This window comes from Trachemys scripta, chromosome 3 (assembly GCF_013100865.1).
Source record: "Trachemys scripta elegans isolate TJP31775 chromosome 3, CAS_Tse_1.0, whole genome shotgun sequence".
Taxonomy (NCBI): Eukaryota; Metazoa; Chordata; order Testudines; family Emydidae; genus Trachemys; species Trachemys scripta.
The window spans coordinates 73,536,341-73,608,429 of NC_048300.1; the positions used below are offsets into that span (position 1 = coordinate 73,536,341).

Genomic DNA, 72,089 nt, shown 5'->3' on the forward strand with positions numbered 1-72,089 from the left:
TGTTAATTAAATTTGTGACTGAACTCTTTGGGTGAGATTTGTATGTCTCCTGCTCTGTTTTACTCACATTCTGCCATATATATTGTGTTATAGTAGTCTCGGATGATGACCCAGCACATGTTGTTTGTTTTAAGAACACTTTCACTGCAGATTTGACAAACACAAAGAAGGTACCAATGTGAGATTTCTAAAGATAGCTACAGCACTCGACCCAAGGTTTAAGAATCTGAAGTGCCGTCAAGAATCTGAGAGGGACTAGGTGTGAAGCATGATTTCAGAAGTTTTAAAAGAGCAACACTCCAATGCAGAAACTACAGAACCTGAACCACCAAAAAAAAAAAAAAAAAAAATCAACCTTCTGCTGGTGGCATCTAACTCAGATGATGAAAATGAACATGCATCGGTCTGTACTGCTTTGGATCGTTATTGAGTAGAACCAGTCAGCAGCATGGATGCATGTCCTCTGGAATGATGATTGAAGCATGAAAGGACATATGAATCTTTAGGGCATTTGGCACGTAAATATCTTGTGACGTTGGCTACAACAGTGCCATGTGAATGCCTGTTCTCACTTTCAGATGACATTGTAAACAAGAAGTGAGCAGCATTATCTTCTGCAAATGTAAACAAACTTGTTTGTCTGAGCGATTGGCTGAACAAGAAGTAGAACTGAGTGGACTTGTAAAACTTTAGAGACTACCTTGCTTTATTTTTGAGTGCAGGGTTTTTGGTTTTTTGTTACATAATTCTACATTTGTAAATTCAACTCTCATGATCAAGAGATTGCACTACAGTGCTTACAATGGGGAAATTGAAAAATACCATTTTTGTTTTTTACAGTGCAAATATTTGTAATAAAAATATAAACTGAGCACTGTACACTTTGTGTTCAGTGTTGCAATTTAAATCAAAATATTTGAAAATGTAGAAAACATCCAAAAATATTTAAATAAATATTCTATTGTTTAACAGCGCGATTAATCGCACTTAATATTTTTAATTATGTGATTAATCGCAATTAATTGTTTTAATTGCTTGATCGTCCTAATATGTAAGGCTAAATAGCTCTGTCATCTTTATGCATTTTTCACAGAGCATCTTTTTCACAAATCTGGATGCTAGTACACAGTTAACTATGTTGAAAGACCAGTGAAGGTTGCCACAACCATCTGTTTAATGGCTTATAGTAAATAAATTGTAATGTGATTAAAGTTGAGTCTTTTAATCTTACACTTTTCATTCCTGTGTGTATGTATGTCTTTGATTAGCTGAGAGCTAATCTATGGCGTACTTGGTAGTGTCTGAAATCAAAACTAAGCTCATTGTTTGGTAACACATTTGGTCACATTCATCCATAGTGTAATTCCATTTGTTTCTGTGGAGATACATAGGGATTAGGGATTAATTTTGTCCATTTTGTTTAAAATACAAATTTACCATGATTAAGTGTTAGTTGTTTAAAGTACAGCTACAAATGTACATAGCCAATAAATTCAAGAAATTGGGGGTAATTCCTATTGATTTGCAATAGATCTTGAAATACTTTTGTGCAAGCACCATAATAAATTTCCCAGGCTGTTCTGATTCTGCCCTGGCATGGCAGTACAGCCCAAAGTATTACATTCTGGTTTCTAAGGAGGAGCCTCCTGGGTGTGGTGTTCTGTCCCATCTAGTGGTGCCGAGACCACTTAGAGATTAATGAGACTCCTCTACACCATATGGCTTTTAGCTCATGCAGTAGAGGCTCATGCATTAAGCTCCAGAGGCCCCAGGTTCAATCCCATCTGCTGATGACTGAGGTCTTTCGGTGTTACACCTACATTAATGTGGATCTCAAAATTCACTAATATGCTAGTGATTGAAAAAGAAAACTAAAGGTGTACACCTACCAATTCAGGGGAAAGACTCAATGCTCTGAGCTGTGCTTTGGGTGCAGCATTTTTCATATACTTACAAGTCAATTCAAGAAACCTTTTAACTTTCTGTTCTGGATATTTTAAAGAAGTTGCTGATATCTTAACTGGCTCCCTAGAGAGCAGAATATGCCCTCCAAAGACAGGCTTTTTAGAAGCCTACTTCAAACTTATTGAAGTTACTGAGAGAGAAGGATGTTCATTACCTTGTAGGGTCAAGATCTTATTTTTCAACTGTTTTGTCAAAGTAACACCCCCAAAAATTAAAGGTTGGACAAAAATTTTCATCTGGCATGCTCAGTTTTGTGTTATGATTCTGTTTTTGATGTAGTTCAGCAGGAGGGAGCTGCACAAAATAGAACCATGTCCTAGAAAATCAAGGTAACTTTTTTTTAATTTTAAGACTAACTTGATTGGTTTGGCTAAACAAATGGATTCTGGAGATCTTGAAAAGGTATGTTGGGTATCTTCATTTCTAGAGTAACTTTAGCTTGTTCATCATCTAGAAGAATTGCTCCTTAAAAAAAAAAAAAAAAATCTTCCTAGACTCTACGAAGGCTGTAGTGAATATGAAGTTAAACATACAGGTAGTCCTTGGACATACGACACAATTGGTTCCCGAAAATTGCGTCAAAAGGTCGTAACTCGGAACCACAATCCACTCCATTGTAAAGTTGAAACCAATTGTCATAAGTCAAATCACGATGTCAATTCAGAAACGTAAGTGCTGTTCATTGTAAGTCGAACATCATAAAGTCTAGGACTCCCTGTATTTATTTCTGTAATACTTGTACGCACTTTACCATTAGTAAATTATACAGTAGTGCTTTCTGAGTGCTCAATACTTCAGCAGAAATGTAGGATGTAATATGTAAAATGTATATTTTAGGTATTGGGACATGTGAAAAGATGCCTTCTTATCTGGCAAGGAAAGAGAACAGCAAGGTAAAAAGCTGAGCCAGCAATCTGATCTGGTAAACAACTGAGTTAGCAAACTAATCTTAGTGCTAGGCAGTAAAAGCATTTATACAATGTATGTTATTTAAGGCAAGTACCTGAATGTGGGTGTGCACTTGCATTGCATTTAACCCTATGCTGTGCCCTGTTTCAGTGGACTGAAAGCACTGAAGCAGCAAATAAATGACATACTTCTTTAGCTCAGGACTATCTGTCTGAACCTTTGGTTCTGGATGGCAGGGAAAGAACTGGTCAACAAGAAACAAGTGATTTAAAAGGGAAAAAATGGAAGATCTTTCTATCTAAAAGCTGCATCATATGGGAAGGCCAGAAGATCATTTTTATTGGCATTCTGGGGTCTCATCCAGATTTCTAGCTTGCTCATGCTTAGTACTTTAGCTATAAGACAACCTGACCTCACCTATTTTGCATATTAATTGTTTCAAGTTGTGTGTGTCAGATTTTAATTTACTCTTATGCTGGGTATTAAATTGAAAATTATATTGAATTTTCAAATTTCGTATGGGTTTTTTTTTGTTTGTTTTTTACAAGCGAGTGCTTATACCAATGCTTAGGTGACAGCTTTCTCATGAGGCAGTACTGGAAGGTACAGGTGAATTATTTATAGAGCTCATTTGGTTTCTTTTGTACTGAGCAGACTCTCAGTGCTGCCTAGTAATCTGTATTGACAGATTGTCATGTTAACTTCTTTACTGTAAAATGTATTCCTACTTTAGGTCTGAAATTTTGAATGCTGGATAATGGTTTGCAACTATGTTTGAAATGAGCACAAAGTAAACGCATTCATATCTAAACAGTAAGCAGCTATGCTATGTTGCAAAGTCGTCTTTGGGACTAGAATAATTTTGAACCTTTTTACTGTGAAATTAACTTTGTTCTAATGTCATTTCTTTCAGTTGTTAAGTGTTGGTGGGTAACATATTAATGTGATGATAGTACTGTTAGTAAACTAGGAACATTTTCATTTCCCCCTAATTTCTCCCATAAGTTTGGATGTTGCCTTTTGTTTAGGGGTATTTCTTTTGCTGGGCCAACTCTAACTTTTTTGCTACCCCAAGCAAGCAGCAAAAAAAAAGCGCCACCCCGCCGAGCGCTGCGCCGCCGGAGCCCCCCCTGCCCGCCGCGCCCTGCGCCGCCCCCCCCCCACCAAGCACTGTGCCGCCGGAGCACGCCCCCCGGAATGCCGCGCCATGCCCCCCGCCACCCCAAGATTGGCCGCCCCTTACCAGGTGCCGCCCCAAGCATGGTGCCTGGAGCCGGCCCTGTTCTTTTGCATTTGTATTTCCATTTTCCTGAGGCACACTTTTTAGCTTATGTTGATCTTTAATTGGGTTTTTATTTGCCAGAGGTTTGCCTTCTGCTAAATCAAAGGAACTGACTAAAATATTTAGAGGGCAACATTTGCACTTGGAAGAGTGTAGCATGCAGTCACATGAGAGACTGGCTCAAGTTTGACCCCCTATTATTACCCTGGATGATCAAAAAAATCTTCTGAGTTATGACAGTTTTGCCAGTGTCCTGCTAAGGAGCTAAGCTCCAGGAGTGAGAATCCTGCCAGATATCTTTAGAGAAGCAGAATTACAAGGCAAATAATTTCCCCCCTTGTTTTACCTTCATGTAGATTTTTAGATTAAAGACATGCTTCCTACTTTTGTTTTAACATACAGGAAAAAGCTTTTGAAGTGGGAGAGAGCAGTGGAAACCCTAATATTTCTCACTTCAAGGAAAATCTAAGCTGCATGTGTCGTGTAATGGGTACTGTTAAATATGTAAGAATTTTCTAGCAAATATTAAAAGGCTTCTAGGGTTTTTTATGAGCTTAAAAAAACTTCATCCTTCTTTGTTTTATTTCTTTGAGATGCTCTAGTACAGTGGTTCTCAAACTTTTGACTTGGTGACCCCTTTCACACAGCGAGCCCCCTCTAATAAATTAAAAACACTTTTTTATATTTAACACTATTATAAATAATGGAGGGGAAGTGGAGTTTGGGGGGTGGAGGCTGACAGCTTGCGACCCCCCCCCCCCCCCCATGTAATAACCTCGTGACCCCCTGAGGGGTCATGACCCCAAGTTTGAGAACCCCTTCTCTAGTAATACACCAAAGTGGGATTGTTTATTAAATATTAAATCTCTGAGATTGGTTTGAGAAAATAGCTGAGATGTAGGAATGGGAAATATAGATCATTTTACAGTATCTATATTTAAACTAGAAATAATTTGACCTATTTGCAAAGGGGCATCTGAGTTACTTTAAAAACTACTTCTAAAAGTTTCTCACTTCACAGTAGGGTTTGAACTCGGTGGGGCATCACTATGCTTTACACAAAAGAGAACCATTTTCTCAAGCGTGATTGAAGTTTCCAATGCTCTTTGATTTCTATCCTTTTGAAGCTTCATGTATTTAATTCAAAAATGTCATCACATCTCCAGACAATTTATACCAAATTCATCCCTTGGACTTTTGTGCAGATGTAGCTGGAGCAGGAGTTTTGAGATCCGCCAGATCTGCTCAGTGTTTAACCCTTCCCTTTGCTCATATATGGTTTTCTACTGAAGTATTGCTGTAGATATCCTATTTCTTGTTCTCGTAAACTGATACAGAATGGGCTTCCCCATCTTACCTTCACAAAATCTACAACTATGCAGGATGCCATGTTAATTGTGATATGAAAACACCACTTGCAGCTGAAACTGTAGGGTCCATGTATAGGCCATCATGTACAGTACAATGATTAAATTATGCCCACTAAGGCCCTTATCCTGCAACATGGGTATTTTCATGTATAAAGTTAAGCATATGTGGGATCAGTCTAAAATACCAAGGCTTAGAACAATGTAATAACTAAAATGTGGCTTCATGACTGGTGACGATGTAGCCCATAATGCTTGATGGGAATATGACATAACTGGAATATGTTTTATGCTACATGTGCCATGTAACATATCTATATAAAGGTTATAGTCTACTGAATCTATTCATCCTATTTGTATACATATAATTTTTGTACTTGAAGTTATGAACATTGTCTGTATACTTGCTTGATTTCTAAGTGAGCTTTGTAAGGCATTTGGTCAACTTCTTTAGAAAGGAATTTGCAAAGTTAAGTGCCCAGTCAAGAAGCACTTAAGGAACAATGGATCTTGGAATGCTCCAATCCACATAAGAAGTCTACTTGAGGACGTTCAAGGTAGCATGTGAACAATGTCTGCTATCTATAGTTCTGAGTCATGCATGGACATGTGGCTTGTCCATGTGACTCCAAAACTCCATCTTGGAGCTGGACTTTGCATAGGAGAGAGGAGAGGGTCGCTACCCACAAGAGAGAGTCTATTAAACTCGTGGGAGACCCCTCCATTTTGTTTTCTGCTGGCTAAAGAGAGAGCCTCTCCCCCCCCCCAAGGATATCTGAAAGAAACTGGAACAAAGGACAGTGACTGCAAGGGGTGTGAGTGATTGCTGGACCCAGACTAGCATGAGACTAGTCTGTAAAAGGAAGCTTACTGGAACTGGTGAGATCTTATCTGTATTCAGTTTCTTACTGTATTAGACATAGACTGGCATGTTTTGTTTTATTTTACTTGGTAATTCATTTTGTTCTGTTACTACTTGAAACCACTTAAATCCTACTTTCTGTATTTAATAAAATCACTTTTTACTTATTAATTAATCCAGAGTATATATTAATACCCAGGGAGGGGGGTGGCTGTGCATATCTCTGTGTGTTATAGAGGGCGAACAATTTATGAGTTTAACCCGTATAAGCTTTATACAGGGCAGAACGGATTGATTTGGGTTTAGACCCCATTGGGAGTTGGGCATCTGAGTGTTAAAGACAAGAACACTTCTGTAAGCTGCTTTCAGTTAAGTCTGCAGCTTTGGGGCAAGTAATTCAGACCCTGGGTCTGTGTAGGAGCAGATGGGCATGTCTGGCTCAGCAAGACAGGGTGCTGGGATCCCGAGCTGGCAGGGAAAGCAGGAACAGAGGTAGTCTTGGCACATCAGTTGGCAGCCCCAAGGGGGTTTCTGTGATCTAACCCGTCACAATGACATTAAACCATTACTTAATCTACAACTTTCCTTGAATGCTGAGAATTCTGTGACAAAGACCTCTATTGCTCCTTGTACAAAACAGTGCCCTTAAAAACCAACAGATAAAGGAAAATTCCTGAACTTTGTTTTTCAGAATATTTTTTTAATATAGCATGTCTTAATACTGTCATTGACTGGAACTATATCGGGCTTGGTCGTTCTGTGTCCATTGTTGACTCTGGCTGCAGTGATCCTATGTAAGCCATGAAACTGTTGTGTTGATGTCCCCAATCATAATAATCTGGAGAGAAACTAAAAAACAAAACACAAGAATTTATGGCTGATGCCTTGATTCTCTGTATGTCTCATTTACTTAAATGGGACAGACTATAACTTCATAAATATAGTTTACATAAATTCTAGAGGTGCTACTAGTAGACAGGAGACTTTGTACTTAAGTCTAAATCAGCTATTTAGTTATGCATCCCAGTTCAGCAGTAATGTGGGCTCAAGGAATTGGTCATGAACTAGAGAGACTTCCATCTTTAGGCTACCAGTTGAAATCCTGTCCAGTTCATTAATGACTGAAGGTTTTTACCACCTAAATGGCTTCACTTGGCCAAACAAGGGATCAGGGTGTTCAAGGATGTTGGACAATAGTATGTCTAGTCTGCCTAAATTCCTGTCCCAACCACTTGGATCCAGCTAGTAGCATTGCTGGATCTAAACATATTTTGTGTCCACACCCAACATGGTTAATACTTGGTCAGTAACTGGAAGCTTGGCTAGGATGCCATATGGTTGTCTGCCTGTAAACAGTTCCAAACACTTATGTTCTTTGGGTGGCACTCCCCAACCAGCCCTTTTGTAAGCAGTTTGGCTGATCCTCCTCTTTTCCTTCCTGGTTCTCTGGGCAGTAGAAGATCCCAGACTACACTGCCACCAGTGCCAGTACATGTAGGACCTCCAAGCACTCTATGGTATGCCGAAGGCCATATAGATTTTTCCCAAATGCAAAGATAGTGTGGTAGCTGTGAACAGGCAAGCTTTGTTGAAGTATGGTTGCATTGTGGGTCGGAGAGAAAGCTGCACACAACTCAGCCAAGTTAATTTTTATACGCAAATAAATGAAAAACAAAAATTGGGTTCTAGATGGGTGGGAATTGGATACTAAGGGAATCGTCATCTTAAAGGTATTTCATTGTATTTTTATTCCTCTGATAATACTTTTAAAAATAAGGGGCTGACTAGTGGTGGATCTCAAATATACAGACTTCCTGTGTTTCGCAAGCAGTGGAAAAGGACACTCCCTGGACCTAACCCTAGTACTGAGTAAAGTTTCACAGTAAAGTCTCCCCTCTTGCATGTGATTTAATAGATTCTCAAGTACAAAATAAGTTATCTAGGAGCTTCTCCCCTCAGGGCTTCATCCCACCAGCTCAGTCCGTTCATAAAGTCTCATGCCCACATCTCTTCTGACTAGAGAGTCTTCATCGCAGTCCCTCTCTTTTCCAGGTCTCCTCAGTGGAGAGATCCACAAGCAGCTCTTGCTCCCTTTAGGTTTCTCCCCACACTAGGAAAAGGGTATAGGTGTGGTAGCCCCACCTGTGCTCCACCCTGAGGCCCCCTCCTGTTTTTCCCCCCATGACCCCGCCCACGCTCCACCTCTTCCGGTCCCTGCTCTGCCCCTCCTCTGAGATACTTGTTGCCTGCTGCTTGCTGAGTCCTTCCGTGGGAGGGCTACACAAGACAAGAGGCCGGGCCAGCCTTATGCTCTGTGCAGTCAGTGGGTGTGACCTTCCCTCCCTCCCAAGCTGCTGCAGGCCTGGATCAGTGTGTGGCCGGCACCACCATGCTGTCCTCACAGCCGGTGCTAAGCCAGGTGGCTCCTGAGCAATACTGACTGCAATGGCCAGGATCCCCCTGCCACTTACACCTGGCCCAGAACCCTTCGGAGTGTTCTTGGTAAGCAGCAGGCGGCAATTAGGGGTACCTGTAGGCCGTGAATACTCTCCCCCCCCCCCAGTTTTTGTACTTGCTCAAGTTCTGCAATGGGCACTCAGCTCAGGGGAGGACCAGAGAGTGTGAGCAGTGGGGACCTTAGGGGGGGGGGGTAGGGGAGAGGAGAGACTTGGCAGGTGGTGGGAGTCGGGGTGGGGGGTGTGCAGCAACTCAATGGGTGGGAGTGGGCCAAGGAAGAGGCCGAATGGGGGCAGGACCTTGGGGCAGAGCAGGGGGATGAGGCCACAGTCCAGACAACAGAGGAGCTTCCGGTGCTCAGGGCAGCCTCCACAAATGCCGGAGCCATGCGCTGCCCGTGGAAAAGGAGTTTGCCTTCATACCATTTCCTCTCTTAGCATCTCTTGCTCTCGAGCTTATAGCTCTAATAGCAACTGAACTACAAGTCTGAGAACTTCTGTCCTTAAAGGACTGACCTCAAAACTGAAAGTACTGATCTGGTCCTGGCCTTTAAAGGGCCAGCACCCTCTGTTATAGCTGTTAATTTAAGATACTCTAACTATCTTCATTCTGTTGTCCTTGTAATGTTTATGTGCTGCCATCTTTAATGCTTTGCCTGCCAGCCTTACACTCACACATACATGCATGTTTGTTCCCTACCACATCTTCCTGCTGAACTCTCCTTTCTAATAGATTTTTTTCCCTACCGGTAAGTATTGGGTCTGAATTTGGTCAAAAATCATGATAAACTAAGTAGAACATTTTATCGTTCCTCACTGATCTCCTCCTCCTATAACCATCCCAATACCTCACCTGCCCTGTATGCCTTGAGGTGAAATGTTCCAGGCCAGATCATCATCACTGTCATATCGCCGAGGGTTGTCAAAGAAATAGGATCGTGGACTGAATCCATGGCTCGGTACCATTCCTGGATTTGTCTAGGGGGAAACCATCCATCAGTGAAAGTTACACCAATTTGTATCTGAGTGTCAGAGATGCCACCTGTTCATTTTCTAAAGAATACCCTTGAGGAGACTTCTTATCAAAGGCTCCCAGTCAAGAGATATAGCAGGAGTCTGTTAAACTATTTTTTCCCTTGCTCTTGCCTCCTGTTCTGCTTTCTCCATTTCCTCCCATTAAACCTAACAACCCTCAACTTCCAATGAGTAGAAGTGCTCGTGCTACCGGACCTGCTGCCTTATACATGTCTGCTCTAGGCTCCATAGCAATTCCTCTCCACCCCCGCCTGCCCTCCCAGTACCACCATCCACTTGCTTCCCTCAGAGAGAGCAGTTTGGAACTGGCAGACAAAGGAAGGGGCTACAGTAGGACAATAAGGTTGGGGAGGTGAGGAATTCCCAGGAGAGGGGATGGAGAGCTGTAGCCACCGGGCAAATGACCTCTAGTTCAACCTCCCAATGTCCTGAAATTCACTCTCCTATCTTTATTGGCACAGCATCCCCTACCAGCTTCCCCTCAACCCAGGGAAACTGACCCATCTGTCCCTATGAAACTATATCCGATTACATTATGGGAATAGGATGCTATGTCTTTAATCAGTGATAGACTTATCCACTGGGCCAATCCAGGGGGAAACATCCATTGGGTGAGGGAGTGAAGGGGCCTACGCACAATTTTTCCATTTACAAAAAAAAAAAAACATTTTCATTCTAGTTTAACTAGTGTGTTTTCACTCTGACCCACAGTGTGGCTCAGATTCAAGACACTGTCCTACACATTCCCATACACCCTTGATTTTTTCTCTTCTATTCAGTGCCAGTATCGGAGGGTTCCCCATTTCCTCTCCCCCCCCCCCCATGCTCTTTGGATATGGTGGGGCAATAGTTTTATTTTTGGCCCAGAGCAAGAGAAAGGGTTGATCCTGCATTGTTCTTTGGCATAAAACTAGTTACAGTCTTTTTTCCTTTTGTATTAAAGAAACAACAATCCAAAACTCAAGCAGTAAAAACGTGTGGGTTTTTCCCCCAGTTCATGTGCTTGAGACTCTAGCAATGTTAGCATAAGAGCACTCAGTTATGCTCTACAGGCAAAAACAAACTACCAAAGATGGCAAAACAAGAGTATTGCCTTAACAATTCCAAGAACCAAAACTTTATTTTTGAATAGAGCTAAGCAGTTTCTAGTTTTTAATTTTGGAGAGAAATATGCAACCAACTCAACACTTCCCTAAAGTTTTCTATTTAAGCGATCACCATTTATAAATAAGGAAAGCAGAGCCAAATGTTGGATTTTCACTAAATTTCTGTTGTTTCTAGATATTTTTTGGACTAGTGGATGCAGTTTGTTTTAATAGTAATGCTTCATATATAATCTTCTTTTATTGGCAATCCTTTTCTGGTATATTAATAAGTACTTGGTAGTTCTGCAACTATTAACAAGTGTTTATATTACAATACTCTCCTGTGACTCATGGACTCCATCTTGTGGCAAATTTGCATGAAAATTCATGATGTTGCTTTGCTAAAGAATCTAGGGCTTGGGCTTTTGTTGATTTTTTTGTACTGAAAGTTGTGGGTTTAACGGTAGTGGGGTTGTTTATTTAACATTTTCAGTTTTCCTCTCACTGTGACATAGATACACATAAACCTATTTGTTATTTTTCTACACACACAAAAATAAGGCATACATTTTTAAACAGTGAGGGTAATTAACCATTGGAACAATTCACCAAGGGTTGTGGGGGATTCTCTTACTGGCAATTTTTAAACCAAGATCGGTTATTTAAAAAAAAAAAAGTATTCTAGTTCAAAAGTCGTTATTTTGGAAAGTTCTCTGCCCAGTGTTAACAGGAGGTCAGACTAGATCAGTGGTTCTCAAACTGGGGGTCGGTACCCATCAGGAGGTTGTGAGGTGTCAGCCTCCATCCCAAACCTCCAACATTTAGAATAGTGCTAAATATTTTTAAGTGTTTTTAATTTATAAGGGGGGGTCGCACTCAGAGGCTTACGGTGTGAAAGGGGTCACCAATACAAAAGCTTGAGAACCACTGGACTAGATGATCACAATCGTCCTTTCTGGCCTTGAAATCTTTGAATTTATGAATCTATGAAAACCGTAGTATTTGATCAGACACATTTAACAGCAATGTTAGGTAAAGAAAATATCCCCTGTAAAAGTACCCATAAGATGAGTGAAGTTACAGAGTTCTCTATTTAAATTAGGACTAGCTTGCTCCTCCTAAACCTACCCCACCAAACTTCTAGAGTCCTAGGTCTTGTCTAGACAAGATGCAAAGGTGTAGAACTTGTTCTTCCACTAACATTTATCAGAAGAATGTAGTCCATAGTTGTTGTCTTGTTTAACTTCAGTGGGACTATACATATGAGTAAAGATTTGCAGTATCAGACCCTAAATGGCTATTTTTTTGCAAGGTAAGGTCAGATTGTCTTCTAGTATCTGAACATTTCCCTTTGTTCTGATTGATTTTTGTGAATCCCTTTCATATAATCCTAAATTCACTAGCAGGTGCAATACTGCTAAACTCAAATTTTTAAATAATGTACTTGCTATAACGTAACGGTTAAGAGAAAATCCTAATCTGTGCTTTTAAAAATTTGGTTTCTTTTCTTCACAGTTATATGGGGCTAATTCCTAGGCAGTGAAGGATCCAGGATTTTTAAAAGGCTTGTTTGGTATAATGAACAGGGCTAGAACTAAATGGCTGGGGTTTCCCATGGCAGTTCAAGTTTAACAGTTAAAAGGCTTTTTCACGGAGATCTGCTACTCTCTTGTTAATCTTGGCTTTGTCATTAGGACGTTAGCACTCCCACCATCCTTGGGGAATTAAGCCCTTTGTTCTTCTGTAGGACAGGCACTATACAGCTAACAGCAGTGCAAACTTTCCCACACATTTGCCAGTGTCCCCCATATTAATCTGGAGGAATTGCCTGCTGCTATGAGAAGATATTTTGGTTTCTCTGCCTACTTAAATCTAACATATGTTTAGCTTTCAAACCTTAGCCTCACACCCCACTGAAACTGCTAACAAAGATTTCAGCTCGTGCCAATTGTGGTGCTGGTTTTTGTGGTATGGAAACTTCAAGGAGAATTGGGCTAGGACCATCAAACCCTTTTCATATGTGCCACTGAGCAGCGATCATATGATAACTTGCAGCTGGCTTTGAATCAGTGCCCTAAAAATTAAATGTACCCCATTATCAAACTCAAGTGCCAGGTAAATTTTCTACAGTAATAACCTGGTTGGGGAAGCTACCAGACCTGCTGCCTTATACATGTGTGCTCTAGGCTCCATATCAATTCCTCTCCACCCCACCCTGATGATCAAGAGTATTTTATTTTTACTGAGAACAGTTTGAAAATAAAAAGTTAAAATTCAGTAAATTGAGTTCTGAGGATTATCTGAAGGTTGTGCCCGGAAAAGGTTTTACTTACTAGATCTTTTGTAGGGTTTCGAACACGGAAGAAGTACACAACTAAGGAAGTGGGCAGCAGCTCCCACACAAAGAGGATCACTCCAAATACGATGTACCCAGCATCTCCCAGCTGACATTTCAGATCTGCCTGTTGAAAAGTCAGAGGAGCATGTTCAAAAATGAGTTTGCTTTAAAAAGTATAAGAAACAAAAATCAGCTTTCTTAGGGTGAAAGGATGATCACAGGATGACTATGAGCCGCCAATGTGATATGGCTGTGAAAAAAGCTAATGAGGTCTTGGGATGCATCAGGTGAGGTATTTCCAGTAGAGATAGGGAGGTGTTAGTACCGTTATACAAGGCACTGGTGAGACCTCATCTGGAATAGTGTGTGCAGTTCTGGTGCAATTCAAACTGGAACAGGTACAGAGAAGGGCTACAAGGATGATCCAAGGAATGGAAAACCTGTCTTATGAAAGGAGACTCAAAGAGCTTGGCCAAAAGAAGGCTGAGGGGAGATATGATTGCTCTCTATAAATATATCAGAGGGATAAATACCAGGGAGGGAGAGGAATTATTTAAGCTCAGTACCAATGTGGACACAAGAACAAATGGATATAAACTGGCCATCAGGAAGTTTAGACTTGAAATTAGACAAAGGTTTCTAACCATCAGAGGACTTAAGTTCTGGAACAGCCTTCCAAGGGGAGCAGTGGGGGCAAAAGACATATCAAGCTTAGTCTTGAAGCCAGATAAGTTTATGGAGGGGATGGTATGATGGGATAGCCTAATTTTGGCAATTAATTGATCTTTGATTATTAGCGGCAAATATGCCCAATGGTCTGCGATGGGATGTTAGATGGGGTGGAATCTGAGTTACTACAGAGAATTCTTTCCTGGGTGTCCGGCTGGTGAGTCTTGTCCACATGTTCAGGGTTTAGCTGGTCGCCATATTTGGGGTCAGGGAAGGAATTTTCCTCCAGGGCAGATTGGCAGAGGCCCTGGGGGGTTTTCACCTTCTTCTTCAGCATGGGGCAGGGGTCACTCATTGGAGGATTCTCTGCACCTTGAAGTCTTTAAACCACAATTTGAGGACTTCAATAGCCCAGACATAGGTTAGGGGTTTGTTACAGAAGTCGGTGGGTGAGATTCTGTGGCCTGAGTTGTGCAGGAGGTCAGACTAGACGATCATAATGGTCCCTTCTGACCTTAAAGTCTATGAGTCTAAATGTATGTAAGCATTAGGGAATCTGATGGAACATCCAGTAGCTGTGTATAAAAGTAAAGCAGCAGATTAACCTGCCTATAAATTCTTAATGATAAAACCCCCATTGGAAAGATACAAATTTCTATTTTATTTTGTAGAATACCTTTCCCTTCCTCCTTTTTAAATGATCCTCCTCCTGACGGTGTTTTTCTCCCCTACCCAAAAGCTACAGAGAATAGTTAAGTCCTTGTGACTGCCTGCAAGGCTCTTACACTGTCAAGAAAGTGAGAAAATAAGATACTAGCTTTCTAAACTCTTTCAGGCTTTGAGAAACAAACAACTTACAATCTTTTGAGTTCAGTACAAGTCTGTTGACCAAGGTAGGGAGGCTCGCTCCCAATGGCTCCACAATGTTGTGTAGACATGGGCACCCAAAAATGAAGGCACCCAGCATTGCTAGCATTGCATTTCATATTTTGCTAAATTCAGAATGAATTAGGCCTTTATGTAAGAGAGGCATCACAGGCTGCCACGTCCCATGAAACCTCATGGCAGGTTAGGGGAAGCATATGGACCAGGAATGTAGGTAGGATACGGCACCTCCCATTTCATTGCACTCCCCTGATTTTAAGCCAACACCCATGTACTGGGACCCGAACATTATACTGTTTACTTTTAAATGATGTAAACATCTAAGGTCAAAGGCTGGGATTTTCAAAAGAACCTAAGGGAGTGAGGCATTCAACTCCCATTGAAATTCAACAGGAACTGAGTGAACCACCATTTGAAAACCCCACCATTCAGTCTTAGCTGTTATTTTGGTTTAATTAAAACTTGACCCATCATCATATGTTAAAACTGGTGCTATGTGAAGGGAACACACAGCTATTCTCGCTTTTATTGATAGAGCAGGAAAAACAGTTCTTTTGGGGGGGGGGGGGGGGGGGGGGGGAGAGAGTTGGCCACACTGAAGTCAATGGAGCTTTGACTTCAGAGGAGCCAGGATTTTGCCCATGTGTTTAAATTGTAAATGGAGTCACCTACTTGTCTCCATTGCTACCCAAATAGGATCCAAACTATTCAGTACAGTTCTTTCAGTAAAGGTAAAAAATAAAACAATTCCCATACACCTGTGTTTAATCGAGGGGAGTTGCCTTTATAAATCTTAAAAATAAATGTAAATAAAGTGCAGTAACCGGAAAGTAAGTTTTTTATATTGTTGGTTTTGTGACTGCTTTTTCTTCTGACTGGATTATTTTTCCTTAACCATTTTACTGTTGAAAAGATCATATTCTTGGAGCAGAACAAACTTGGTGTATTTTTTTTATTTAAAAAAATTCCAAAGGATTTTATTATATTAGTTCTTGTTTGTTGTCAATTCTGAGTATACAGGATCAGTTTTCCTTGTTAGCAGTAAACATCATACTTGCCTGATCTGATACATTGTACCAATCATAATCAAAAGAATTGACTTTCTTGGTTTGCGAAAATGATAAGATGAATAAGTTGTAACAGGCTCTTGAGGTATATAGTAGTATAACGGTCACGCCTATAGTTGTCACCTGACACACAGATGAACCCTAGAAGAGAGAGTTAAACATATTTTAGTACTTATGTCTGATAATGGCAAGAACACCATTTGCATGGGGTTGGTGAGCTCTGCTTTACTGTGTATAATCTGGGATATAATTTATTTTTTTTTAATCTGGGAATCTTTTTCCAGGTAAGAGTGGCAGTTCCAGCTCTTAGGATGGTCAGCTACTGTTCAATGACTCTCTCTAATATTGCAGGAAGTGCTAGTCTGAAAGTACCTAAAATAAGATCAAAGGAGTTGTACATGGGGAATAAAACCTATTGGATAGATCAGCCATTCCATCCTCATGCAAAAATACAACCTACAACACCACCCCAGAATGAGAACTTCCTATATCAGATCTTTCACTGATATTATTGGTAAACACATTGCACACAGGAATTCACATCCTACACTGCAGATTTGCCCAATTTATAATTTGGTATCAACAGGAGAGTCTCATTGAGCAAGACTAGAGGAGTAGGATGAGTGTGTGGAACAGTAAGTGAATTTGAGGTCAGGAATGTAGATTGGAATGGGGCCCTGGAGTGTTTTGGAAGATAGAGCTCTCTTCAGTTGGACGTGGAAATGGATAGAATTTGTAGGGGAATGGTGTGATCCACGTGCAGGATTGAGAGTAGCTTGGTTGCAGCAGAAATTCAGAGGGTAGGGATTGAGAGAGAGACCATAACAGTAGGCATCACAGGTGCTGAGACAAGATCTGATTAAGGATGCATAAATCTCTGGGCACAGACAGGACTAGGCTAAGGATCAATGTTAGTTCTGTCCTGGAGACAGGCACATATAGAGATAAGAGAATAGAGGGAGGGGAAGAGGCTCAAGGAGGACTCTGTGGGGCTGCCCTGGTGGCAGCCTTTTACACAACCAAATGGGAGAGAACAAAGTTTGGGTTCTAAGCTCTCTGGATCAGCAGAGGTAATGCTTTCAGCCCCTGCGGGGAAGGGAAAACCCTTGTTTCCATCTCACATGACTCCCTCTCCCTCCCTCAATGGAGGCATGTAGTACCATAAATGGGCTCCAGAGCCTGACAGAGCTGGGAGTTGCCCACCTTATCATGGGCCCTTTTACAATAGTGTGAGGGATAGGAGGGCCCACCCATGCAGAAGCATAACTCCAAGATTTCTAGCCTGGGTTACAAAGTTTAAAGGCAAGCAGCAGTGGGATCAAAGGCCTAGGACAATGAGGATACAATTACTTAAGTATCATGTCATGTCATTTCACCAGGTTACAATGGTCTCCAAACCTTCACATAAAATATTTCTTCCTCTACATTTCTATGTTCTTTTCAGCTGTACAGTTGTGGCAAAATGGAAGGGGCATGGCTTCATGAGACCACAAATAACTGTGACAAGCTGTACAAGGATGCACTGTTTTCTTTGTACACAGGAATGCAGCATGGTATAGTGGCTAGAGTAGGGGCCTGCAACTCAGGTGACCTGGGTACTAGTCCCAACTCCACCACTTACAAACTGCAAGGCCTCAGGCAAGTCATTTAACCTCTCAATGCTTCAGTTTGTTCATCTGTAAGAAGAGGCGTGGAAAGTACAGAGAATTATAATTATTACTCTGTGGGAGTGCTTTCCCTTGAGATGCCACATTCCATTGCCTTGTTGCGCTGATGTTACACTTTTATAAATGTCATGTCAATGCAGTATTGACTTTTTTCTGCCTTCTGTGAGACTTGTGGAATTTGTGTTCCTAACTCTTGACAGGCTGAGGGTGCTTTCTGCTTCGGAGTTTCCCCTGGTACTCTGAGCAGTAGAGTCTTCTCAAGCAGTGGCCTGCCTGGCTGATTTTTTCGGTGTGTTATTTCATAGCACTCACTAGACTCACTGTCCTGTCTGCACCTTCCTCTTTGCTGCAAGCAGACCATGAGCAGCTGGGATGGAGGGAAAGATGGGAGGAATGAGTAGAGAAAGGAAGGCTTTCGCTGTTTTTTCCTCAGTGTTGTAAAAACTGAGCTGTATATGAAGTTGGCCAACAGCAGAGTTAAAAATTGTCCTTGAGAGAGAATATAGTTATACCAACATTGATCATCCCCCTTCACAAGCAGTATTTTTTCCTACCAACACAAGAAGCCTGGCCCAGCCCCTATATTTGAGAATTATATCACCATTTATGAAAAACTAGCTAGCACATCCTTCGCAGCAAAACTACTCAAGACATTGATTCATCTGATACGCTGTGTCCCTGGTACTACTCAGGCTGCTTGATGTCCTGGATGTAAGTGCACAGCTTTGTAGATCAGCATGACTGACCATCTGATTAGAAGGATGCTGCAAATATTGCCAGAAGTGCCCGTCAACAGGAGCATAATATGGTGGCAGGCCTGGCTTGCAGTGACATTTGTGCTGAGTTCAGAGACTCAAATATTTATGAGGGAATAGAAACCAAAAATACAGTACGTAGCAGTGAAAGCTGTGGTGAGACCATAGCAAACTACAGGAAATGCTGTAAAGAGGAAACAGTTGTTATGCACTTCTCTATTCGCACTCTGTGCTGGAGACTCAACTATGCTGTTATGGAAACAGAGGAGGAAGCTGACAGAAGCTGCTGACTCAGATATCACAGCTCAGTTCTCCACACTGCAGCCACCACAAGACAGAAGAAAGCAGCTGGCATTTTTCAGTGCTGTTTTTGCCAGAATACGGGGAAGGTTAGTGCACTATAATATTTAAATACGGTGTAGCTTTAATCACTTCTAGCTCAACAAATAAAACAACATGATAAAAATGTTTTGTCCACTATGGGCCAAATCCTCAGAGCAGTGTCCAGCCTAAGTAGCGGGGTGCTGGGAAGATACACAGGGAGAGTAAGGGAAGGGGAATCCTTCCTCACAGGCCACAAAGGTTGCTTAACCGTATTTGCTGCAATAGATTTACATGCCCTCTTCAGAGGGCTGAGGATACCTGAAGTGGCAAGACTCTAGTCATGCATTCTGTGCTTGTGCCATGCAAGGAACCTCCAAAGAATGGGGCTCTACCTATGTGAGTGCTATGTACCCCACATCTGGCCCTCCCACTCCTGCCCTAACTTTGCACAGTAGAACTAAGAGTTCCACTTCCTGAGACTCTGTGACCATGCAGGATCAGGGCTGGCTCTAACTTTTTTGCCGCCCCAGGCAAAAAAGAAAAGCGCCGCCCCGCCGTACACTCCCCGCCCCACGAGCGCCGGCGAAATCCCCGCCCCCCCAGCACCACGCAACCCGAAGCCCCCCCCCCCCAGCGCCACACCGCCCGAAGCCCCCGCCCCCCCTCCGAGCACCACGCCGCCCGAAGCCCTCCGCCCCCCCTCCGACCACCACGCCGCCCAAACCCCCCCCTCCGAGCGCTGTACTGCCGAATCAAAAAAATAAATAAATAAATAAAAATAAAAAAATCAAGCGCTGCCCTGCCCCAAGGTGCTGCCCCAAGCACGTGCTTGGTCAGCTGGTGCCTGGAGCCGGCCCTGTGCAGGTTTCACCGCTGTGCACTTTAGCAAGGGGTGATATTTGAACAGAGGGAGCTAGCACATGTGAGGGTCAAATGGAAGGGTGCCAAATACCACAAGGTGGGCATTTCAGCCATTTAGGGTTCCCAGGTGTCTGGTTTTCGACCGGTACACCCAGTCGAAAAGGGACCCTGGCGTCTCCAGTCAGCACCACTGCCAGGCCGTTAAAAGTCTGGTTGGTGCGGGGCTGGCAGGCTCCCTACATGGCTCCGCAAGGCTCCCCAGAAGCATAGAATCATAAGGTTGGAAGAGACCTCAGGAGGTCATCTAGTCCAGCCCCATGCTCAAAGCAGGGCCAATCCCCAACTAAATTATCCCAGCCAGGGTTTTGTCAAGCCTGACCTTAAAAACCTCTAAGGAAGGAGATTCCACCACCTCCCTAGGTAACCCATTCCAGTGCTTCACCACCCTGACAGTGAAAAAGTTTTCCCTAATATCCAACCTAAACCTCCCCGACTGCAACTTGAGACCATTACTCCTTGTTCTGTCATCTGCCACCACTGAGAACAGTCTAGATCCATCCTCTTTGGAACCCCCTTTCAGGTAGTTGAAAGCAGCTATCAAATCCCCCCTCATTCTTCTCTTCTGCAGACTAAATAATCCCAGTTCCCTCAGCCTCTCCTCATAAGTCATGTGCTCCAGCCCTCTAATCATTTTTGTTGCCCTCCACTGGACTCTCTCCAATTTTTCCACATCCTTCTTGTAGTTTGGGGCCCAAAAGTGGACACAGTACTCCAGATGAGGCCTCACCAATGTCGAATAGAGGGCAATGATCACGTCCTTCAATCTGCTGGCAATGCTCCTACTTATACAGCCCAAAATACCATTAGCCTTCTTGGCAACAAGGGCACACTGTTGATTCATATCCAGCTTCTCGTGCACTGTAATCCCTAGGTCCTTTTCTGCAGAACTGCTGCCTAGCCACTCGGTCCCTAGTCTGTAGCAGTGCATGGGATACTTCCTTCCTAAGTGCAAGACTCTGCACTTGTCCTTGTTGAACCTCATCAGATTTCTTTTGGCCCAATCCTCTAATTTGTCTAGGTCCCTCTGTATCCTGTCCCCACTCTCCAGCATATCTACCACTCCTCCCAGTTTAGTGTAATCTGTTAACTTGCTGAGGGTGCAGTCCACCCCATCCTTCAGGTCATTAATAAAAATATTGAACAAAACCGGCCCCAGGACCGACCCTTGGGGCAATCCGCTTGATACTGGCTGCCAACTAGATATGGAGCCATTGATCACTACCCGTTGAGCACAACGATCTTGCCAGCTTTCTATCCATCTTATAGTCTATTCATCCAGCCCATACCTCTTTAACTTGCTGGCAAGAATACTGTGAGAAACATGTCCCTCAGCTCCTCAACATAGGGGTGGCCATGAGGGCTTCACACACTGCCCCCACCCCAACTGCCGGCTACGCAGCCCCCATTGTCCGGGAACCATGACAAATGGGAGCTGCATGGGTGGCGGGCGTGGGCAGCATGCAGAGCCCCCTGGACATGCCAGCTGCTTCCTGGAAGCCGCCTGAGTTAAGTGCCACCTGGAGCCTGCACCCCAAACCCCCTCCCACATGCAAAGTCCCTCGTGGAACCCCGTGCCCCACCCCCACACACTCCCCAACCCTTTTCCCCAGCCCATAGCCCCTCTTACACCCTGAACCCCTCATTTTTGGCCCCATGCCAGAGCCCGCACCCCCAGCCCAGAGTCCATATCCCCTTCCACACCTCAACCCCCTGCCCCAGCCCAGAGCCCCTCCCACACTCCAAACTCCTTGGTCCCATCCCCCAGCCCAGAGCCCCCTCCTGCATCCCAAACCCCTCATCCCTGGCCTCATCCCAGAGGCCGCACCCCCAGCTGGAGTCCTCACCCCTTCCCAACCCTCTGCCTCAGATGGGTGAAAGTGAGCGAGTGAGGGTGGGAGAGAGTGAGCAACAGAGGGAGGGGCAATGGAGTGAGTGGGGGCAGGGCCTCGGAGAAGGAAGGAGCAGGGGCACAGCCTTGGGGAAGGGGTGGGGCAAGGCAAGGGTGTTCGCTTTTGTGTGATTAGAAAGTTAGTAACCCTACTACCATTCCAATTTTATATAACCACATGGGATGGATTTTTACTAAGAATTTCAGAACAACATTAGCAGTTCAAGCTAAAAATCACTTGGCTACAATCTCCAGCTTTCAGAGCTGTAAACTAAACATGTAATGAAATCCTACAATAATTACACAAACAAAACTCCCATTTCAGTTCAATAGGAGTCAATAAGTTAGCGGTTATTCATACTTCTAGGTTCAGCTATTGGTGTGCATGTTATATGTTTCCATCGCCTCAATACTAATTTCAGAGTTGTTGTTCTTTGCTCATGTAAAACAGATTGGATTTCCAGTGGGAGGAGGAAATGAATGAAGGAATCTATCCCAACCTCTACTTGGTAAACACCTCTCTATTACAAAAGCTCATGCTTTGATGATTTGCATGAAGTGGATAAACTTCCTTTATAGTAAAACAAATCCACTGATCATGCCAGTTTGGTTAGCAAATGAAAAATCTGAAAAGCACAAAGCTGCAGTTTGAAATCTACCAATCAGTCATGGGCTTTCAGTTGTTGCATGCTATGTCCAGATTGACTAAGTAGGAAAAGTAATTAGATGGCCAACCAGCAGGGAAGAATTTTATTTATTTTCTTCATAGTAATTGTAATTTACAGTATTGGTAGCTTCATCATGATGAGAAGGATAATATATTTTCATTAAACTCTAGTCACTTACTTCCAGACTTAAACTCCTAGCGCAAGTCAGAAAGTCAAGGGATCTTTGAGAAAATAAAGTCCTCCTTTACTATTTATAAATGTTACAGAATATCCTCTATTGACTTTGTGCCAAATATGTATAGGCTTCAATAGCACTACACTAACTATGAGTCTGCCCATTTGTCTACTTAACAGATCCCAAACTTGTCAAAATAACAGACTATATCCTTAAAGAATACCTGCTGCAGGATCTTAAGTGAATCTCCTTTTCTACTGGACCATTTTTATTAAGCTGAAGTATTTTTAAATACAGCCTTAGTCATGGACAGAAGGACATGCACCGTTCATGAAAGACAGTTCATATTTTGTGTTACTGTTTATTTTCATGGACATGCCACTCCCTTAAAGATTTAAAGTAAATTGACAGACTGAGGGAGTCCAAAACTGCTCTTCAACTGTCTACTTGTAGTAGCACTGAAATGCAACTGTGGCTACCTCCTCACTACAGAGGGCGTCGATTTAAGATACGCAAATTCAGCTACGCGAATAGCATAGCTGAATTCGACGTATCGGAGCCGACTTACCCCGCTGCGAGGACGGTGGCAAATTGACCTCCGCGGCTCCCCCGTCGACGGCGCTTACTCCTACCTCTGCTGGTGGAGTACAAGCATCGATTTGGGGATCGAATGTCACGTCCCAACGAGACGCGATAATTCGATCCCCGAGAGATCAATTTCTACCCGCTGATTCAGGCGGGTAGTGTAGACGTAGCCTGTGTCTGAAGTGGAGGACAGCAGCTAACTGAAACACAGCTGAGGTATGTGATAAATTCTGGCCAATGACAACTTATGCAAACTCCTACTCTTATTTAAAGTGCTATGGCAGCATTAGTAACCATGCAGAGCAGAAAGCATCTTGGTAAACTACATGGTATTCAATTGATCTGTTTTAGAAGGATGAAAGGCTAAATTGAAATTCCTGGAACTAATATCTATTGTTGCAGAGTCTAAAGATTTCAGAGTGGTAGCCGTGTTAATCTGTTTCAGCAAAAACAATGAGGAGTACTTGTGGCACCTTAGAGTCTAAATAATTTTTTAAACCTGAGTCTTGTCCCATTAAATTGTCTCCTTTGACTGAAAATATACTTCAGTAAGATTTAATGATCTCTAAAATGTACTTTACCTTGGATTCCAAGTAAATGTTGGCTAAAGACATCTTGGAAATCTTATACAGACAGATGGAGAGTGAGATGGCGCACAGAACAAACAATGTGTCATTAATTGCCACCCGGACAGAGACAATGACTTTCCTCTCTGAATTGTCTGTTCTCACCAACACAGCACATGTTAAATTCACCAAGAGGAAGAGGAGACTGATGAAGAGAGAAGCCAGATAGAGAGGCAACCTGGAGAGGGAAAAACAGGTGTTTAGAACTACTGTTTAGCAAGTGTCAGCAATGTGCTTGAAGCAGCACACAGAGCAAGGGAAGATACTGTCCCTGCGTCAAGGCTGTCCCAGCTGACACACTGAGCCAGCTACACCAAACTGATTCAGAATGCTCTACGTGGCCTGGAGGATGATTACAGTTGATTTCACAACTATTTTTAAAATCCAGAATAAACTGTTATTCAAGCCATATACTTACTTGTAAAGGATAAAGCATGAAAGATGGGGTAGTCTTAACACATACAGGAGAAAAGCATGTATAAGACAAATGTAATATACACAGATCTTTACATCTATTTTAAACAGATGTGTTTACTTTGCTAGGCTCTGCACAACATACCTCGCAGGAACCCCTCTGACCATTCAACCAGACTCAGCATGCGTGAGGAAGCCATTGTTGGCTGAATGGTCGAGCTGTGAGGAACACCATGGCTTTAGGCCTGGGTATTGTACACACTCAGTACCATCAGGGCCGCCCGGGGGCGGCAAGTGGGGCAATTTGCCCCGGGCCCTGCAGGGGCCCCGCGAGCCCTGGCCTGGCCTGGGTCGTCGGTGGCATTTCGGCAGCGGGGGGCCCTTCAGGGCTGCCGAAGACGCGGAGCAACTGAAGGCCCCTCCTCCCCACCGCCAAAATGCCGCGGAAGACCCTGACCTCCGTCGGGTGAATACAAGCGCTGCAGCTCCTCTGCTTTGCCCCAGGCCCCCTGAATCCTCTGGGCGTCCCGAGTACCATGAGTAGACCCATTGACTACCCATTTTTTAAAGTCATATTTTATGTCAAATAGAGGAAGCCCTTTTTAAACTCTAAAAGCCATGAGGCAGCTGGCTACCCAACCCCTCTTTCTCCTCCCCCAAATATCCTTGTCACATGCAGCTTCTTTGAGGGAACATTCAGATTTCTAAATATTAAAACTTGGGGCTGGCTTGGCACCTTGCAACCCACTCCAAGTGAAGGACAGCACATAATTGCACTGCCCAAGATCAGAGCAAGACCTGAACTATGAGTCTGAAAGCTGCCCCCTCCTCAGCCATCTGTTCAGGAGAGGGGGTAGCAACTTGGCAGCAGGTGCTTTGCTCTCCCTCTTCTCCACACCTCCCCAACGTTGCAATGCAAAGTCCATGCAGAAACATAAGGATGCTCTTTTACTCTCATATGCAGTAGCAGAGCCAAGATCACAATCGGTCTCATAATTAAAAAAATAAGCAAAAGTGTTACCATTCTTATTGATTACTTATTTCAGTATTATCAAGTTCTGTTAAGTTACTAAGGGTCTGGCCAGGAGTTAGTTGCAGGAGGGGGCTCAGGGCTAAGCCAGGGGGTTGGGTGTGGAGTGCTTACCTGGGGCAGCTCCCGTTTTGTGCAAGGGGTGCAGGTGGGGATGTACGACTCAGGGTGGACAGGGGGCTGGAGGTGTTGGGGGGACGGGGTGTGGGGAGTTGCAAGAGTCGGGGGGGCTGGGTGTGTGTGAGAGGGGTGCAGGAATCAGGTCTGGGTATGTGTGTGGGGGTGCAGGAGTCAGGGAGGGCAGGTGGCGGGGGTATGTGAGGGGGTGCAAAAGTCTGAGCTGGGGGTTCAGGGTCTGGGAGGGAGTTAGGGTGCAGGAGCGGGCTGAGGGTTGGGGTGCAGGGTCTGGCCAGGGGTTAGGATGCAGGAGGGGGCTCAGGGTTGGGGCAGGAGGTTGGGGTGTGGAGCACTTACCTGGGCAGCTCCCCTTTGGTGCAAGGGGTGCAGGCGGGGATGTGAGAGGGGTGCAGGAGTCAGGGCAGGGAGATGCGGGGGTGGGCTGGGGTTGTGGGGGTGCTGCCAGCCCGCTGCCCTGAGCGGCTCACGGCAGGGGGCAGGTAGGTGTAGGGAGAATGTGGGGGCCCCACCCTTGCTCTGCCCTGCCCCTGCTCCACCCCCTTCCCCAAGGCCCCGCCCCCACCTCCTCCCCCGAGTGCACTGCGGCCCCGCTCCTCCCCCTCACTCCCGGAGCAACCTGAACGCTGGCAAACAGCTGTTCAGCGGCAGGGAAAGTGTGGGGTGGGAGAGGGGTGGAAACGTGACATGTGGGGGAGGAGACTGCGGAGGGGTGAGCTTGGCTGCCGGTGGCGGCGGAGCCTGCAGCAGGAGCCCCAGGAGCCGGCAGGACCAAGCTTCTGCCCCCGCAACTGCCCCCGCAACTGCCCGGCCCTGGGGCCCCCTGTTGTTGGGGGGCTCCCATGCCAGGGCACCCTGTGTTTCACTGTAAATCCACCTCTGCCATAGGGTCTGCTTGGAGGTTTGGCTTGGGGTTGGGATATATGCCCAGGTTATCTTTTGAGTAATCTAAATTCAGAAGGTAAAGAATAGTTTCACTCACTTATACAGCAGTGGAAAATATTGCCCCAAAAGGTTAATAGTTGAATCATGAGTAGGGCTGCAGGTTTGTCATGGTGTTAGAAATATCACAGATACCACAATATTTCTGTTTGTCTGTGAGACTTTTCTTTGCGTCTGTGATTTAATGAAGCTGTATTTCCCAAATGGTGGGTTGTGACCCTGCAGTGCATCTCAGGTAAGTTTTAAGAAGGGTCACCAGCACGGAGCAGAGGGGAGGACTGGGAATTGGGCAGGGCTGAAAAGCTAGCCTGCCCCGCAATAACTGCACAGTGGCAATACCTGACTGGGCCTGGCTCCCCTGCTCTCAGCATTGTGTCCTGGCACGAGGTTGCTGTGCCATTTACTCAAATTTAACACATCTGCCTCACCCACCTCCCACCTCCCCCCTATCATGAGGTAGGGGTAGGTAGGCCAAACCTGAACAGCACTGTGACCCTGTGCACCAGGCCTCAACACTCAGAGCAGGGAGCAAGAGCCAAGCCCAGCCCCATGGGACAGGAGCTGCCATTGCAGAGTGAGTGTGGGGCGGGAGTCACTCTCCAACACCCTCCACCCCAGGCCAGGAGTAGAGGTGTGGTGCCAGGGTGCTGCTGTGTCTGCTCAGTGCCCCATGGCAGGGCGAGGAGGAGGGGAGGGCGGGATTTACATATCCTGCATTTAAAGACGTGGAATTGAATGTTCATAGCTGTGACTTTACATACCACTTCCTCCTAAACATGTGACATTTCCTGAATGTACCATGGTTGCTCTGTGATTTTTTTTTTTTTTTTTTAATAGAAAAGGCCATGACAAATCTGCAGCCTTGATCATGATACAAAATTAAAGCACTGTTAGCTCATTTCAAAATGAGTCAGTGCTCCCTTTTGCCAGAGCTGGTCATTGGAAAAGAAAGGGTGCTCCCTTGAAAGCCTTTTTATATGGAACAGGGAGAACTGAAAGAGCCTAAAGCCACTACTTATGTTTATGAATCAATCTGATTTATTCCAGTTACATTCTTCAGTTAGCATGGATGGCCTGAGGTGGAAATTACCCCTCAGAAGGAAGATAGTGCTCACTGTGAACCTTAAGGATAGGGTATTTTCATTAATGCTATTTATAGATCAAATTCCAGCCTGCAGAAGTTTTTAGGGTGAGCATTCTGAAACATCTCCCTCATACCCCACAAAATAATGTCAAGGGCACATTAGTCCTGCAACTTTTATCTTTCACAGAAATGAATTGGTCTGAAGAATTATGCTCCCTGTTCTAGTGATTGTAACTTTATGAATAAAATGTAAGCAAGGTCACAAAAGGCTTTAAGGGATGGGCATGCCTGTTCCTCATTCCCTTCCCCTACCACTTCTCAATGCATGCCCCCAACACAATGTACTCTGCTTTTCTATCTCAGATTAGGAAAACTATTTCCCTCAATGGTGGTGCTCTTAAATTCTGCCCCCGAGCCACCATTCACAATAGATTGTGCAGAAGTTCCAAATGTGATCATGCATGCTCTCTGAGTTCCTTTGGCTCAGCTCCCTTGCAGTGGGGTCTGAAAACTCCCATGCCTGTGCGCTGTGCTAGGCTTCTTGGGCTTCAGTGATGCTTGTATGCCCTGCTAGACATTTTGACCTTGGTTCCCCACTAGAGGGACTGAGATGTGCTCTGGGCTGTACCAGTCTTCTTGCATTTGGATCCTGGATTGGGGGCAGCCAAAAGTGTTAGTACTTCCCTGCCACTCATACAATCCTGATGTCAAGATGAGCTGTAACTCACTGTTTGTACAGCTCTTTATAATAGGATCGTCTCTCCCCTTTCATAGTTTCATGATTTCATAGAGTTTAAGACCAGAAGGGACCAGTAGATCATTTAGATTGACCTCCTGTTCACCACAGGTCTTTAAATTTCATCCAGTTACCCCGGTACTGAGCCCAGTAATGTTAGTCAAACCAAAGCATTTCAGTCCTCAGCAGACTGAACAGGTCTGACAATTAACGGGTTCTCACTGGGCCTCTGAATTAGCAACTATTGAAAAGACTGGGGCAAGTCACCCATTTCACAGGTATCGTATCAGGTTCTAAAACTGTGAACAGACACGCTGCATCACTTATCCTCAAAAACATGAACTGAGTTTATCTCAGCAACCATAGCAGCTAGAGACTTAATTTTGGTTAATGAAAGCTTAGAGGCCAGTGAACAAGAGGGCAGTCTGGAAGAGGTGCTGCCACATCATACTGCCACACACTAGTCCAGTCCAAGCCCTGAGTTCCATGGCATATCATCTATTCAAATGGCAAGATAAAACAGAAATTTCATGGGCAACATGACTGTTTATCTCCCTTGGGAATTTCCAGATGCAGGATCTCAGTATTGTAACAGCTCAGCTGCTTCCCTTGGACCCCCTTGTGGCCAGGGATGATGGTGCAGTGTCTTACCTCAGTTTCCCCCTCTTGGTTCCTCAGTAACTCACAAAGAGGCTTTCACAAGTCCAGTAATAGCTCTCGTTGGAGCTTTTATAAAACATAAAGTTCCAAAATAAAAAAAAAAGGTCCTTGAACCCAGCTGTAATCTGGGCACAGTCCCTCCTCCCTGAGGAACTACCTCTTCCCTAAACCTCAGGAAAAGACACAAGGCCTGGTCTGGCTTCTTTGTCGTCTCCCCAAAAGGAAAACCAAACTTCTAGCTGGTTCTTTCTACCCAGCCCCAAGTTCAGGGACCACTGCAGGAAACATTAGCTTTCCTTGCAGCTTCACTCTATAATCTCTTCCTTTGGCTACCCACAGCCTCTGTTTTTCTACTCCCTCAGAAGCCTGGTTAGGCATGTGCATTGTCTCCACCTGGAGAGGTAAATCAACTGCATCACAGCTGAGAACTATCTCCCTTTAGAAGGACCAGCCACCCTGTGACAAGTACATTATTTATGAATTTATAGGGTGCTGCCAGTTACCTTATAGTAACTTTCAGTCCTTAAGTATCACCCCATTGTCCATAATCCTGATCTTGAGTTTGGCACATAACTGGGGCTGTGCAACATTTGGGGGTTTGCTCAGAGAGGGTCCATGCAGATGCTTTCTGTTGTTTCAGTTTCCATTTGTGCACATCCTTTGAGTTTTGCTTTGAGCGTTTGGGTTCATTTGTACCAAAAAAATCAAAGCAAAGTTTGACTGAAACCACCAATTTTGCCTGGTTGTTTAATCATGTGAAACTATCAAATTTCATATATGGTTTCCACGAGAAATCATAAATTGCCTGAGGCCTGCTGATAACAACCTGAGCTCACAGAAAGGTGAGCTTGGCTTAAGCATTCTGTTTTTAACAAACCCCCAAAGCAGAGGAAAACGTTAGGTAGTTTTATTACAAACATAACAATGAGCCCCTTTGCCAAAGTGTCTGATACTATTAGAGAGCAGAGAGAAGTTTTCTTTACGTGTATGCTCTGTTAAGGTGGGTTTTATTAATCTTTTTCCTATCTTGAAATTGTATTATTCTTGATCTATATAAATACAGGCCTGAGAACACACCCTCTCACAGCTGCCTTGTTTATACAGTTGTGACATCATCACATCCTGGTTACTTTATCTTTATAGCAGAAATTTTTTTAAACAGATTAAAAATCAAATGAGGAATTCAATATTCAGAAATAAGGACAAATCAAATCCAGTTAGTACAGATTCCAATATTACTACAGCTTTGTCTACTCACAAATGTGGTACCTCTTTCACTATCCCATTATAAATAAATTGGCACAACCTCTCTAGCGTGGATGCAGTTATAATGGATACAAATGTACTAATATCAGTACAGCTATTCTGTACCAGAAGGGGAATAACCTATACCAATACGAGGCACACTAGGGATTACACCAATCTAGTGATACCTGTGTAAGAAAAAAAGAAAAAATTCACATTCCTAACCACCATTGTTATTTATACACGTACAAAAACTGTGTGGAGACCATGCCTAAATGTTTTGAATGCAATAGGAAAAAATGTAGTGCATGTATGAAGCTATGTGTTGGGACAGTGTGTGCATGACTCAGGGTTTGTCAACACTACAAACGGTTTGCTTGTATCGCTAAATTGGTAGAGCTATGCTGGCAGAGCTCCGTAGTGTAGGTGCAGAGTATGCTGACAGAAGGAGCCTTTCTGCTAAAGCCACCTCCCTGAACAACATTAGCAGTGGCGGCAGAAGCACACTTCTGTTGGCCTAGTTGCATCTACACTGGAGTCTTAGGACCGGCATGGCTATGTCAGGTAGGGGTTGAGGTTTTCTTCCCCACACTCTTAGTTGACATCACTATATTGGCAAAACTGTGTAGTGTAGACTAAGCCTCAGACATATTGTACAGCTACTATGTACTTCAGAATGGAAAGTCTCTAATAACTACCCATTTGACACTGATGCATTTCTTAAATTACGTAGAAAAAGGCATTACTGTAAATATCTGTAGCTGTGGAGGAAGTTCAAAGTTTCTGTTCCTCACCTTCAAAGCCCTCTGCAACATTATCCTCGTTCACTTCTCTACCTTCATCTTCTCATCACCAGGCTTTGTGCAGCCTCTCTCTTTGCTACACATTTGTTCACTCTCTGTTCTCATCTTTGCACCTTCTGTGCCAGCTGGTCTCAACCAAGTATCCTCCCTTTCTTCATTCAATTGTCTTCTCCAAAACTACCTGTTTCACACACTGTTCAACCAATATCCATGTATAGCTGTCTCATCACCAAATCTTCCAATTACTGTATTAGTATTCCACCAAACAGCTCTTAAACTCCTGTTCTGGATTATTACCTATTGAGTTGTATCAATACCAAACCTGAATGTAAGCTTTCCAGGGCAGGAAAAATGTTATTTCTTTAATGGTTGGTATAGCACCATGTACTACCGAATAGTAGGGATGCGAACAAACCAAATAACTAGTCTGAAAATACTGTCTTGTTTTAATACAAAGTATAAATACAGTCGTCCCTTCTGGCTTTATAATCTATGAGATTAGCATTCCAGATAATTCCATTTTCTCAGCCTGAGTTGCCATTTTTAGCTTGTAAACTCTTCAGGACAGAGGCTGCCTCTCTCACTCTGCTTGTACAACAGTCAGAACAATGGGCTGCAATCCTGATTGAGGCCTCTGGCTACTGCCTCAATAGAAATTAATTAATTAATCTCTCTCTCAGCTTCTTGGACATCCACCAGCACCTTATAATGAACCTCCTGATAATTCGGGACAATCCCTCCTGCCCCAGCAAGACACCAGCCATATCTCTCAACATAAACCCTCAGCCTTTACAACCTTACCTCTCTACATTGCTGGAAACCCATCCAAGTGCCCCCCAACTAAGTCACCAGACTGAATCCATCCTCCCTGGCTCCTTGTCCTCTCAACTTTCTTCCTCCTCTTACCAAAACATGTAACTGACTCAAACATGTGCCACCCCCCGCACACACACACACACACACACCTGTTGTCAGAACCTATGCTCTGACCAAGACACACATAACTGAACGCTCTTTCCTCACTTGACATAACCTTCCCCTAACTATCCCTGAGCATTCAGCTGAACCCAAATATAAAAAGCTTCTACATGAACCTGTCAGTGAGTAGCCACACTGATCCATTCTGAATGCTTTCTACTCACATCTGATTAACAGTATTGAATAGAATTGTATAAAAATGCAGATGGATAGATAGATCTGATGATTATAGTCTTGTCTAATGTCTCTGTAAACAAAAGCCAACTGTTGTAATGATTGTTTTGTTTCTGATATTTACATGGCAAGGATTTGTAGACTTGTTAAAACTTCCTAAATAAATAAATACTTTAAAGAATTCAGGTGCTAAACGTTGGAAAGTTAAGCTCATTCCTAAATTACTAGCAGAAGTGGGCATCAAACCTATCATTTTAAAATATTTACCACAAGAAATGTTTGCATAGTGCTTACCGGTATTTAAGTAGTTCTGGAGAGTACTTTGACTTAGCTTTGAAAATCACCTGCAATAACAGGGAGGAAAAATTGCATCATTCACAAAGTAAATACAAATGAAGAAATACAGTGTAATCCTGAGGAAAAAAAACATCTTACATGTCACAGGTTATTAGGATTCATCAAATGTTTTTTGCACCTTCAGGTTATCTGCACTAGAAAATTTTGCCACTTAAACTATACCAAGTGGCAAAACCACCCTAGTGCAGATAGACTGGTATAACTTAGTCCGGTTCAGGAATCAGAACTAACTAGATCAGGAGAAGGCATCTTTATACTGCTATGACTATATCCACACTAGGACATATACTGGTATAACTATATTGGTAAATAATTATACCCCCTAACTAACATAATTATACTGGTGCAACTTTCTAGTGTAGACCAGCCGTAGTGGACACCTTTACCTGGCGGTGTAGCATGGCCTTAAATTGGGTATAAATGTTTGCATCCACTTTAGGGGCCCTCTAAATGCGAATCAGGCCGAGTGTATTCTAGGCCTTGGCTACACTGGCAATTCACAGCGCTGCACTTGCTGCGCTCAGGGGTGTGAAAAAACACCCCCCTGAGTGCAGCGAGTGCAGCGCTGTAAAGTGCCAGTGTAATCAGCGCCTGCAGCGCTGCACGCTCGCTCGCAGCGCTGCAAGCTATTCCCCTCAGAGAGGTGGAGTACTTGCAGCGCTGAGAGAGAGCTCTTGCAGCGCTGGTGGCGTGACTACACTCGCGCTTCACAGCGCTGCCACGGCAGCGCTGTGAATCCGCAAGTGTAGCCAAGGCCCTACTGAAGTTTATTCAGTTCTCTCCGGTTACATCTTAATTGCCAAAAAACGTGTGTTTTTACAGAGAGATAGCTACGGAGCATTAGTTATCTTGCTGTAAAATCTGTTGTAATGCAATATATGAGCCCAAAAAGTCAAAGGTGTTAACATGACCACCCTGAGACTATCCAATATTAAACAGTTTTAAATGTTATTCAGCATTTGGTATGAGAGACCTCAGCCTGCTTATTACCCTGACAAACACACCATTAAAATCTTTAAAACCTTTTATTAAAGATACCGAAGAGAAGGAAAAACAGTTAAAGCATTTGAAATGTTAAGTATTAAGTAAGACCTTGTCTACACTACACAGTTTTGTTGACAAAAGTCAGCTTTCTTTGACAAAACAGTGGAGATATACACACTGAAATGTTCCTCCTGCCGATGTAACGCCCCTGCTATGCCCACATAATAAAACCACCTCAACAAGCGGTGTAAAGCTTTTTGCAACATAGTTAGAGCGATGCAGCATCAGTGTAGACACTCCACTTGGTTTTGTCGCCCTAATTGGCCTCCAGGAGGTATCCCACAATACCCATCCTGACCACTCTGGTCAGCACTTTGAACTCTGCTTCCCTGAAGGTGCTGAGCTATGCGCCTCTCCCCGATTTAAAGGCCCAGACATTTTTAAAGTTCCTCTTCCTGTTTGCTCGGCATGCGCACCAGCTGATCAGGCTGGCTTTCTGCAGCAGATGTTTTCTTGCATGGAGCACACCAGAGCTGTTGGATCTGCTGAGTCTATAGGGAGAGGAGGCTGTGTAGTCACAGCTTCACTCCAGCCGTAGGAATTTTGATACCTCTGGGCTGACTGCTGGTGGCATACAGAAGGGGCACAAAAGGGACATGCAGCCGTGTTGTGCTAAAATCAAGGAGCTCCGGCAGGCATACCAGCAGGCAAGGGAGGCCAACCATTGCTTTGGTGTGGCACCAAAGACATGCCGCTTCTCTAAGTAGCTGCACACCATCCTCGCTGGCGACTTCACCTCCACTGCCAAGAGCTCTGTAGATACTTCAGCGGGGATTGGAGGCAGCAGCCAGCAGACTCAACCTCGATGATGAAGTGGTGGATGAGGAAGTAGCGCTTGAAGATGACTTGGAGCAAATGGTAGAGTTGTCTGGTAGTGCAGTGAGTCAGGACCTCTTTTCCACTCTGGAGGGTCTAGCCAGTCCCAGCAGTCCAGCTCTGGTGTGCAGGATGCAGGAAAGGGGAGCTCCAGTAAATGCTCAGTTTGCTTTGATACTTCACGGTCAGAAGAGATTGAGCTCTCACGTACTTTGTTAAATAGTAGAGGAGGGATAAGGGACAGAAATTAACAACAGAGCCTATCCCTCTATGCTCTGGGTCCATGGCAGAAAAGTTTGTTAATGTACACAGGGCTGTCCCTGGAATCCTCCATAGTGATCTCTAGGAAACTTTCCTGTAGGTATTCTTCAATCCTCTGCCAAAGGTCCCTTGGAAGAGCTGCCTTATTTCTCTCCCCACTATATGAAACTTTGCTGCTCCGCCCAAAAAGTATTTCTGCAAGGATTAGAGCGGCACACAGGCAAGCTGCATATGGAGCCAGTCTGAATCCACATGCATGCAAGAGATGCACACTTGCATCCTGGGTTAGCCTTAGGAGTGAGATATCGGGTTTGAGTGCCCTAGCCTGTGGAAAAGGGTACTAATATTTAAAATAATCTCCCTATCTGCTTGTAGTAACCCCCTTCATGAGCCACTCTTTGTCCCTTCTTGCCCATTCCCCCATATCACCCCCCCACCTCGAACTCACCATATTTGGGACTTGGGCCAACTTGTGTTCTAGCCTAGGAACACTGAGAAAGAAGTGTGTATAACTTTTGTGATTCACAGCTCTGAGGACACTCACAATACTGTGTCTATTCACTGTTTCTTTGGCTTCTGCAGATGTGCCCTTGAGGACCCCCTCCTCCACACCAGCGTAGTGCCTCTGTCAGATGAGGCGGTGAACAAAGAGGATATGTTTCATGAAGTGCTGCAGTCAATAGATACAGCACATAGCAAAACAAGAGCAGAGGGAGACAATTAATGAAAAACTCAGCTTGAATAGCCTGGAAAGGACTTAGAAACAGGAGAGGATGATAAAGCTCCTGGAGGGCTAGACAGAGATGATGAAGTCCCTCATTCACCCTGCAATCTGAGCACATCCGGGCACAACTCCCCCTGCAGCCACTACAAAACTCTGCTCCATGCCCTCCCCAAATTCCGCCACCGCATTCCTTGCATGTACCCCATGCACTCCATGCCTAGGGATTGGTTTCCCAATGAAAACTGGAGTTACACACAGCTGTGAGAGCCCTAACTGCGAGACTGTTCCTCATTGTCATGTCCTGTTTGACCAAAATTGTGTTTTTTCCTGTTATTAAAGTGAAATCTTTGAAATAAAATGAGTCTTTATTTTTGAAATAGACATATTGATCAGTGCTAACACTGAAACACAGTGGTTATAGGTAGGTATATTTGCTCACTACAATTAACGCTCAGGAAGCAAGCACTACAGAGGTAATTCAAGGCAGCAAATAATCATTGGCTGACCGAATGCATCACTGGGAATCATTGTCAAAATGCTCATTCAAAGTCTCCCTGATTCAAATAGCCTCCTGCTGCGCACCCTAATTGTCCTTGTATCTGGCTCCTCTAAATCAGAAACCAGTCGATCAGCCTCTGCAGTCCATCCCTGGGGAAACTTTCCCCCCTTCACTTTGCAAATATTATGTACAGAGAGTACAGCAGGCCCCAATGACCATTGGAATATTTTCCTCATTGAGGTCTAACCAGCAAAAAAGACAGTGCCGGCGACCTTTTATTTGGCCAAAGGCACTTTCAATGGTCATTCCGTACCTGCTGAGCCTGTTGCTGAAGCGCTCCTTGCTGCTGTCTAGGTTCTCAGAGTCAGGCTTCATGAGCCATGGAAGCAAGGCATAGGTGGGGTCTCCAATGATCACTATGGGCATTTGCACATCCCCCATTGGATTCTTCTGGTCTGGAAAGAAAGTCCCAATGTGCAACTTTCTATACACTCCAGTGTTCCTAAAGATGCATTCATCATGCACCTTTCCTGAGCACTCCGGCACTGATGTCAGTGAAATGGCCCTGATGATCCACCAGTGCCTGCAAGAGAAGTAGCCCTTTCAGTTGATATACTCCATTGTAAGATGGTCAAGGGCTAAAATTCAGATATGTGTTCCATCTATCGCCCCGCCGCAGTGAGGGAATCCCATTGCCTCAAAGCCATCAATCATTTCCTGCACATCACTAAGAGCTGAGCTGAAGCTGTTGTTACTGTTAAAGTCTGAATTCTGATCACATTTCCTAGAGGATAAAACAAGACACACACACACACACAAGAGGGGAGAGAAAAGAACAGCAAAGATTCATTTTTTAAAAATGCAGCTTCTGTCTCTGGTGTTGACTTTCACTTGCAACCTCACTGCTGGAAAAGCACAGGCATGGCTCAGAGTCTTATTAGCCATCCAAAGACCTGGCAAACTTGTACCAGTATCAGGCTGTAGATCATTGCGTTTAACTGCCTTTTTCTGGTCAGAAGCTTTCAGCAGCATTGGAAAATATACAATCTTGGCCAGCTAAGCCAGACTTTCATTAGACAGAAGGAAAAAAGAGTAGGATAGGGAAAAGAAATAAAGTGGGTGAGAAATAAGGAAGGAAAAGGATACACAAGAGTGAGTGGGTGTGTCAAAATCTCACATCCCAAGTGATGTCTGGAATTTAGCTGCAGGCAGTGGAGGTGGCAGTGTTATCTGGGCCCCTCTCTTGGCCCGGACTGGTCAGGATGTCTCTTGGGATCAGGATGACAAAGGCCCAACAGTGTTACGGTAGATCTCAGGGTCCCAGGAGATGGTGAGGGTGACAGTCATGATAGTAAATTTCATTGCAGCGGTTGTTGGCAGACAGCTGCTTCTTCTGTTAATGTTCACCAAAAAACCTTTTCTTACTTCTTTTGTTTATCAGGCATGATCTTAACACAGGCCTTGAGTTATATCAATAGGCCTCTCTGTTTGGACTAATTTAGTCTGTCTTTACCTTTTCCCAGAAACATTTACTGTTCTAGGTTATTGGGATACTTTAAAAACATTCGTCCACTTTCCCACAGTTAGGCTCAAACATGGGGTGAGTTGGTAGGCCCAATTATCACAACAAAATCTAGGCAAGGAACTGGGATGTTTATCATGATGTAGCTAGGAGTGGGCAGTTCTGGCGGAGGGATATAGGATTGAACTCACCAACCTACACCTCAGTAAAAACTTCTTGTGCCTTGTCACCACTAGGATTTTACAGCAGAATAGCTAATGCATGTTAGTTATCTTAATATATATATTTTTTCTGACCGTGAGGACACACCCTGACTGAAATGCCCACCTGCCATAATCTTCCCTTTGACTGTGCTGTGTTTCACTTTCTTATCCACCTAGCCTCTTTCAAATAACATTATTTAAAAAACAAATATCCCACACACTTTGAATAGATTCATGATTATCAAAAATGGTTTGGAAGCATCATTAGTATTTCACAGGTTAAAATGTTTTCTAAGTAAACCCAATTTGTAAGGGGGAATTTAAACTCAGCTTCCTTGCCATGGACTGAAAAGGAACCTGCTCACCACTTTAAAAAAAAAACAAAACAAAAAACCTTTAATTATGTTGCATATTTTAGTGTGGGTGATTTGCTTTTAAAACCATTTTTCTCCCACTGGTCTTTTCTTTTCCATTTCACTAGAATTACTTTTTCCATGTGCTTTAAATATAGCTGAAATAACATTTGCTGTTTTTTATTTAACAGCTATTTACAGAATATAACTCTTATAATAGAAAATGTCTTCATTTGTGCACTAGCCTCCTCCTCGCTGGAGATGGTTATTGTTGAGTTACAGCCAGTAGAGGGAGCCTGGCTTTTCAATAGGCCCTACAAAATAATAGCTCATTTAAAATCTGAAAGTCTAGAGAATTTTCTGCAATGGTTTCTAATCTTTTTAAAGTAAGTCAAATGTCTGGGCTGCCTACAAACCCAGGCACTATCCCTTATAGTAGTGTCATAATATTATGTGTTTAATTATCTAAACACCTCTAATAATATGTACTCAAAGGACTTCAGAAACAGGTTTTATGTTGTTTTATTTTACTTGCTGCTTAAAGGAGATAAGCAAAAAGCTTATGCCCGGTTTTGCCTCTCTGTGATGTATAAACAAGACCCAACAGGTTTTTTGTGGGGAGTCAGGGGTTAAATTGTTTTCTTGCATGCTTTTTGCACTAGAAATTCAGCTTTTGTTTATCCCATTTATCTTGGAAGACAACGCTCTGGATGACTAGAGACAGGGTGACCAGATGTCCCGATTTTATAGGGACAGTCCTGATATTTGGGGCTTTTTCTTATATAGGCTCCCATTACCCCCCACCCCCTGTCCCGATTTTTCACATTTGCTGTCTGGTCACCCTAACTGGAGAACATGTAGGATCATGACCTTGCAGAGATCAGGCAAGTGACATCTAACTAAGGGGCCGATTCCGCAACCCTTACTCACATGGAGTAGCACTTACACAAGTATTACCATTAATTTCAATAGGACTATTTTCATGAGCAAATTAGTACTCAACATAAGTGTTAAGAGCTGATGTAAAGAGCTGTTACAGAGGTGTAGATTGTCCTAAATTAGCTTTGGTTACCCTACAAAAAACTGGTTGCAGAATTTACCAAGAGTAGATGCTGCAGGGCAGTAAGTATAGATGAAAGAGTGCTAAAGGGGCTTGTGTTGGATTCACTGTACATTTTAGTGGAGCTGCATCTGAATTTTATCAAAGATAAGTGATTTTTATTCAAACTGTTTAAACAATGCTAGGGAAATGTGTAAATATTCCTCTGCATTAGTGCAGCTCCCAGGCTGCCAGTAATAATAGAAGATGTAGTGTAAGGGCATAGGCATTCTTACCACCATGTCACCAAAGCAGAAAAACAGAGGGTCTGATTCTGCAATGCTTACTCACATGAGTAGCCCCATTGAAATTAATGCAGCTCGTCACAGAGTAAGGTACTCTTCAGTGTGGGTAGGAGTATCAGAATCTGGCCCTTACAGATTTTCCCAGACAGTGGCGATGCACCTTTTTGTTTTTAACACTTGTTTAACTCAAACACCCTAAAAGCAGTTGGAAGAAAAGGTCAGCTTGTTAAAGCTTCAACAGACCCTCCCCTTCCATGAAGGACTAAGAAAGCTCCTAGTGAACATCTGAGTCATCCCAGGTCTTTCAGCAGAATGGGGAAAGCCAGGCTAGAACAGACTGGAAAGCAAGTAGAAAAGAGACCCTTTTAAAAAATTCTTCAGACCATCCCCAAGAAGCTAGGAGAACGGCAAAAGGAAAACTCTGCTTGTGATCTTCATTGCTGCTTTTCTCATGCGTAAAAAACTTGATTATTTTTCTTAAAAGATTTTTTCCTACTGATTGTTCTTTAAATTATAAATATCCTGCCTTGTTTCCTTGGTTTTTTTTCCTGAAAGACTGAAGATCTAGGATGAAGCAACAGAGGGTCCTGTGGCACCTTTGAGACTAACAGAAGTATTGGGAGCATAAGCTTTCGTGGGTAAGAACCTCACTTCTTCAGATGCAAGTAATGGAAATCTCTAGAGGCAGGTATATATCAGTGTGGAGATAACGAGGTTTAGTTCAATCAGGGAGGGTGAGGTGCTCTGCTAGCAGTTGAGGTGTGAACACCAAGGGAGGAGAAACTGTTTCTGTAGTTGGATAGCCATTCACAGTCTTTGTTTAATCCTGATCTGATGGTGTCAAATTTGCAAATGAACTGGAGCTCAGCAGTTTCTCTTTGGAGTCTGGTCCTGAAGTTTTTTTGCTGTAAGATGGCAACCTTTACATCTGCTATTGTGTGGCCAGGGAGGTTGAAGTGTTCTCCTACAGGTTTTTGTATATTGCCATTCCTGATATCTGACTTGTGTCCATTTATCCTCTTGTGTAGTGACTGTCCAGTTTGGCCAATGTACATAGCAGAGGGGCATTGCTGGCATATGATGGCATATATAACATTAGTGGACGTGCAGGTGAATGAGCCGGTGATGTTGTAGCTGATCTGGTTAGGTCCAGTGATGGTGTTGCTGGTGTAGATATGTGGGCAGAGTTGGCATCAAGGTTTGTTGCATGGGTTGGTTCCTGAGTTAGAGTTGTTATGGTGCGGTGCGTGGTTGCTGGTGAGAATATGCTTAAGGTTGGCAGGTTGTCTGTGGGCGAGGACTGGCCTGCCTCCCAAGGTCTGTGAAAGTGAGGGATCATTGTCCAGGATGGGTTGTAGATCACTGATGATGCGTTGGAGAAGTTTAAGCTGAGGACTGTAGGTGATGGCCAGTGGAGTTCTGTTGGTTTCTCTTCTGGGCCTGTCTTGTAGCAGGAGGCTTCTGGGTACACGTCTGGCTTTGTTGATTTGTTTCTTTATTTCCTTGTGTGGGTATCGTAGTTTTGAGAATGCTTGGTGAAGATCTTGTAGGTGTTGGTCTCTGTCTGAGGGGTTGGAGCAGATGCGATTGTACCTCAGTGCTTGGCTGTAGACGATGGATCGTGTGGTGTGACCGGGGTGGAAGCTGGAGGCATGAAGGTAGGCGTAGCGGTCGGTGGGTTTTCGGTATAGGGTGGTGTTAATGTGGCCATCGCTTATTTGTACGGTGGTGTCCAGGAAGTGAACCTCCCGTGTAGATTGGTCCAGGCTGAGGTTGATGGTGGGGTGGAAGCTGTTGAAAGCATGGTGGAATTCTTCCAGGGCCTCCTTCCCATGGGTCCAGATGATGAAGATGTCATCAATATAGTGTAGGTAGAGAAGGGGCATGAGTGGACGGGAGCTGAGGAAGCGTTGTTCCAGGTCAGCCATAAAAATGTTGGCATATTGTGGGGCCATGCGGGTGCCCATAGCGGTGCCACTGGTCTGGAGGTATATATTGTCACCAAATTTGAAATAATTGTGCGTGAGGATAAAGTCACAGAGCTCAGCAATAAGTTGTGCTGTGTCATCATCAGGGATACTGTTCCTGACAGCTTGTATTCCATCTGTATGTGGGATGTTAGTGTAGAGAGCCTCTACATCCATGGTGGCTAGGATGGTGTTTTCTGGGAGGTCACCAATGCACTGTAGTTTCCTAAGGAAATCTGTGGTGTCACGGAGATAGCTGGGAGTGCTGGTGGCGTAGGGTCTGAGTAGGGAGTCCACATATCCAGACAGTCCTTCAGTGAGAGTGCCAATGCCCGAGATGATGGGGCGTCCAGGATTTCCAGGTTTGTGGATCTTAGGTAGATCTAGGATGAGAATCTCTCCCTGCTCTGGCCCCTTTACCCCAGTGTTAGAGCTGGAGACAGTGATTTCCCTACACCCCCCCCCCCCCCCCCGAATTTCCCCAACTCCCCATCCCCCAGTTGTGAACTAGTTACATGCCAATTTAGTGACTGTTTGGAGATTTGAATTGAAATTGAAACATTAATACACACTTTAAAAGCATATACAGTGTATGATAAAATACATGTATCTGAAAAAGTATAATAGATTTGAAAAGTATGAACATAGACTAGCTTCCTTAATCAGCTGTTGTTTTTATGACAATATCAGTGCATTCATTTCGGTGATGTTGGCCAACCTAATAATTTCAAATGATGATTTGTAAGCAAAGTCTAAATGAGCTCTCCCTGAAAGCTAGTGATGAGCTGTGGGGAAAGGCTTCAGGACCAGATTGTATTTACGTTCACACCTAATCTATCTAGGTATCCAGCAAACAGAGCTGTGTTGCCCAAGTGATAGATATTGGCTGGGGTTGGGTTACAAATCACTTGAATGTGGGTGGGGAGGGGGAAGAAATGTTGTTGTTCTTATTGTATGAGTAAAGGGCAGTAGAACTGTACTTAGCCTGTGCTGATTGAGGGCATCAAGAGAGAGGGTGGGGACCAGTCCCCCTCCACTGTTTAAAGCCAGAGCTGATTAGGCTCCATAGATAGTCTTTTGTTCTGTTAAGTGACCACTGCAGCTGAAATCACTGATAATCAGGTGTAAGTGCTTAGTCCTGCTGTGGGGATAGAGTTTCTGTGGAAGAGATGGCCAAGACTGCACTCTGAGAACTCAGCTGAAATCACTGAGAGCTGGGTGGAACCTCAAGAGACCAACTTGCAGAGGTCACAGTGGCAGGTGGCAGCAGAAGGTGACTTTGGCATTGGCAACAGAATGGTGGCGTGAATGGTGGCACAACGAACAGCAGTGGCTAGAGCAAACAGTGAGTAGCTGGAGGAACGAGCAAGGTGCCTTCTTGCCCTCCACCTGGGAGGTGAACTCCTGTGAAAGCACCTCTGAACTCTGAGTCTCCACTGACCAAGGACAACACCGGTGAGTGGGGTGCGGTGGAAGAAAAAGTGAGGGGCACGTTAAATAAACATTTGTTTGTTGGACTATATTTTAGTGACTTTGCTCCAGAATGCTAGATTTGTGACTGGGAATGGAAACTTATATAAATATGTTTCCTAGTAGGCCAAGATTTTTTTTTTAAATGCATTATTTGCCAAGGTTGTTATCTCACATTGTTGCTATCTTGAGAGGCCATTATGTTGGGGAGTTCCTGTACTAAGCATTTTTATTATTATAATTAATTTTTACATAAGAATGGTCATACTGGGTCAGACCAATGGTCCATATAGTCCAGTATCCTGTCTTCCGACAGTGGTCAAGGCCAGGTGCTTCAGAGGGAATGAACAGAACAGGTAATCATCAAGTGATCCATCCCCTGTTGCCCATTTCCAGCTTCTGGCAAACAGGCTAGGGACACTCAGAACATGGTGTTGCATCCCTCTCCATCCTGGCTAATAGCCACTGATGGACCTATTCTCCAGGAATTTATCTAGTTTTTTTTTTTTAATCCTGTTATAGTTTTGGTCTTCACAGCATCCCCTGGCAAAGAGTTCCACGGGTTGACTTTATGTTGTGTGAAGAAGTACTTCCATTTTGTTTTTTTAAAACCTGCTGCCTATTAATTTCATTGGGCGACTGCTAGTTCTTGTGTTATGTGAAGGATTAAATAACATTTCCTTATTCACTTTCTTCACACCAGTCAAGATTTTATAGACCTCTATCATAACCCCCCTTAGTCGTCTCTTTTCTAAGCTGAAAATTCCCAGTCATTTTAATTTCTCCTTCTGTTTCATACCCCTAATCATTTTAGTTGCCCATCTCGGTACCTTTTCCAATTCCAATATATCTTTTTTGGGATGGGGTGACCAGATCTGCACACAGTATTCAAGGTGTGGGCGTACCATGGATTTATATAGAGGCAATATGATATTTTCTGTCTTATTATCTATCCCTTTCTTAATGATTCCCAACATTGTTAGCTTTTTTGACTGCCGCTTCACACTGAGTGGATGTTTTCAGAGAACTATCCACAATGACTCCAAGATCTCTTTCTTGAGTATTTAACAGCTAATTCAGACTCCATCATTTTGTATGTATAGTTGAGATTGTTTTCCAATGTGCATTACTTTGCATTTATCAACATTGAATTTCGTCTGCCATTTTGTTGCCCAATCACCCAGTTTTGTGAGATCCCTTTGTAACTCTTCACAGTCTGCCTGGGACTTAACTATCTTGAATAGTTTTGTACCATCTGCAAATTTCACCAACTGACTGTTTACCCATTTTTTTCCAGATCATTTATGTTGAACAGTAATGGCCCCAGTACCAACCCCTCAGGGATACCACTATTTCTCTCTCTCCATTCTGCAAACTGATAATTTATTCCTACCCTTTGTTTCCCATCTTTTAACCAGTTTCTGATCCATGAGAGGACTTCCCTCTTATCCCATGATGGCTTACTTTTCAAAAGTCAATTTAAATTAAATACATTTTTTTTAATTATATTTTTTTAGAAATCTAGACCCGTTGTTATGTGTTTGTGTGTAACTTGAGGCAGGGGCTGTGGAGAGTGGGGGGCTGTGGAGGGGGTGGGCTATGGGAGGAGGTGGGGAAATGAAGGGTAGGGGTTATGGAGGGAGGTGAAGGGGAGGACTGAGATGGGGGGGTGCTGTGGAAGGTGGGGGGCGCTATGGAAGGTGGGGGGCTCTGAGGCAGGGGCTGTGAAGAGTGGGGGGGCTGCGGAGGGCAGGCTCTCAGGAGAAGGGGCACTGAGGCAGGAGAAGGCTGAGGATGGGCCCTGTGGAGAGCGGGTGGCTCTGGGGTGAGGCCTGGGGGGTCCGACGGGAGGGAGGAAGCGGCTCTGGGGTGAGGCTTGGGGGTTCCGGCGGGCAGGAGGTGGCTCTGGGGTAGGGTTACCATACGTCCAGATTTTCCCGGACATGTCCGGCTTTTTGGTCCTCAAATCCCCGTCCGGGAGGAATTTCCAAAAAGCCGGACATGTCCGGGAAAATAGGGAGGCGTGGTAAGGGGACCGCATCCTCCCTGGGCTCCAACTTTCCTGGCTCCTGCCGCTCTCCACCACAGCGGGGGCCGAAGCAACTTCCCCAGTGCAGCAGCAGCCGGGGGGTGGGAGGGAGGAGGGGGAATGTGGGGTGCTCAGGGGAGGGGTGGAGTTGGGGTGGGGACTTTGGGGAAGGGGCGGAGTTGGGGCAGGGCCAGGGGTGGAGTGTTCTCTTTTTGCAGTATTGAAATATGGTAACCCTACCGACCCTGATGGTTTAAACTTATGATCTGCCAACAAGCTTTTTGTATGTGTCCTGGGAGTTGGGGGAGGTTTGGGATTTCCAGCATCTCTCTAGGTCTGCATGACATCATCCTCTGCATCCTAACCTATGTCCCCCACCCAAAACTTCTGTGCTGCAAGTACTACATTTAAACTCTGAAACATCATAAAACAAAATGAAACATGCCACCCTACCCCTAAATTCCTCCCAAAGCGGGGGGGGGGGGGGGGGGGGGGGTTAGCATCTCATCTGACCCATAGTCCATGTCTCTAAATTCAGACTTTGAAGGATTTCTTAGGCTCTTGTGACTGCCTCCAAAATCTCAAGACTTTTATTGGGTCAACCTTGTCAGTGACAACTAATGTAGATCAGAGATAGAGAGGAGAAATGGACCCCGACCAGGGAGGCTGCAAATAAGAAAGTTCTTGAATTCCAGGCCAACCCATCTCAATTTAATTAAAGTAGGAAATATATTGTTTTTGAACAGCTAAAATAAACCTGTAGGGTTGCGGAGGGGCAGATGTCAGACAGGCAGAACTTCAGGTTTTGCAGACACCCCTTGGAGGCAGGAAGGCATATTAACAATCCATATGTTACCTGATGTATCAGTTGCTCTAGCTCATGTTGTGTAATTATTTGCAGGCATCCTGCTATTGTTTTACAAAAGTAATATCTCTGCTGTTTGTTTTGTTCTTACATTAACCTGACACGTAGTTTCATAGCTTCCAAGCAGAGGAAGCTTTACTCTTAAGGAGTGGGTTATATTATTTCCTATCTTTAGAAGACCAATGAATGGACACAGAAGAAGCAGGATCTTTGTCTTCCTTACTGGAAACATGTGCACTTCCCGCAGCAGTTAGTTTTGGAAGAGAAGTGATTGCTATTGCTATTACATATGCTTTCTTCTAGCACCCTATGCCATATCTAGGGCATCAAAAGCCCCGCACAGTAAAAGTCTGTGTACTCACAAGCGGCAGCCAGCACTCAACCCCAAGGATACCAGTCAGTGTCAGTCAAAACCTTGATTATCTGTAACTGCTTTTCTCACTGGTCCAGCAGGTTTAACAACCTCCCACACTGCATTACAATTCCTTTGGGGGTTTTTATTGCTGCAGGTGACGCTCAAAACTCAGGAAAACCCCTGCTGTGCTGGTGCCACTATGTCTCATTTTATCTAAGGCACAGTTGAGGCCTTATTTATAAAGGGTCCTTACTCCTGAAGAAGAGCTCAGTATAAGCTTGACTCTGACCAACAGAAGCTGGTCCAACAAAAGGCATTACCTCACCCACCTTGTCTCTCTCATTCCAAGCTTCACATCTTTATTGCTTCTGCTAGCTACCTTCTTTTCTTCTCACTAAATAACAGTTGGCTTTCATGCAGTGAGGCACATCTGCAGTCTACTTTTGCGAGGGGTGAAAGTTGCCTCTGAACAGGTTTGTGAAGTTAAAGCAATTATTGAAAACAAATTCTCTCTCCCCACCCCTTTCACACTAGTTCTTGCTTGTCTGCTGTGGAAATGTAGGTGTACGTAAAAAAGACAGTCTCAACATCTTTAATTATAAGACAAACCATCTCCCTATTGGTTGGAAGCAAAGAACTAATAAAAGTGAACTAAAAATGTATAAATTTGTTCCATGTATTAGGTTATATTCCCACAATGGTTGTGCTTGTGTTTCTAAACTCAACTCCTTGTTTTAGCTGGGTGGAGCCTTATTACAAGTGGGACTTTCCATGGGATTAACTAGCACGGAAGCGAACAGCAATAAATACAGTAATAATTTGCTTGTCTCTAGCACCTTTCAGTCATTACTCGTAAAGTCCTTTGCAAGTATAATTTTAAAAGCCTCACAACACCAGGTCAGTATTATACTCCTTTTACAGAGGGGCAAAGTAAGGCTTAGTGAGCTTGTGATTTGCTCATGGTGACACAGCACAATTGATGTCAAAATTAGAACCCAGGAGCCTTAACTTTGTGCCCTCCTTTAAGCACTACAGTCTAATGCAGTGGTTCTCAAACTTCATTGCACCGTGACCCCCTTCAGACAACAAACATTACTACATGACACCAGGAGGAAAGACCGAATCTGCCCGAGCCCTGCGGCTCCGGGTGGGAGGGGGGGCAAAGCTGAAGCCCAAGGGCTTCTGCCCTGGGCTAGGGGCCTGTAACCTTAGCCCTGGGCGATGGGGCTTGGGCTTCAGACTTGCTGGGGTCCAGGGCCAACACCAGCCTCACAACCCACTTTGGGGTCCAGACCCACAGTTTGAGAACCCCTGGTCTAGTGGATCGCAATTTATTTACCGCTGTGGGTCCCATATGCAGCTCCCCATGTATTACGTGGGCTGCATCTACACAATATATATCTACTTGTATGGCCCTGAGGATGTCACATGGGCTGCAGCTGTGTGCTGATTGGGCCACAGGTTGAGAACCACTGCACTTGACCATACTCATTACATAGCTTCAAAGTGCTACCAGGCAGCAATGTTATAATCCAAGTAAAATGAAAATGTGAGTACAGAGATATTAACTGTTGCTTGCTCTCTCTTTTGGATTTTCCTTGAGATGAAAGGAATCAATAACCTATACTACTAAGCCCCCCATTGCATTCTCCATGCTCACTTAATCCTTAGCTTCTTGACTGGGAGCCAAGAAACTAAATTCTCTCTTCAGAAGACTTCAATGGGAGTTGCATGTGTATGTGAATTTGGCCCCAGGGTGCCATTTAGTGCCAACTATGGTGACCGATGGATTTTGTGTGATATTGGACACTTGTCTCTTGGAAACTGGACCACCACCAAATTCATTACACAATAGCCGGGGAATCACCATCTTATAATAGCAAGCCTGGGCCACTATCCGCTCTCACCCTTACCACATGCGGTTCTATAGTTCTTATTTAGTGGCGCTCGGTTTCAAAATCCAGTCACTTTTCTTCAGTAAGGTAATTTGCAGACCTACAGTAGTTGTTATCTCTGGGAACCACTTAGAAGGTGTGTGTATTTAAAAAAAAAAAAAAAATCAGTCCGGTCTAGGACCTAATGGATAGGTAGTCCACATCACAAACTCTTTATTACAACCTGCACTCTAGAAGGTAGTCTCTGTGGAGTGTTCAAGCAGGGAGACTGATCTGCACGCTCACCCATGAGGTCCAGCTATGCTAGAAAGATGACCCATTACTGATACAGGTAATCTAAGGGCAGAATTCAGAGGAAGTTTGGCTTTGTGGTTAAGGCAGTAGGACTCAGGAGTTCTAGTCGCAAATCCCGGTTTCTTGTTTGACCTTTCTTTGTCTCAGTTCTCCATTTGTAAAACAGGGATAATACTTTCTTCCCTCAATTCCATCTTGTCTATTTAGATTACAAGATCTTTGAGGCAGAGGCTATCTCTTACTCTGTGTTTTGTGCAGCACCTAACACAGTGGAGCTCTTGTCTCAGTTGGGGCCACCCCCCAGATGCTACTGTAATACAAATAAGAATAATAAATTGGGCCTGCAATAGGAATCTAGTTAACAATTCTGTTACTGATACACAAAGAAAAATAGACAGCTCAATGACTCATACTGGCATTGCAGAACCACCAGGAGTAAACAACAAGATCTCATTTTTTGTCAGTAAAGCCATGCAATATGATTCTGAATGCACACAGAACAGCTAAGCCAGGAGGTTTTACAGTGTCCCTTTGAGCAGAACTGCACTTTAGACAGCCACTGTAAAATAACTCCAAGTTTTCCAGTACAATTTGTTCAACCTTAGGTTAAATGTCACCTTTAACTCGGCAACAGATTTATTTACTGCTTCTCCCCAGGGTGGCTGCTTCATTGTAGCAGTTGTCACTTGCCTTCCAAAACACAAAGTTCCAAATTAAGTACATTAAATGTACTACTTTCCCTGCCTGGGAAATCACATCTCTTACAAACCTCTTAAAAAAAAGCAAAGCTTTACAATTCTGTAGTACTTAATCAACCCAGGCACAGAAATGTCCATTCCTTACCTGAGTGAAGTAAAGATTCATCAGTGTCAGTGTGAAAAACTGGAGGCAAACTGGGAAGCAATAGAGAAGCCAGAAGATGAAGGGTCTGAGAGAGTTTGCTGTGACAAAATCTTTGAAGTAAAATGAAAAGAGCACAGTCCTAAGCGAGGCCCAAAATAGGCACAGAAACAGAAAGACAGTTTGGTAACTGAACCTCTTGTGCCTGTAGTGGAGGACCAGCCAAAGCTGGACGTAGATGAACATAAAGAGGAGGGAATAAAAAACAGTATATACAGTGGTCAGGCCCAGCTTCACATACGGCGGGACAGCTGGTGTCAGGGTCGGTGGCAGGGTGTCATTTTTCAGTGGGTCCCACTCAGAGGCCTCCATTTGAGATCAGAAATCGTAAAGAGTTGCTTGTTAAGTTTGGCTGCTTCTGCTCCTGCTTCCTCCTCCTTTCATCTTCCTACAGCAGCATAGGAACCAAGAAAATGAGAGAGAGAAAACAAGCTGCACTTCCTCTTTGGCAGCTCACTGACGGCTGGTAGCACATGATCACAATTCAGAATGATTCATTAGGGCTGCCTGTGTCAGCAATTGGCAGGGAACGATTCTGAAGGCTGCAGTGCTCTTTGCTGATGTTTGTGGACAACCCCTGCCCATCCTTCTGAAAACAAAAAAAACCCATCTCCTCCCTGTGCAATTTATAACCAAACCCCTTCCTAAACATGCTAATCTTGATTTAAGATGAGGTCAGTAACACTGGTGTGTTATGTAGGAAGCAGCTACTTGATGTTTTTACTAGTGATAGCCAAGTCAGATGCTGTGGTTTTTAGTGTTTTTGTTTGTTTGTTTTTTGTTTTGTTTTTTAACAAGCAACTTATTTGCTAGTGTTTAACTAAGAAGACTTTTTTAGGAACCTTTATTCAAAACACCGCAGTAAGCTGTAGTGCTCTGGATCTTCATTATAGAATCCTGCAGTGCTTAGTAGGGAATATACAATTCACACTGCAAACTGAATGGTCATCTTATCCAATAGCCTCTCTCTCTGTTAGTGGCCAATATCAGATGTTTCAGTGGAAGGGGTGCAAAAACACATAAGACCTAATGTTGCCAACCCTCCAGGATTGTCCTGGAGTCTCCAGGAATTAAAGATTAATCTTTAATTAAAGGTTATGTCATGTGATGAAACCCCTGGGAATATGTCAGACCAAAATTGGCAACCCTGCTAAGGCATCAACCTAAATGTATTGTCTGCCTCTTAACAGGAACAAAAGAAAAACACTAAATGCCAAAATGTGCTAGAGCATAAGTGTCATTGCACAGGATTTCCCTACTCAAATATTTTCTACCTTGGCCGTCTCTGGGACAATAATTGATTGGAGATGCTTATTGGTAAATATGCAGCCATGACATTGGGATTAGTTTTATAAAATAACACTTTCCTTTGTGGGCATTTCTTATATTGTGAATGTTTGTCATATGTGGATGAGTCTTGGGAAGTGAAACTGAGTGGTTTTGACATCTGCACTATGAAGAGATAAAGTTCTCAAACACCTCAAAGTCATGTAGAAAGTTATTTAAAAAAAAATGGCTAAGGCAGGTGCAGAGTTAATGTTCTTGCTGGGTTTTGTTTTATTTTATAATCTACAATAAATTCTTTTGAAAAGAACACCCCTGGACTAGTTCCAAGGGAATCCCAAATTTCCTGTGAGCAGTGGGAGCATCTGCTTTCGGCAAAATATTCCTACTAAATGGCTATTATCAAAGGCTTTTGGGATATGAGCAACGGAGGAGATAAATTTGGAATTATGTTATGAAAAACCTACCTGACAAATATCTGCAGACGGAAAGGATGACATGCTAACTTCTGCCTCGCTGAAAGAATATGGTGATGATGACGATGAACAATAAGCATGTCTGTTGCATGCATAACTTGGGATGGCACTTTAAAAAAAAAAAAAAAAAAACTCTTTAAAGATGTTGGCCCTGCCCTGAAACTATTCAAATCTGGGTGTCTAAAGCTATGCTCTTATTAGGCACCTAAATATAAGTGGCCTTATTTTCAAAGGTGCTGAGCAATCCCAGATCCCATTGGCTTGAAAGGGATTTATGGATGCTCAGTGCTTCTGAAAATAAGGCCACTTATATTTAGGTGCCTAAATATGGACTTAGGAGGCTCGCTTTAGGCATCCAGGTTTGAGGACTTTTGGATAAAGAGCCTACTACCGTAAGGTTCTGAGCACTTCCTGAGATGTGCTGAGTGGCCTAAACTCCCACCTCTCAGGAGACCCTAAACTACCAGATAGGATAAGGCCCTAAATTAGACACACCTAGAATATTAAAATGGACAAAGGAAGGGGTTAGGGGAAGGAGGGGTGAGTGTAAGACAAATTAAAATGATGAGTCTTATAACTGCAAATGAATCATATAAGGTCTGAGAGAGAAATTGCAGTGACACACTCAAGGTGCTGTGAAAGTAGGATTAAAATTGTGGCCCTAGCATCAATAATCCCTGGATTTGACTTTAAATAAGCACCTGGCATGAAATAAATAAGATCTATAAGGGCAGCCACAAAACAAGTAAAACTCTGTAGGCAATCAGAGTGGGTTTCTAAAAGCGACTAATGGCATTCCAGAAGTGTCACTTTCATTACATGAGGGTGGGGAAGAACAAGGAGTTTGGATTAGAGATGAAACAGTATATACAGCAACTGAAATAGATATACTCAAAAATAGTTCAAAACAAACTACAACAACTCAGTGCATTTAACTCTCACTCCGCTAGATGGAGTCCTCAATGCACACAGTAAAAGATTGGCGCAGGGTAATTTACACTGTCTGATTTAAGTTTCTGAATTACATCCAAGCAAAATGCAGATGAGTTTTGAGTGATGTCACAGTCATATATGGGGCTTCCTTCTTGGGCAACCTCACAGGAACTCTCCTCTGCAATATCCAGTGACTGTAGCATGCAAGTTACTGCTGGAGGTGCTGCAGGTCTAGCAAGGTCAATACTCTGCTGTCTGGGGCAGTTAATATGATCAGAGTCTCTGGCACCTCTTTCAGAGTAGATTCATAGATTCTAGGACTGGAAGGGACCTCGAGAGGTCCAGTCCCCTGCCCACATGGCAGGACCAAATACTGTCTAGACCATCCCTGATAGACATTTATCTAACCTACTCTTAAATATCTCCAGAGATGGAGATTCCACAACCTCCCTAGGCAATTTATTCCAGTGTTTAACCACCCTGACAGTTAGGAACTTTTTCCTAATGTCCAACCTAGACCTCCCTTGCTGCAGTTTAAACCCATTGCTTCTTGTTCTATCCTTAGAGGCTAAGGTGAACAAGTTTTCTCCCTCCTCCTTATGACACCCTTTTAGATACCTGAAAACTGCTATCATGTCCCCTCTCAGTCTTCTCTTTTCCAAACTAAACAAACCCAATTCTTTCAGCCTTCCTTCATAGGTCATGTTCTCAAGACCTTTAATCATTCTTGTTGCTCTTCTCTGGACCCTCTCCAATTTCTCCACATCTTTCTTGAAATGCAGTGCCCAGAACTGGATACAATACTCCAGCTGAGGCCTAACCAGAGCAGCGTAGAGCGGAAGAATGACTTCTCATGTCTTGCTCACAACACACCTGTTAATACGTCCCAGAATCATGTGTGTGTTTTTTTTTGTTTGTTTGTTTTTTTGCAACAGCATCACACTGTTGACTCATATTTAGTTTGTGGTCCACTATAACCCCTAGATCCCTTTCTGCTGTACTCCTTCCTAGACAGTCTCTTCCCATTCTGTATGTGTGAAACTGATTTTTCCTTCCTAAGTGGAGCACTTTGCATTTGTCTTTGTTAAACTTCATCCTGTTTAACTCAGACCATTTCTCCAATTTGTCCAGATCATTTTGAATTATGACCCTGTCCTCCAAAGCAGTTGCAATCCCTCCCAGTTTGGTATCATCCGCAAACTTAATAAGCATACTTTCTATGCCAATATCTAAGTCGTTAATGAAGATATTGAACAGAGCCGGTCCCAAAACAGACCCCTGCGGAACCCCACTTGTTATGCCTTTCCAGCAGGATTGGGAACCATTAATAACAACTCTCTGGGTACGGTTATCCAGCCAGTTATACACCCACCTTATAGTAGCCCCATCTAAATTGTATTTGCCTAGTTTATCGATAAGAATATCATGTGAGACCGTATCAAATGCCTTACTAAAGTCTAGCACTTGAGAGGCCTAGTCATACTGGAACTGGCACCATGTGGATTCTCTCTCCAGTTCCTCTCAGCCAACTCTGTATCCCAGTCCAGAAACTTCTCCCCTAGATTTGATGCCAGATACATCTCCCACCCCCCGCCCTTCATTCATATTATCCCTTCCCCACTAGAGGGCCTGTGGCAAAGAGAGGGACAAGATACACTCCCCAAGGGTATGTCTATAGAGCAACTAGACACACATGGGTGGCCCATGCTAGCTGACTTGGGCTCGCGGGTCTCTGGTTGCAGGGCTATTTTATTGCTCTAGGTTCTAGAGCCTGTGCTCTAGACTGAGCCCAGAAGTCTACACAGCAATGAAACAGCTCCTCAGCCATAGCCCCGCACGCCCGAGTCGGTTGGCATGGGCCAGCTGCGGGTGTCTAGATGTTCTGTAGATATACCCAAAAGTCTCCACTACACTGATATAAGAGAGAGAGAGATTTAAAAAAATAATAATAAAAAATTTCAGCAAATAGTTTATTTGCTGGAAAATGCAGTTTTGATCAACTTAAAACCATTTGCAAATTCGTGTTGAGTTCGAGGAATAGTTTTGAACTGAAATATCACAAAGGTTTGGAAATGTTGAAATTAAATATTTTTGTTTTGACCTGGCTTGACATTATTTTCAATTTACTGAAAATTTTGAAAAATGTTATTTTCAGTTTGTCCCAAAATGACACCTTTTTTGATATTTTGGAATTGCCAGTGAACAGAAATAATCTATCATTCACCCAGGTCAACTTATAAATGCTATGTAGCGGCCAGGATGCAAGGATAATGGGATACAGAGGCTTACAAACTCTTCCACTGTCCTCAGCAAAGATATTTCCAGAACTGTTGCTTGTGACTAACATTAACTAAAGGTGAAACATGATGCCTCGTCACGTTTTATCAGTGACCTATAACAAATGTTCACATCTTATGCTGTCAAACTTTAACTCACTAAATGAGTGTAAAAGCATCTCTGGAATACCAATAGTTCAACACCAATTTTTTCCAAGTCTTGTATTTGAGTTGCCCTCAAACCAGAACTTACTGTGAAAATGTAGAAGCCAAAACCCATTGCCGTACAACAATAATTATGGTTTCACTTAGTGCCCCTGGGGCCTCATCAGGGAATTTCTTATTAGGCCTAACCTCCTGTTCCTATGCAGATCTTGTAAAGCATGGGGGCTTCAGCTATGGGTTGTCCCTCATCAGGCTCTGAATATCTGGGGACATTCTAAAATTCTGGAGATTCAGGTGCACTACTGTCATCTCTCCAAAGGTCAGAGTCCAAAGGATGAAACGGTAGGGCAGCCTTAGGGGTCAAACTGCTGTCTGGCTCAGCTGACATACAGTTCTGTGACTCTATAGTTCCAACAGCCGGTAACACAGACTCAGGAGCATCTGGATCCCTGCAAGCTGAAATGCTGCTTTTCTGGATAGACACTCCTCTTTGGAGTCAGTGGAAACTAGAGTCTGCTGGCTGAAATGTCAATGAAACAATGTGTGTGGACAGTACACTCTGCATTGGATGACTGTCCACCCCCCAAGTATACTTTAAAATGTCGTTTGTTTGTTTGTTTTTTTTAAATCAGCTTTGCAGGACCTGGCCAGTGGGCAAAATGTGATTTTGATTTAAAATGTTGATAAGTCCTGAACCATCTTCACATTTGACTTTATACACTGGCAGCTCAGACAAGTTTTCTCCAGATACGTAACTGTGTTGTCCATCCAGCTAAGATCTTGTGTGTATTTGGATTACCCATGTTTCTTATGAATGCCTGGGCCTCTCAGAGTATCTCCTGAACTCTAACCCAAGAATCATATCAGGTTTTATTAGTTTATCCCTTTTTAGAGGCTGCTTCTGTAGCAATTCTATAAGACTCTTGCAATTACTGTTTTAATTTGAGAGTATAATGGAAGAAATTGTCAGAGGCTGCTCCGTTAGCTGAGACCCTAAAGCACAGGTTAGCTGGCAGACAAGCGTCTTACCCAAATATAAGAGAATAGAATGAGAAGCTGGTAGCATCAAGTCTTGTGCAGTTATACACAGCCTCGGACACTGAAGTGCTTATTCCACTTCTGCTTTTATTCTGCACAAATCCTCCGTGTGAAGACTGTGATCACTAAAATTAACATCCTGACCCCTGTCATTTCTATTCAACAAACTGTGGGCCTGAAATCTGCTGGTGAGAGAGAAGATCAGTCTACTGAAGGGGCTGATGGAGGGTGGAAATATTAAGAGTGTTTTGGGACTGCCCAAGCTGAGACCTTACACCATGGAGTTGGGAGGTAATTCCATACAGCTCTGGGCTGGGGTAACAATACCAGGGATACTGCTTTCACTTACTAGTGCTTCAATCCTAGGGAGATATTAAAAAAAACTGGAGGGCATTCAGGGAAGAACAACAAAATGATCAGATATCAGGGGATAGCCATGTTAGTCTGTATCCCCAAAACAACCAGGAGTCCGGTTGCACCTTAAAGACTGACAGATTTATTTGGGCAGAAGCTTTCGTGGGTAAAAAACCTCACTTCTTCAGATGCATGGAGTGCATATTGTATTATATTAATTATAATGCCTGCATCTGTAACTTTCACACCATGCATCTGAAGAAGTGAAGGTTTTTTACCCATGAAAGCTTATGCCCAAATAAATCTGTTAGTGCCACCGGACTCCTTGTTGTCAAAATGATCAGGAGGCTGAAGGGATGGGTATAATAGTAGAGATTGAAAGAGCAAAATAAGTGACAACTAAGTTGGAAGACATGGTACCTAGACATTTCTGAAGGGTGTAAACACCAAGAAGAGAGAGAAATGGCATGAAAGAGCACCTGTGACTGATTCATTTTGTATCTTTCAACTCTGAAATCAGAGTTAACAGCCCATGAGGTGATTGGGAAAGTTCACACTTCTCTTAAGGGCTTGAATGAGAAAGAAGAGTCTTGTTTACATTGGCCATCAATTAGCCAGATGTGATTATTTTGAATCTACCAGGCATTTGCAGAAGATTGATCATACAGGCTTTTGTTGCTCTGGGTAATAAGGAATCAAAGTAACTTCTGTTTTTTTGTTTCCCATCTCTCTCTCTTTTCTTCATTTACAGTGTCCTTGTGCAATATCTTTCTCTGACTTCCTCAGATGCCTGAATTCCTCCCATCAGACCAAGACCAGTCTCTGGATTAGAAGAAAGGTAAAAATACTCCAGAATTCATGGTCATTTCTTTAGTCATTCCCCTGAATTGGAGTTTGCCATAGAGTTTTAAATGCCTCATTCTTTACTACAACAGAGATATCAGACCACCTCCCTGCAGCTCAGCAACTTCAAATTCTCCACTGTCCTGGGCAAAGGATTGTTTGAAAAGATAAATTCCTAAAGAGCTTAATAGAAGAAGATACAAGAAAGGGAAAAACTTAGCTGTGTAGCAATCGTTCATCCTGAATTTCAGATGCTGTGGGCCAATCATGGGTCCCCAATACAGATAGATGGAATCAAAGCGTTTAAGATATCAGATATCCTGGCAAGATGTGGCACAGAAAGGTCAACTGGAAGCAAATCCGCAGCTGTGCTACGTGAAAACATGGATGTTTCCTCTAAGCAGAATCAGGAATTTGACTTTATTACATAGCTGATACCTAGATACTGCAAGATTGGTGCCCTCTAAATACCAAGGATGGATTAATACAGAAGGAATGAACCAACTCTGCTGGTTTGCAGACTCACTTTCAAGAAGCACATATTGGAAGCCATCCGTCAGAAGCAGCACCCATTTATAATACAGCTTTTTGGTTGCTTCCAAACTGTTGAGCATGTGGAATGAGCTTGGAATATGCTTCCGGTAGGACACTTCTGATCTCTGCTCAGTATGGGCTCTTCTCCGAGTTTATGGACTATAAAAGTGTCTTTTGGATCCAGCTCCTCTGTGCCATTAAATATTTGGAGGTTCTGATGGAAACTAAACAATATGCTGAGAACTAGTTTTCTCAAGGGAAAAAACATCTCCTGGAAGATGGGCTTCCCCTATGAGCATTAGATTCCATTAGCTGTCCCTGGCATGTGCCTTTTATGCACTAAAAATCTCTATATAGCCCTCATGATAAACCAGATTTATTTTTCTAACCTTATTTGGGTCATACTGTGTAGTCAACAACAATACAAATGTAGGCATCTACCCTATAATCCTTATGCAGACAAAGCTTCCAGTGACTTCAAAGAAAGTATAGCATGTACATAGAGGGCAGGATCCAGCCCTCACAGGATAATCAGATTAATCCAAAATACAAGTAGCTTTAAAGCATGACATTGCTGGTTGATATTTTTAGGTGCTATTTCCATGGGAAAAAACCCTTCTGGGAGCCCCCCAAAATGCTAGGTCAATGACTGGGTGATTGAACGGGACTGATTTAATTAACCAACAGAGTCAGAGCTTTGGTGTCTTCTTTGCCACTTTGGACTTTTGTGTAAAGCTTTGTCTGGTAGCCTTAAGATTGTCAGACAGTTCTACAGACTCCCATCTCTCTCAGCCCTAGGGCCCAATCCTGCTCCGACTGATGGTCCATTGACAAATCTCCCATTACACAATGAATTGTGAAACTCCCATTGATTTCTATGGGAGCAAGATCAGGCCCAATAAGACATTGCTAAATTCCTTTTCTAAGAAGACTTTTAAATCCTGATGTTTCTGACCAGGCTGCTGAGACTCCCTCATCCCTCATGGGATAATTCTGTGTGATTTTAAAGCAGGATTTTGCAACCTGCCAATCAAAGGTTGAAAAGTGTTGAAATGGATTACAGCTCTGTGCAACCTGCATTGTCCTCGGCATCCAGTATCTTCATGAAAATAAGACTATTTATGGGGAACCATAAGAGAGGAACTGAAATTTCCAAGTATTTCCCTTCAGTGGGGATTTCCTTGCCTATTTTCATCAGATGGGAGGAGATTGGGGGTCAGGAAGGTATAGTTCTTTCAAAGTGTGGAGCAAAGGGATGTGTGTGGATCTTTGACCCATCTCCGTAGGTCTCAGAACCTCTATAATGCATCCTTGTTACAGTGGTTCTTGGGGACTTCTGCTCTCCAGAAGAATCTTAATGAATCAGGAAAAAAAGCCCTTCTAGAGTGGGCTGATTTTAGCTGCATCCAGCAAAGGAGATTAACTTAATTCTTTTTCTTCCCTTGGCTTTTAATGCTGCTTTAATATCTGTTAGTTTGCATAATGTCAATATAGTCCTTCAAGAGCCTCCATTTTGTTAGAAATTAACATAGCTTTTTGCCCTGGTTCTCTTTTAGTTCAAGCAACTGCAGTCCTGGCTTTGGGAGCAGAAGGATCTGAGTTCCGCCCACATGAGATTTAAGTTGCCACATTACAGATCACATGGCTCCCCATTCTGCTCCATCTAAACCCCATGGGAGGGTCTGTAATACCAGTGTCCTAGGTATTGGAGACAAATGTCAAACCAGGAAACTCTACACCAGGGATTGAGAAGGGTTACTTTATATGTTTTTGCTCAGTATCTTTTTGTTTAACACTAAGGATTCTGCAACTAAAATGAACCCAAAATGTATACATCTTTGGACTATCATTTTCTTTGCTACCTGATAACTTTTACAAACCACTCACCTTTAGCTGAGAGTAAGGAAATCAGGTGATTCCTTTAGCTGTAACAGGAACAGCGCCAGAGTAGGAGAGAAATGACACCTCACCTGAGTTGACAATGTTAGTTAAATTATCTCATTAGCCTTCAAGACTGCGCTCAATCTTTGCTTCCTCCTTGATCTCAGCCTCCCTTCAATGGAGATGAGAGGACAACCCTTTGCAGTGTTCTCAGGGCTGAAGTCACCTGTCCAAAATTCCTACCAGCCAAAGCCACCTCCATAAACAGCCTGGCGCAGAGAGAGAATATTCATGCCTTAGCCCCTCACCTCAGCTTTCCCATCCAGACTGGTAGGCTTTTAACCTCTGAGTGACCCCAGTCCACCTCCAGACCAACAACCACTGTCTTCAGCTGTCTACGGGTAGGAAAACACGTAGCCCTGTTGGGGGAGAGAGAATGAGAGTTTGGGCCCTCAGGTATCGTGGATTATAGTGCATCTTCTCTGTGGGAGTCTGGTTCCCAGCTAGGGTTGCCAACTGTCTAATCGCACAAACACCCTTGCCCCGCTCCTTCCCTGAGGCCATGCCCCTGCCCCGCTACTTCTCTGAGGCCCTGCCCTGTTCACTCTCCTTCCCCCTTACTCACTTTCACCAGGCTGGGGCAGGAGGTTCGGGTGCAGGATGGGGTGTGGTGTGCAGGCTCTGGGAGGGAGTTTGGGTGTGGGCTCTGGGCTGGGGCAGGGAGTTGGGTGCAAATGGGGGTGAGAGGGGCAGCACTTACCTCGGGCGGCTCCTGAAAGCGACCAGCACATCCCTCTGGCAGTGGCTCCTAGGCGGGGGGAGGAGAGCAGGGGGTCTCCAAGCTCTGCCTCTGCCCGCAGGCACCGCCCCTACAGCTCCCATTGGCTGCAGTTCCTGGCCAATGGGAACTGAGTAATCGGCGCTCCTGAGGCCCACCCCAGGAACCAGGGAGTCTGCCTTAGTCCCGCTGTGCCACCAGACTGTTAGCACCTAAAACCTCCTGGTTTGGCTGCAGTAGCCTCCGGGAGATAGGGCCTGATTCTGGGAGACTCCCAGCAAAACCAGAAGGGTTGGCAACCCTAATTCCCAACCCTCTTCCACTGTAAGATACATGGTGACTGTGAAAAGGGGCTCTGAGGAGAGAGGTAATGAGTAATATGGGGGTGAAGGAATAGAGGAACTCGGAGGGACACCTCCTAAGGAGCAGGGAGAAACAGTTCTGATGTAACCTTTCTGATGTGGGCAATTGAGTCAGGCTGGTTCTAGTTAGGCAGATTTCCTTTCCCTTTTGACAGGGGCTCCAGGGAGAACAGGCTGGGACAGAATGTGGGGGGAACCGACCAGGGCTCAAGGGAAGCCCCTGTGCGCTCAGTCCATTTCTCCTTGTGTCCCCATTGTGCTGTCACCTCTTCCACATCACTCTCTAGCATCATAGCAGCCCCTGGTAGTCAGGAGGAGTCACTGCAGGATGGATACATTAGCAAATCCAAAAAAAAATCCCAGGCATCCATTTGCTTTTTCCTTACTTTTTTTATTTATGATGTTAAAAGTAAGACAAGCGTTTCAGGCCCCAGAAACATACTATCCAGGCTCTGTAGTGTACGAGAACCTACACTAGACCACTCTCCCTTCCCAGAGCTGGGAACAGACCCCAAAGGTCATAACTCACAGGAGCAAGAGTTCCAACTCACAGGATATGGCTCTAACCACAGTATGACGTTTAATTCCACTGCATTTCTGCTGATTGCTTATGCTGTTCCATTTGCTATCTTATCCCATAAAAGAGCTTTGGAGGCCAGTAGATGTTTTTGGACAACTCAAAAACACAGCAGGATATGTAGGCAAAGTGTATGGAGGAAAGCTGGGAACTGAAAGTGTGAGAAGAAAGGAACATTCTTAAATGGACGTTCTTAAACTCCCAAATTAAGCCTTCAAAATAAAAGTTACAAATTAAAAGCATACACAAGCAAGTGGTAAAATCCTGGGCTGTCTTTCCCATTTCTGTTTGCATATTTATATATATATATATATATATTTATATATATATATATAATAATAGATCTAATTTCAACATTATATTACACTGTTAAAAGATACATTTAAAGAACATATAGTTTGCAAAGTCAAGCACTCAAAAGTTAGGAAATGACAAAACAGAAGTTGCCTGGGGAACCTTCAGTCACCTCCCAGTGCATATGCATTATGACACTGTCCTTAATTACATGATCACATACTACTTTTTCCACAGAACCTTGCCTTATTGAGTGCACAGGATGGACAGTGTGGACAGTGCTCTGGGAGTGAACTAGGGGTGTGTGGTGAATGATACTATTGTAGGAACCCCAGCCTCCTTTGTTGCAGTAGTTGGAACTGAAAACAGGGTCTTATAATGGAAAGTGGCTGTCACCATGAAGTACAGGCAGCCCTACACACTCCTCTGATAATAAAATCCTGTGAACACTCAGTATTAGGGTGACCAGATCATTCAAATGAAAAATCAGGACCTTTCCCAGATTATCATCAGAGAGATGAGATACCACATGTGGGAGGAGAGGTTTTGAGGGAACAAGTGTTTGTCCTAGGCTGTGTGGAAAGGCCTTTGTGGCTGCAGGATGTGAAGGATGCTTGTCCTGAGGTGTATTTGGAGGACTCTGGCAGCTGGAGGATGAACAGGAATGAGAAGCTTTGGCAGCTGGGAAAAGACAGGTCTGAGAGGCCTGGAATAATTTCACAGCTGGGATGGAGGAAGGGGATATTTGTACTTGGGGTGTACTCCCTTTCATCTTCAGCTATGCTAGAGCATACATATATGTTTAGAGCAAACATCAATCTTATACAAAGGCAAATTTCCAATCCTCTCAGTTAACAGAACAGCCAAGCAAAGCTATACACTAAAACCCTTCAACCGCCATACAGCTTTTGTTATTAAGACATTTAATCAGATGTGGTCCTTGCCCAAATGAGCGTGATTAGATTTGCTTCCTTTTAATCCTGTCATTGTAGGGAAAATTCCATCATGAACTCTCACATTTCTTTTTTTATAGGGCCAGATTAAGAGGAAACCAATTTCCTTACCCTCATTTGTGCAAGGTTAAACATCTTTATGGCAAAACATATAAAGAGGTTGCCACCTTTTGGTTAAAAAATGAAAGCACCTCTCCAGCCCCATATATCAGTAATAACTGGAGTATTTGAGAACAATCTAGTGACTGTGAGTGTGCAATTTCAAATTATACCTAGGACAGCAGAAATTCCAAGAGCCAGGAGCAGGAGCTGAACTGAAAATCACAACTACTCCTGCTGAGTGGTGACTTGTTCTGTGGATCTGGTCAACATCCCATCAATTCCCCCCTTTGAATTGGTGTTAAAAAAACTTGCACCTTTGGAAAAGTGATCTGAGGCTTGTGTTTATTTAGAACCCGTCTTGCCGGTCACCATGAGGGCAGCAGTCAGACAGCCTTCGGCGGCATGCCTGCGGGTAGTCCGCCGGTCCCACAGCTTCAGCGGCAATTCGGCAGTGGGTACGGCGAAGGCGTGGGACCGGCAGATCACCCGCAGAAACGCCGCCGAATCCGCGTGACCAGTGGACTGCCGAAGGCCGCCTGACTGCTGTGCTTGGGGCGGTAAAAAACATAGAGCCGCCCCTGACAGACCCAGATCCTCAAAGGCATTCCCATTGAAATCAGTAGGAATAGTTGCATAAATACCTTTGAGGAGCCAGGCCACAGTCCCTAAGGTTCTAATGCCTCAGCAGAAGGAAACTGGTCCACATTTCCACTATAACCATACAGTGGTATCCGACATACCATAGTTTTCTCCTATTATGAATAGGAGATAATTACGGTAACTGATGTCTTTAGTAAATGTTGACTTTTAATGATGATGGTAATAAAATTTACTTCTTATATTGCATTTTTCATCAGCAGATCTCAAGTCATTTTTCAGAGGAGGGTAAGTGTCATGAAAACTGAGAAGTCTGCCATGGGTTATAGTTGCTGTTCAACTCATATCCACAGCTTACCAAACCACTGAGAATGATTAGAAGAAATACATTTGTCACTGACTGTGACTTTCTTAAGATGGGGAAATGAGACAGTGACATCTTGTATTACTAACTGAGGGCAACACACAAATAACATAGGAATAGAAGTGACTAAGAACAGTGCAGTTATTCAGATTTCTGGATGGAAAATTTTACAGAAGCTTGAAATGCAACAATGAAAGAAAATGTCACTGAATCTGAGTCTATTTTAGTAACAAACATTCTGAGATATACCTTATTTGGCAATTTATATGTAGGGGATTTACAACAGGGATGAAACTGGCCTCAGGATACCTATTTATAATTGTTTTAATTAATCTCATGAATTAAAAAATAATTTTGTTGAGTTTAAAATGGAAAGCAAACATTCCACTCAATTTTGCCTTTGACTGGTCCCAGAAGTCCCTCGTTTTAGCTAAGCAATAGCTATTATGGTGCAGGGTATTGTTGAAGATTGGTGATTGGATTGGTTGCCTTGACTGCATCTCAAGCCATTAGACCCAAATGTTCACTCATCAAAAGACTACGGGATTTGGGTGGATCATGGCAAGAAACTGTGAGTGGCTTCTGGATCACAAGTGGAAAATGGCTGAGAATTACTGCTGTAATCTATTACTCTTACTTCAAAGCTGTCTCTTCAAAGGCCTCCCACACTGAGGATGGAGACAATTACTGTAAATATTCTGGTATTTAGGATGCTTCTATGTCTGTTTCTAGTTTCCCTGCTTTACTATGTTTACTTATGTTTGTCTATCAGTAAATCTGACCTCACAGTAAACAAAATACTCACATGAGATAAAGTTTGCAATAAAGAAGACAGTGTGATCTAATGGTTAAAATTTGAGTTTGGGAGTCAGTACTCCTGAGCTGGTTTAAAAAAAAAAAAAAAAACAGCTTCAGAAAAAAAATTAAAAGTTCAAAGTTGTTTTCATTTAGAAGGATTAAAATCTGACCCATTTTTCATTTTTAATGCATAATTCTTTTACTGGAAATAACTTTTAGCAAAAGCATGACTGAAAATATTATCACAGTTGTTGCTGAAATTTTTCATTTGGCCAAAATCCAGTTTTCAATAAATATATTTTTTTTATTTATTGCAAACACAGTGTTTGGTAAATGAAAAATCTCAGTAATCACTTCAGTAACATTTCAATTAAAAAATGTAATGAAAGATTTTGGAAAACCTGAAAAATTTCAATAATGTTGAAATTTGTTGTTACAAATTTAATATTAAGAAAAAAGGCATAGTTTTTAAAAATGTAAAAACTATCAACCAGGTCTACTCCTGGATTTTCTATTCTTGACTCTGCAACTGGATCAAGACACAGCCTGTGTCTGTGCCTTAATTTACTCTACTGCAAACTACATGTATTAATATTGTGAAGCTTAACATTTATTTGTTACGCACTTTGAGATCCTTATAAGAAAGGTGCTATCATATTGTATGTGCAAAGGGTTGTTATTCTAGCTTAAATAGTGAAAATCCAGGAAACTTGGAACTAGAGCTAGATTCTGTTGTGCCAGTGAATATTATATATCGATTACCCACTCACTATTTTGGGTGGATCCTATCAACAGCAGAACTTAGCAATAACAATACGATTGAGCGATTCAGCCTTAACTATGATTTTTTCTGCTTTTATTAGTTTCAACCAAACTTTTAATATTGTTTTTACTTATAAACATAGTTTTTATGAGGTAATTCCTTCTCTTTTGTTAGTTTTGGGAATAACAACCCTTGAAGTGTAAGAAAAGCTGAGTTTCTGAAATATACAGGACTTGATTCTCATTTACGAAGTGAGGTTTTTTTACCCACCAAAGCTTATGCCCAAATAAATCTGTCAGTCTTTAAGGTGCCACCAGACTCCTTGTTGTTTTTGTGGATACAGACTAACATGGCTACCTCCTGATACTTGACATCATTTACATTAAGGCCACTTCATGCTGCCAGAGTGTTATAAAAGAGGACTAGTGTAGAAAAGATTCAAACTAATAATTTTCAATAACAGTGCCACTACTGTTCTTTTAGAGCAGATGTGACTAATATAGATTTTTTCCCACAGGACCAGAGTCAGATTCTACCTTGGAAAATGAGTGTGCTCTTACAGTTAAAGTCAACAGGGCAGATTGACTTGATTGAGGCTATGCCCGCTACACTACGAGTTTAGGTTGAATTTAGCAGCGTTAGATCGATTTAACCCTGCACCCATCCAAACGATGAAGCCATTTTTGTTGACTTAAAGGGCTCTTAAAATCGATTTCTGTACTCCTCCCCGACAAGGGATTAGCACTGAAATCGACCCTGCTGGGTCAAATTTGGAGTAGTGTGGACGCAATTCGACAGTATTGGCCTCTGGGAGCTATCCCAGAGTGCTCCATTGTGACTATTCTGGACAGCACTCTCAACTCAGATGCACTGGCCAGGTAGACAAGAAAAGCCCCACGAACTTTTGAATTTCATTTCCTGTTTGGCCAGCGTGGTGAGCTGATCAGCACAGGTGACCATGCAGAGCTCATCAGCACAGGTGACCATGGAGTCCCAGAATCGCAAAAGAGCTCCAGCATGGACCGAACGGGAGGTACTGGAGCTGATCGCTGTATGGGGAGACGAATCCGTGCTATCCGAACTCCGTTCCAAAAGACGAAATGCCAGAATATTTGAAAAAATCTCCAAGGGCATGAAGGACAGAAGTTATAAAAGGGACCCGCATCAGTGCTGCGTGAAACTTAAGGAGCTCAGGCAAGCCTACCAAAGAACCACAGAGGCAAACGGCCGTTCTGGGTCAGAGCCCCAGATATGCCGCTTCTATGATGAGCTGCATGCCATACTAGGGGGTGCCCCTACAACTACCCCACCCCTGTGCTTCCCTCTTCCCCCACCTTTCCCGGGGTACCTTGGCAGTTATCCTCCCATATGTGTGACAAATTAATAAAGAATGCATGAATTTGAAACAACAATGACTTTATTGCCTCTGCAAGCGAAGATCAAAGGGAGGAGGGGAGGGCGGTTGGCTTACAGGGAAGTAGAGTGAACCAAGGGGGCGAGTTTGCATCAAGGAGAAACAGATCGAACTTTCACACTGCAGCCTGGCCAGTCATGAAACTGATTTTCAAAGCTTCTCTGATGCACAGCGCGCCCTGCTGTGCTCTTCTAACCGCCCTGGTGTCTGGCTGCGCGTAATCAGAGGCCAGGCGATTTGCCTCAACCTCCCACCCCGCCATAAACCTCTCCCCCTTACTCTCACAGATATTGTGGAGCACACAGCAAGCAGTAATAGTGATGGGAATACTGGTTTTGCTGAGGTCTATCCAAGGCCTGGTCTCCACTAAGCCCCCACTTCGGACTAAGGTACGCAAATTCAGCTACGTTAATAACGTAGCTGAATTCGAAGTACCTTAGTCCGAACTTACCGCGGGTCCAGACGCGGCAGGGAGGCTCCCCCGTTGATGCCGTGTACTCCTCTCGCCGAGCTGGAGTACCGGCGTCAACGGCGAGCACTTCCGGGATCGATTTATCGCATCTTAACCAGACGCGATAAATCGATCCCAGAACATTGATTGCCTGCCGCTGGACCCTCCGGTAAGTGAAGACGTACCCAAAGTCAGTAAACTGCACCTGCAAGCTTTTAAACATCCAAAGGCACATTCTACCACCATTATGCACTTGCTCAGCCTATAGTTTAACTGCTCCTTACTACTGTTCAGGGTTCATGAGCCATGGGAGCAAGGGGTAGGCTGGGGTAGGTGCAACCATGCGGTGCTGCCGACTGGGAGAGCAGCCTAAGGCAGAAGCCTCCAGCTGGCATGATATTCCAGGCAGGACTGAATCTCCATTAGACGAAACTTAAAGAAGAGAATGACCTGGAGTCATTCCCATTTTTGTCCACGCGCCCCCGACCGACCTCACTGAGGCCAGCTGACTTAATGCGCTTAGTGGGGACACACACAATCAACTGTATCAAATCGATTTCTAAAAAATCAACTTCTATTAAATCGACCTAATTTCGTAGTGTAGACATACCCACCATATACATACACCATCTCAGGAGCTGCCTCAATGTGACTGATCTGCACATATAAGTGGCAGAAATTTGGGCATAGATCTCTGGGAAAAATCAATATACTCAACACCATATCCACTTTGTAACCATCTGTCCTGGGATCATCAAGTTCTATGTAGAATATATTCAAAATACAAGCTGGTCATCAAAATTTAAAAGCTTCAGACACTATAAAACTTGCAAATTCTGTGCAGTTACGTTAAACCTATACAGTGCTGGAACTTTCAGTGTTTGCAATTGACCTTTTCCAGTGCACCATGAAATTTCTATATAAGTATTTTTAATCATGTAAATAGCGAGAATAATGTGAACCAAATTTACATTTCATGCAGTGCCTGAAACTAATGTTCCCCTGGATGTACAGTATATAAGCCATTCAAAGAATAATGAGTTACATTATTATTTATAGGAGCAAATATATATAAAACAAAGAAAACAAAAATTACTAATTAAGATCATCAGCAGGTGCAAATAGGCCATTAACTTCAGTACAGCCCTCTGTCTACCCCTTGCTGACTGGAGATTGATGGGAGAGAGAGAAATATATCTGTATCTGTTCAGACTATAATTTTAGGAGGTGCTCAGATACCACAGTTATGGGTACTATATTAATTAGATAAAGGTTTTTGAAAATTACTCAAACATGGATTTCTGAGATGAATAATTTAAAGGTGACCTACAACAGTAAAAGTAACTTTATTAGGATGTACCAAATGCTCCTGATAACAACTAGGTATATGACATGTCTTCTGGGTCAAGGGAATTCACATTCATGCAGTCTCATGAACCACACACAGTAAACAAAGTTTAAAGAACCTTGCTAATTCTGGTTTGAGTTGTCCTTTTATCATATCAGGATTGAGTTTCACATTGTTCTAATTGCTCAAAACTGTGAAAGAAAAAAAGTTACATTTTAGGTAATGTGCAAAGTAACTTTTGACTCTATGGTACATTTATCTTATTATTAGAAACGTTCATAATGTATTATTTACATTTTTATTTAATGTTATTATGCCTGTTCTAAGCACTTGCGGTGTGCTTGAGCTATAAGTAGTGTAGAACTCACTATCTCTGCTTTGGAAACCTACAATGGCAAAATTATTAGAATCAGTGTTACTTTTGCAGCTATTCTATAAGAAATTAAATATTATTAAATAATTAATAATAGTTAAAATTGAACTGTTTTCTTCAAATGTCATATCCGGGACCAGCAGAGGGCACCAAGGTCTTCTTTTCTGTAGAGGCTTATTTGAAAAGTAATTATCTTGCCCTCAGGGCTGACTTGGTGGGTGACTGATGCTGTTGTGTCACATGGGACTGTTGGTTGTACTTTGCTTTAAGGCATATTTCCTGTGTTCAAAGTTATGGCACAATTAGAAGTAGGCCTCGGTTTTCGAACTGCTTCTTCAAAGGCTCTGCATCCACAGGAGGGAAATAATTGTTGCAAAAATGCTGGGACTCAGGATTGATACTTACTGTGTCACATGTATTAATGCATGCCTACCAGTAAATCTGACCTTATCAGGAAGCAACAGAACTCTTCTACCATTACATCTTCACCTTAAGACCATATATCTTTCTTGTGCTCCTCTCTGTGTATTTCTGCCATTTGTTATACCCTTGAATATCATGAGCTGGGTGGCTTTATCTGAGTTCTCCTTTTGCTTATAATACTGAGCATTAGAGAACACACAGCTTCATTTTGGAGACTTACATAGAAACTCATTGACTGAAAACAAGTGTTCAGTTTGGGAGAAAGCATGATCTAGTGTGTTTCGTAAAGTCACTTCTTGCTGTCAAGAGATCTCAGTTCCATTTCCAGCTCTGTCCCTGATTTGCAGTGTGACTGATATGTTTTGTGGGCATGCCACTTATGACCTCTTGGTGCTTTCATTTTTCCATCTGTAAAGTGGGAATAATAATATTTACCTACTTTAAAGGTAATTTATAAGGTTTGGCATTACAGAAGTGAAAGCTGCTGGTGGTGGTATTATTATTACTACTGCTACATAGAAATCTATGATTTGCTTACCAGTGCTGCATAGTATGGTCACATTTAGGACAGGGCTGATGTCTGTATTTTGTACTGAACTGAATTTACTACACAGAAGAAAAAGGTTTGGATGTCCTCAGAATGAATACAATGCTGTTTTTCGCTCACGAGGTTCTGGTAATTTTGAAGATTCAGGTCCTCATTTCAAATGACTGGTTTAAAATACCAGTATAATCTTGAAAGTAAACCCAGTTTTTTATTAAATCTGATATTTAATATAATATGTGCTTTTAACTATTTTTTTTTAATATAATTGCATTGTAACATTTTTATTGTTTTCATTGAACAAATGCGCGCACGCACACACACACACACACACACACATTGTGAGTGAGGAAGGCAGTAATCATTTCCAGTTCAGACAGCTATATATCATACTTTATAGCCACAATGTGGATGTATGGATGGAATTGTGGGGAATATGTCATCAATATATTAACAATTGCATAGAACATAACAGGACAAGTATTACTATATTTCAAGAAAGCAAATAGTTGGGAATTAAGGGTGAGTTTCTGATTCTCTCACTCGTATTGAATAGCACCTTACTTCATGAGTAGGTCTCTTGATTTCAGTGGTCCTATACATGGAGGAAGGTGGTACTCAGGATAATCAAGGGTGGCCCTAAAATATCAGTGAGCTCTGTGTTCTAGGAAGAAGTATTCAAATGGTAAGAGTGCAAGAAGTGTTAGAGAATCCTGAAGACTTTACAATTAAGGAAACAGGCATGATTCCTCTTAAAAAAAATTCAAGGTACAAGAAATGGCTAATGTGGTTTTAAAAGTATCTGCTCGAAGATCTGAGAGTTAATTTAAGCCTGTATTAGAAGTGGAGAAGGCAGGCAGTAAGGAAATGAGCAAAATATACTGTACAGAATTAAAGCCTTTGTAGGAAAGGAAAAGGCAGTAAAATGCTATCATTCAAGGGGAATAAAGGGGCTGAATACATACATATCAGGGAACAACAAAAATAGTAGAGAGAAACTGACCCATTAATAGTTGCAGAGAGCATTGCAATTGTGACATCTTTCTTTGATGCAAAAAATAAAACAACAGCATGTGGACATTTAGGAAGTAATGAAGATATTGACAAAACAGCTAATCCAAAGGCAAGGCAATATTTTTAATGTGAATTTTGGTTCACATGTGTCCTAAGCATGGGACCCAATAGTGAGTCACCAGGGCTGGCTCTGGCTCTTTTGCCACCCCAGGCAAAAAAGCCTCCGGCCGCCCCCCCCGCCCCCAGCGTGGCAGGGGAGGGCGGTCGGAGCCCCAGGGGGAGGGCAGTGAGCCCCGGCGGCCAGAGCGCCGTGGGGAGGGCGGCAAGCCCCGGCCGGGGCTCCGCTCTCCCCAGCGGCCAGAGGGCCGGGGGGAGGGCGGCGAGCCCGCCGCGGCTCCACTGTCCCCGGCGGCGAGTCCCGGTCGGGGCTCCGCTATCCCCGGAGCACCGCACCGCCCCCCTCCAGGTGCTGCCCCAAGCACAAGCTTGGTGGGCTGGTGCCTGGAGCCGGCCCTGTGAGTCACTAACCCCAGTGCTCTCTCCACAGTAGCACACAGTCTCCCATCACCATTCCTTGATGTGTATGGCTATGTTTAAAATTTTGGTTTTGGGTCACTTTAAAAAATGCATTTACTAATATAGATAGTATACTAATATACTAGATTTCAGAGTCTGTTTTCAGCACATCTGTGCCCAGATCGAATGTGTATTTGAATGGGGCTATTCTAAATAAAAGAGAATAGTCATTTTCTGATACAAAGGGTATCATTGTAAATGGCTAATTTCATATAAGTCAATTTTTACTTTTAACGTTTAAAAAACTACAGCTTAGAAGCCTGGAAGTTTTGTTTAAATCACAAAGGGCTGGATTGTGCTGCCCTTATCCACTATGAATTGTATCTTACTTTGCTAATAGTCCCTTTGAAACAAATATGACTACTCATGGAGTAATGTACTACCGCATGTGATTAAAGGGTTCACAATCTGACACTATTTATATTAAATACTGAAAAAAGAGAGTTCTTGCTCTCTTCCCCTTCCCCCATACGACTTCCCAGATGAGTCAGGGCTACGCTATCAAGCCCTATTTTTGCAAATAGTGCCTTTTTCCCCAGGACTAGATAAGTGAATACGTCTTGCACAGAATTGGCCTAATGTAGATATTTATCTTTTCTTGCTCTTCTGTGACAAAACCACAGTGTTATATGCTAAGCTGAAATGTTAAACTATGTTTTAACTATTTTGGGGTCACTGTTTATATTTGTCTGCAGTTACTAAGTGGAATGAAATGCATTATAAGTAAGGCGTCCTCAGGACAGAAAGAATAAATAGTTGTAATTCATGGAATTACTGGTGATTTCTGGATCTGGACAGCTTCAGGGCCAGGGGAAATTCACAGGCTTTGCACAAAACTGTGTTTAAAAAAAAAAAGAAAGAAAAACATCTTTATTCAGTTTGGTCAGCATTATGGGTGCACAGTGTTTTATAAACAACTAACTGTATAAACCCAACTTTTATCCTGAAAGGGGAAGGACATGAGCACTTTGCTGAATCACGACCTACATAGAAAAGAGAGAGCAATAATTACCACCCAGGCATATCCAGTTTTATTGGATATGAAACAGCTGTTTTACTCTAATCTTGAAAAGTACAGTTTTCAATACAGCAAACTTTGAACAATGTGCTTTGAACAATGTGCTAGATGGCCAAGAGAGAGATCAGGAACACAAGCATCCTCGGGCCCTTGAAGTGACTTTTTTTTAATGGGGGGAAAGAGGGTAGCAGCCGCCAAGACTCTCTCTCTCTTCCCTGTCACACAAAAAACGTAAACAAGCTATCATATTATAGGAAACATTAATATCTAATGTTGAATTCTTCAGAAACCTGGGCTTCTGACTTTTGATTTGGCATACTTCAAAGTCTCCACGTGGATTCCAGAAAGCTGACTAAATTAAATGGCGGGCCAAGTTCTACTTTGAGGGCTACAGTATTAGCCAGAACAGCTGGCAATCGTTGTAGTACATCTCTCCTCCCTCATCAAATCTTTTCATAAAGCCCAATATCTGGAGACTGTTGGTCCAGGTTGCATTTTCCAAAGCCTCAGTTTCCCCTGTTTGGAAATCCATTCTCTCGCATCCTGGAGCTCTACCGGGCTCTGTGCTGTACTGGCAACTGTCTGAGTTAGTGATGCTTGTCACTTACTCATTTCTCTATAGAATCCATTTTAACCTGTGTATTCGGGTAAAAGGATCAGTTTATCTTTCCCTAGGATCCTCTTTCAACATACAAAGACACTGGGTGGACGCATTTTACCTTGTAGAAAATATATTGCCCAGATTGCGCTGTACTCTCCAGCCATAGCACTTCAACAGAGCAGGACAGAGAAGGAAACAACTTTGGGTATATCTCCACCCAAATTAAGGTGTAACTGTAGCACGGGTAGGCCTACCTGAGCTTGCTTTAATCTAACAAGTGCAGGTAGCAACAGTAGTGAAGACATGGAAGTATGAGCTTCAGTGCAG

The 72,089-nt window shown here is 43.3% G+C and overlaps 1 protein-coding gene across 1 annotated transcript; it reads right to left on the reverse strand.

The window, feature by feature from the left end:
* Positions 1-7,074: 7,074 nt before the first annotated feature.
* GPR137B (G protein-coupled receptor 137B) lies at positions 7,075-49,184 on the reverse strand. Its single transcript, XM_034765061.1, has 7 exons — positions 48,572-49,184; positions 32,025-32,074; positions 23,485-23,707; positions 15,912-16,061; positions 13,295-13,423; positions 9,695-9,819; positions 7,075-7,234 (listed from the first exon to the last, which is right to left on the reverse strand). The coding sequence occupies exons 1-7, from the start codon at positions 48,938-48,940 to the stop codon at positions 7,123-7,125; spliced, it is 1,158 nt and encodes a 385-aa protein (XP_034620952.1). The 5' UTR covers positions 48,941-49,184; the 3' UTR covers positions 7,075-7,122.
* Between the last annotated feature and the right edge of the window lie 22,905 nt (positions 49,185-72,089).

What these genes read in the sequence shown, in the direction of transcription:
- GPR137B (XM_034765061.1), bottom strand. Translation starts at nt 48,940, where the DNA reads ATGGAGGCCTCTGAGTGGGACCCACTGAAAAATGACACCCTGCCACCG. An exon ending in GGTACAATGTATCAGATCAG is followed by an intron (nt 13,424 to 15,911) that starts GCAAGTATGATG and finishes ACTTTTCAACAG; the next exon opens with GCAGATCTGAAATGTCAGCT. An exon ending in CCTCAAGGCATACAGGGCAG is followed by an intron (nt 7,235 to 9,694) that starts GTGAGGTATTGG and finishes TTTGTTTTTTAG; the next exon opens with TTTCTCTCCAGATTATTATG.